At 35.5% G+C, this 72089-nt stretch overlaps 1 protein-coding gene and 1 pseudogene across 2 annotated transcripts; one reads left to right on the plus strand and one right to left on the minus strand.

The window, feature by feature from the left end:
- The first annotated feature begins 10004 nt into the window (after nt 1-10004).
- Nucleotides 10005-53205, plus strand: LOC109052685 (phospholipid phosphatase-related protein type 1). 2 transcript variants are annotated; one of them, XM_042732154.1, is made up of 8 exons: nt 10005-10108; nt 24994-25090; nt 41686-41874; nt 45785-45917; nt 47888-48138; nt 49326-49502; nt 50016-50147; nt 53071-53205. In XM_042732154.1, exons 2-8 carry the CDS (start codon nt 25031-25033, stop codon nt 53101-53103), a joined length of 975 nt encoding a protein of 324 aa, XP_042588088.1. In that variant the 5' UTR covers nt 10005-10108; nt 24994-25030; the 3' UTR covers nt 53104-53205. The 2 variants fall into 2 exon arrangements, with proteins under 2 accessions (XP_042588088.1, XP_042588089.1); XM_042732155.1 differs by lacking the exon at nt 10005-10108 and adding an exon at nt 18407-18563.
- A 5541-nt stretch (nt 53206-58746) lies between these two features.
- Nucleotides 58747-70850, minus strand: LOC122138587 (annotated as a pseudogene).
- Between the last annotated feature and the right edge of the window lie 1239 nt (nt 70851-72089).

Below are 72089 nucleotides of genomic sequence, written 5' to 3' on the forward strand. Positions count from 1 at the left end.
TAAACACATGGGGTTGAAAGAAAGAAATCAGACTGTAAACAGTCTTGTGAAGTGGGCATTGCAGCTCAAGCCGTGCACTGAGAAGCTACACACAGATTCTCCATGGATTTTGGTTTAAATCACTTCTTTGTGGTGTAGATATTTGAATCATTCCTTCTAAGCAGATTTTCATGTCATTTTATCTTAATGTAACATCAAAGAACATTTAAAATGTATTAGTTTTTTTATATGATCACCATATCATAAATAACAGAACATAGCGGGGGAAAAAAAATCATCATTTGAATTTGAGCAGGTGACCGGACGTCCATGTTTTCAGGGTCAGTCTTTGAAATCGCCCCCCCCCCACCAGTACCCTCATGCACTACTCCCTACATTAGTCCACTAATAAATGGATGGATGGATCAGTCAGCTGCAGCCACCATCTTCTGGCAAGACGTGGGAATTCATGACTCTCACAGTGCATTATGGGTATTCTCTAGCCCAGTGGTACTCAAGTTCAAAAGCCAAGCAGGCCACATTTAAACCACATAACATGCAAAGGGCCACAAATTACAATTTGCATTATCAGACTTTATTTAAGAAAATATTAGCAATTTTATTGATTTAGAAATGCAGTTTATTACTCATCTAAGGCTTGCTTGTCCTTGTCATATTAAAAATATTACTGATCATGAAATAAAATAAAAAAGTAAAAATCTGAAACAAAAAAGAGTTAATTAAAAGTTTGTTTTTACTCAAACAGTGTATTGAACAAACTCAAAATGCTAAAACTCAAATCATTCTTGAGCAAATATATTTAACAAATTTTAACAAATTGAGGTGAGTTTAGGTATGTTGGCGCCGTGCCAGTGGTCGTCTTGTAGGCAAGCATCAGTACCTTGAATTTGATGCCAGTAGCCGCTCGCATCAAATTCAAGGTACTGATGATTGCCTACAAGACGACCACTGGCACGGCGCCAACATACCTAAACTCACTAGTTCAGTCTTATGCGCCCTCCAGAAGTTTGCGCTCTGCAAGTGAACGACGTCTTGTGGTGCCATCCCGAAGAGGTTCAAAATCACTCTCATTGACTTTTTCCTGGACTGCGCCCAGCTGGTGGAATGACCTCCCGATCTCAAATTCGAACAGCTGAGTCTTTACTCATTTTCAAAAAACATCTAAAGACTCATCTTTTTTGCCTGCACTTAACCAACTAATACTAGTACTTACCTTTTCTTTTTCTTGTCTATCATATTCAAAAAAAAAAAAAAAAAAAAAAAAAAAAACCCTGGCTACGTGTTCTGTACTAGACTAACTGAGACTTGTCATAGCACTTGTATACCGTTGTTGTTCTCTCGTTGATCTGATTGTTTCTACTGTTCTCATTTGTAAGTCGCTTTGGATAAAAGAGTCTGCTAAATGATTAAATGTAAAATGTAAATGTAAATGTTAATATAAAGAAGTATTATTATTATTATTATTATTATTTTTTTTTCATATTTAAGCCCCCCAAAAGGGCAGACTAAACACATGTAATCGGTTTCATTCATACCGGACACCAGAGGGCGCCCTTGGGCAGAAACTCCACATACGCATTGCAGCAGTAATAGAAGTGATGACCTTCCAGGAAATCCCTAATATAAGCAAAGCTGCTGTGACTGAATAAAAAGAAGATAAACACTTGAACTGATCAAACAGGAAGACAGAAAACACAAAAAAACGGCAATATATGAGTTGCTGATACTGCGTGTATGTCACAGAGGACTTGACAGTGCCCGAGATGTGCAAAGTTGCTTTATTAACAAATAAAACATAAGGGCCTTTCGCACCGCAGGAACCTTTTCATAGTACCAGAACTAATTGTGGAACTACCCACTTTTGGGCGTTTTCGCACCACAGGAACTGGGTGCGATTTTAATACTGGACTGTCTTTTTCGAGAACCAAATTAGCACCTACTCCGTTGCAGGGTCCAACCAGCACAACTGGTACTACCCATGACGTACAGTAAGTAGTCATTGATTGGCCAAACACGTTCGAAAATGTCCTCACCCGCCATTATTTAAAACGCAGTGTAACATACTGTAAACATTGTGTCAACTTATTTCGCAAGTTTGATGAACAGCGATAATACGGATGCTAAAGTGCAGGTACTTGTAGCAAATGTAGCACTGCTAGTTGTTGTTGGAGATTCTTAGTCCTCTTTTTCGTTCTTTCAACCGCTTTCCGTATACGTCGACATTCCATGTCCATTATTGTGAAACCGGAGAGACACAACAAAAACACAGCTCCAATCACTATGTCCTCCATCCTCCTGTTGTTAATGTTGTTCTTCTTTGTTAACATTGTTCAAAACCGCTCACAAATGACATCGCTGTCATCCGGCTTACGTCACGTTCTAGTACACACTCTCGGTGCGAATGCAACCCTTTAAATGGTACTGGGAAACAGTTCACACAAAATCATCCCAGTACTTTAGTACTGTACATTTAGTTCTGGAAATAAAGCGGTGCGAAAGGCCCTATAGGCTACTGGAGATATGCTTATGAATCTTTTAAACAAAAAAACAACAACAACATTTATTAATGTTTAGAGCGTTGGACTTCGTGGGTTTGAGTCTCAGGTCTAGCAGGGATTGTAGGTGGGAGTAGTGAATGACCAGCACTCTCTTCCACCCTCAATACCACGACTGAGGTGAAACCCTTGAGCAAGACACCGAACCCCCAACTGCTCCCTGGGCGCTGCAGCAAAAATGGCTGTCCACTGGGCCAGACTTGGCCTTCAAATGAATCACTACTGCACAGACTCCGACTGCAAATGAGTTGCTACTGCGCAGACTCGGGCTCCAAATGAATCACTACTGCGCAGAATTGGCCTCCAAATGAATCACTTCTGCATAGTGTCCGCCTCCAAAAGAATCACCCATGTGCAGTCTCAGTCTCCAAATGATGTAATCAGAGATTCATGACAGGGGCCATTTATGGGACAATTAGATTTTTTTATCCATCTTTTTTTACAGTCTATGCTTATAATAATAATAATGATAAATATAATAATAATAATAATAATAATAATAATAATAATAATAATAATAATTATTATTATTATTATTATTATTATTATTATTATAATTCCATTGGACTCTCATTCTGACAGCACCCATTCACTGCAGTGAATCCATTGGTGAGCAAGTGATGCAATGCTACATTTCTTAAAATGTTCTGGTTAAGAAATAAGCTCATCTACATCTTAGATGTTCTGAGGATAAGTACATTTTCAGTGATTTTTATTTTTGGTTCAAATTCTATGCAACACTATACAACCCACACAGGTGATATAGTAGCCGTACCTCCTTTTCTGTTTACGAACATGATGGAAATGATCTAAGAGGAAGTGAAATAAGCCTAGAATAAAAATAAATAAATAAATAAATTCGGAGATTAATCATGATTAAATATTTTAATTAACTGACAGTGCTATTAGAGCTAGACATGCAATTTTACAAAACAGAGTAGAGGCTAATTTAAAAATGTTGACATCCCCTGTAATAAGAATTGCAAATGATATTCCCTGAGCAGTTAATGTAGTGTAGTATGATAAGGAGAACTGGAATTACAAATTACACAGTGATGTTAATTTCAGAAATCTTCGGATCTTTATGGTCCTAGATTTGTATTTCTCCTGGTTTCTCACAGTCCCGCTGAGGCAGAGACAGGAAGTCCAGCAGGGATCATTGAGTAAACCCATCACAGGAGAGGTCAGTAATTTCCATGGGTCTTATTTTCTCACGCAAACACAAATGTCAACAAGCTTCCCTGCCTAAAATAGAGAATCTGAAGACATTTTTCATTCTGTCACTGAAACTTTGCCTTCTGTGGCTATCCAGGATAAATTAGTTAATATCTGCCAGTATTTTTATTTGAAGTATATCATTTAAAGGTAAAGTGTGCAGTTTTGGTCAACTGGTGAAAGTGCAAACAGAATAGCTCTGCAAATGAGTAAGTAAATATTCATTAATTCATACATTAATTCATTCATGTTATTTAAGGTAATGCTTTTATGTATTTTATGTTATAAATGTAACAATATGATTTTGTTTTTTTTTTTGTTGTTGTTTTTTATTTTTTATAAGTTAATTATATCTAATGTCATTACATCCAATGTCATATTTCAATATATGTGAATGCATAATTGAGTATATATGAATAATGAGTAGATCTACATTACTAAGGAGATTTAGGTACTGCACTGGAAGGGTTTTTTGTCTGCAATTGTGAATGCTTTTGCTTGGTGGATTGCACGATTGCACACATAAATAAAATATTAAACTCTTTATATTAAACACAAATAAATGAAAAGCACTCTTTAGAGAATTTACTGACATATAGTGAGTGTAAAAGCAGTTGCACAGGGTAAATGTAGAGCTGAGTGTGAAGCATGGAATATCCTGGACACAATTCCCTTTGTCAGGGTGGGTTGGTCTCCCTGGAGTCTCATTTACAAAATATTGGCTCAGCCAAACTGTCTACACATTGATTTAGTGCCGTCCTAAGATACCTATGTTCCTGCCTCTTACATCACCATGGCAACCCCTCAGTGCAAGGGCCGCTGATGGTGTATTACTACATACAAATATCAGTTGGGGTCTATGCATACAGATCACACGAAATGCTGCCTTTGTCAAGTAGGTTTTTTAAGGTTAAACAACCATTAAAACCTCAAGAATCAACATCAGCTGCTGTAATTGTGTATGACGCTTTTGAATGGCATACAATTACGCCTTTAGATTTTCCGTTCTCCTGTTATTTTGAGCTCTTGAGTTCTCTGACGGAGTTTTTATGGGTTAAAGAGTATTTAAATCCTAATCTTTTAACAATTACAACAGGCTTTGTAAAAAAAACCCTGAAAATATTTATACATGTAGTAGACAAAAAATGCTTGTGTCTTTCTTCTTCTTCTTCTTTAATATATACGTTCCAACTTGTTTTCACCTGGTGTTTGAATCTCAAGGCCACTTATTTTCAGCAAACATAGCCTATATGTTCTGCATATTTTGGCCTGCATTGAAACACCTTCTGCTTTCAAGGTTTTTCCAATTTTTCTGTTCTGTATTTGAATGCAGTAACCTCAGAACATTCATCTGTCTTATTCACTAACCACCAGCAATCCATTTTACTTAGCCACCATGCATTTAAAAAGCACTGCATCATGACTATTTAAATTAAAACATTGTCGTTTTTCACCAACGCATCTCCCTTCACAGTTAATTAGATTTATTTTTTGTTCGGCTCATTAGTACAAGGTTACTAGGTTAATTTTGAATGCACCTTTAATGCTGCATTTCGACTGTCTCCAATATTCGTGCACCATTTTTGTATTTTTTTCCCCTAGTGGCAGTCGTCCAGAACTTTCAAAGTGGTCATGAAATATCCGTAACACTGAATTTGAATGAATAATTAAGGAATTTAGAATATTTACACACATGCAAATATTCTACATTCTATTCAAATGAATGGAGAATATTTTCCCATTTCTTCATTTTAGCAATGCACTTAAAATTGCATACTTGTTCCTCCCTCAGTATTTTTCAGTGTGTAATGTCAATATTTGAACTTATTCCTTTTATGTTTTCTAGGGCATGTCAGAAAATGTCACATTATAACATTTACCTTTCCACTTCACAACAGTCTTAAAATAAGTGTATCTCCTAAATAAAAAAATAATACTTTAAAATAAACTTTTTTGGTTCATTACCAGTGGTGCACTTTATTCACCCTCATGCCATTCAAGATGTAGATGAGTTTGTTTCTTCATCAGATTTGAAGAAATGTAGCATTACATCACTTTCTCAGCAATGGATCCTCTGCAGTGAATGGGTGCCGTCAGAATGAGAGTCCAGACAGCTGATAAAAACATCACAATAATCCACAGCACTCCAGTCCATCAGTTAACATCTCGAGAAGCCAAAAGCTGCATGTTTGTAAGAAACAAATCCATCACATTTAACTTTATACTAGTCCATAATCCATAATAACACTTCCTCCAATAAAAAATTCCATCTCCTTGTCCTTACTTCAAAATCCACCCACATTTTTCTTTAGAGCAGTTTTGGACTGTTTTCACTTGTAAATGGCACTTGGTCTGTGCATATTTCTCTACTGATTCAGAAAAGATGACTGTTTCGCTGGAGAAAGCAATATTGATATTTCTTACAACGCAAAAGCTGATGCATGAAGTCTAGAAAAGTGATACGATCTGATGATCACCACACTGATGTTCACCACACTCCAGTACAGTACGCAAACCCACAATCTGTGTTGCCAACTGTCTGCTCTGTGAGGATCTGTAATGGTGTAGGCAGACATTTCATGGGAGTCTTTAGGGCTGATGATTCTTCTTAATTGTCGTTTTACAGACAAATAACATAAGGCCATTTTCAGGTCCAGATGCACTCACATGCTGCAAACACAACAGCCTTATATAATAATCCTAAACTGCCATACTTCCATAATGTCATGTATACATATAAAAATGGGTAATGAACTTCAGGACAAACAACCTCTCCAGTCACCACTTCTACACATTACTCAATCTTAATATGGTTGATACAGAATGTATGATACATGCACTGATCAAATCAGTATTTATGAGATTTAATGGGAGATGTATGATTCATGAGCAAATCATTCTTGTGAGTCAGATCTTTTCAGTGAATCAGTGGGTCCATTTCACAGAACTAGCCTGGATGATATGTTCATTATTAGTTCACCCCAAAATTAAAATGTACTCGCCCAAGCTGTTTCTTCATGGGAGCAGATTTGGAGAAATGTAGCATTCCATCACTTTCTCACCAATGGATGCTCATTGCTCTGCAGTGAATGGGTGCCGTCAGAATGAGAGTCCAAATAGCTGATAAAAAACATCACAATAATCCACACCACTCCAGAACTTGTCTGGATGATGTTTTCGTGAATAACTGATCCAGTTCTCAAAACCTCAAGTTCGATCCATAATTATTTGACTCTTGCTACCTACAAACTCCCATGCATGCCGTCACTGTGAGTGGGTAATCTCTCATAAATGTATTTATTTATTGATAAAAAAAAAAAAAAAATGCATTAAATAAATACATGCATACATACAGAAATTAATGAAACAGAATTAATAAGTTAAAGAAATAATAGAATAAATACATAAGACTAAAATCATAAAAGCTGTTTGATTTTAGTTTCCACTTATTCTCATAACATGCATACATATATAAAAAAAAATACAGAATGTATAAATAAGTTTTGATAAAATGTCTATTAACATGTATGTGTGTGTGTGTGTGTATATACATACATATAGATATAGTATATATATATATATATATATATATATATATATATATATATATTATATATATATATATATATATATATATATATGTGTGTGTGTGTGTGTGTGTATATATATATGTATGTTTGTATGTATATTTAAAGTATCATTATTGCAAAATACTAAATCAACAAATCTATAAAAAAATTATTTTGACAGTACAGTTGAATAATTGAGTAACTAATGTCAAACAAAGCAGAATCCCAGAAAAAGAGATTCATCTGAAATGTCAAAATATACTATGACTTATACTATACAGGCATATGAATTCATATATAATTGCCCATATTTTAATTGAAGATATCTCATAATAGCGGCACTATCAATGCAGTTTTATGCAAATTTAACTGTTTTGACAGACTAAATTTCACAAATGTTGATATTCAGATAAAATAAATCAATAAAAAAATAAAGATGGGGACCATCTTACCCTATAGCTTGATTATATTTGATTACATAAATTAGTTGTTTCAGATATAGCCTACAAAATATATCAGATGAAGTAATGCAGCAAACATTATTTTCATACCAGTGTTAATAATGAAAGAGAGATGGGTTGATGGGAAGAGGATTTGGCCTGATAGTTAATGATTAAACACAAAGGAGGGTCTTCCCCTCTCAGAGGCATTGAGAGCTGCTGGCCTGAGGGGGATATATATATATATATATATATATATATATACAACACACACCACAAAGCAACATGCGCTCTCTGCATTCCTCCAGTCTCTTTGTCCAAACTGCATACATTAAACGCCTGACGGCACATCCTCAGCGCAAACAGATGCGTGTGTAGCGCCTGCCATGACAAATTATCATCTAATAGCAGCTGCCCAGTGGAACGGCATTCTGTTTGGTAGGCGTTAACAGGACGTGTTCTTGTTTTACTTATAGGTATACGTAAACATGCGTTCAGGTGAACGTATGTTGGCGTTTTAATACGAAAGCAGTTCAAACGCGCATGGAGAAGCCCGCGTTAATTTTAGCCAGTCTACCTCCTGAACATCTAATGAATAATTCAAGAGCAGACGCAAACGTAGTCACTGAACTGGGTGACCAGTCAAATCACAGTACGCTTCTGTTTGGAAACCATAGGGGTCCGGCTTGTTTGTCTTTCTGTTCACGCTTGAATTATGTCCATTGTCCAGTTCGCAGGCGAATTGTTCTTTTGAACCGATTCTTTTGGAAGCATTCGGTCGAAACCATTTACGAAGTTGACTTCGACTTATTTAGAAATTGAGTTTTCAAGCGAGATGGGAATAATGTTGTAAAAAATATAATGGATATGTAGCATAATTAATTTATGTTGTTGAATTTGTATTGTTTATGTATATTTATTTATTTATTTATATATATATATATATATATATAGATCAAATTGATTTTGTGATAACTTTAAAAAAAACATAAAAGATTCGATTGATTTTGTGTGTGGAGTTTTTTAACAAAATATGGATTCATTATGAATAATAACACTATTAATATTTATGTATTAATGGAATTTATCTAACACAATGTTGTTAATAGTGTTTGAACAATAAACACCACAACATCTGACTATACAACCATGCATGAAGTGCATTCCCTGCTGAATAAATAATTATGACTATACATTAATTATTGTAGTGATTTTAATGATAATAAAAATAATAAATAAAAAAAATAAATAACCATCGACTTTTAACCATTAAAAATGGTTTCCTGTATGTGTTTTGCGACATGTTCTATTAGGATTTTGTGTTTTAACAAGCCACCAATAGAAGGAGACCAATTGACCAACATTAAAGTTACAATTAAAACCAGTACAATTCCCATTATACATTATAGTTACATTTAAAATTATTTGATTTTTTATTTTTTATTTTTTTATTTATTTGTTTTTTTCTGTTTTAATTTATTTATTTTTTTTTTGTAGGGATTTAAGAATATTTGTTGGTTTATAGTGTTATTTGTTTATTTATTTTAGGAGTGGCTTTCAATCAAATTATTGCTTTTATTTCACAGTTAGATGGTTTAACTATGGTTAGTATTGCAAAACCTTGGTTAATTTGTGGTTACCATGGTTTAACTATAGTAACAATGTTTGTTTTTTGGTTTAATTTGTAGTAAAATCATGGTTAATTTTCGTAAAGGATAGTATATTGAAATTACTGTATTTCACCGATGAAAATTCGCTGAAAGGTAAATGTGACCGCAACTTAACACTTTACAGAAATGACTCAGGATCGATTTTTTTTTAACAAGTTCACTGAATCCGTCTGAACGAATCGATTCGATGAAATGACTCGAATTCCCAATAAACACCACAACATCGTACAACACGTATTCCCACCCCGAATTTCCCTGAGCTACTACCGCGAAGGCTCAGCTTCTGAGTATTAATTACCTCACGCTGATACTGGACCCGCTTCGCGTGCGTCATAAATATTCATGAACGACTCCTGCGCCATAGTAGGAATGGGTAAATTCGTGTTCCCAGCCCCGCCTCCCACTCATCCCAGCGTCTCTGTGTGTGTGTGTGTTTGAGTGTGTGTGTGTTGTGAGTGTGTGTTTGAGTGTGTGTTTGTTGTGTGTTTGTGTTTGTTTGTCTTCTTGTTTATTCTTTATCGTCTTTTTTCATATCTCTTCTCTAATTCTGTGTGTCAGAAACGCTACAGAAAACGCAGATAATGGAATACCGGTTTTCCCAATCTATTCCCAGTGAACACTGATGGATTAATTCGGGAATAATATACATCCATCGCACGGTAAGTTGTTAGAGGAGGTCGGAGGGGTGAAATGATGAAGCATGTGGTAGTTGCAACCTGCCATTGTCTCGTGCGTCCGGTGATATTTTGTGTCCATTTTACATTTGCTGGCAAGGAAACGGGGACATGTCTTAACACACTCGTTATTTGGATCTCAGAAAGAATTGCGTATAAAAACGTGCTAATAGTCAGTAATCGTAAATCATGTACAGCTTGGGACACCTAGTGAAAGCTACATGTTGGAAACAAGTGATCTTCTCATCCTACAGTCTTGATGGAGCATCTCCGTGATGATTGACAGCTGTCCTCATGGCATGATGCATCAGTGATGGAGAATTGGAATTTGAAAGGCATAAAATGCACTAATAGGGAAGTTGCGAAGATTTTGTGCGCCAGCGAAAGAAAGAAATTATACGATGCGTTTTTACGCGCAAATACGAAGCGGATGATTTGACATTTATCTGGTTTGACCGAATGTCATATGGAGTGCCAGTAATGCTGGACACACAGATGGGTCCACACAGCCTCTGGGCTTAGTTCATAGGAAAATGCATTCGATCAGATACATATCTTGGATAGAAAAGCAGAATTTAGTGATTAATTTAATTGACTGTATCCTGCCGTTTTTTGAAGATCATTTGGGATCTTTTTGCACCAAATCCGGACTGTAGTATATCGTGAAGACATGAACTGGACACACAATGTGGGAACCCCGCAAGTTAGTGGGCCACATATTGCATTGCATGTTTAAAGCATGGTCTCTGGTTGCTGTGGTTACCCAAATTAAGGGTCTGAAACTTAAAAATAAAATTATTTAAAATGATAACAGGTTTGTTTGTATTTTTTAGTCATGCTTGACCTGAAATCACAAAGTCTTATAGCCTAATGCTCAGAAAAAGCTGTCACTGGGGTTGCAACTTTGTACCTTTATTTACACCTAAAGGGTGCATTTTGATACCAAACAAGGTGGTGTTTATTGGATTGGTGAAATATGGGTGTTTTTGTGCATTTGAGCTTGCCATGTGGAGAGAATTTGAATTGGGTATCTGAATGAAGTCTGAGTTGGTTGTTTAACCGAAGTACTTGTGTTTTTTCATCGTTTAATTCTAGAGTGACTAGGAAAGATTTCACTAGAATTATTTATTTAGATTTAGCTAGCTAGATAGAGCAAAAAGTAAGTCAACCATTCTCTTTGATTTTTTTGCCAAGTAGGACATGTTCCTGGATCAGCATCAACATCTTTTGCCATTGCTGTCTGACTAACCCAGCTGTATCTCTAACTATTAGCTGCTCTAAATTCATGGAGAAATAACAGCTTGGTAATAATGCTGTTGATGCTCTGTTGCCAGCCCTAACCCTAAAATCTGATTGGTTGACAGGACTGTTGTTCCTGGACCAACAAGGATGTTGACGAACATACAGTAGCTTGTCGAGGACAAGGAAAAGCCTACGGAGGGATTCATTTAGTAACATCTGTTCATGAGAAGTGAACACATGGCTGATAGATGGATGGTAATCTCACGGTCTGACTGATTCCTGCTCCTGGGTTATTCATGGACGGTTTGAGAAAAAATTACACTTTTCTGTGATAACAGAGCTTATAAATATAATCTGTACTTCCTCTGAGAACCAGTTAAAGCTGTTGTGTGTAATTTCAAACGCTGTTTTTGTTTGAGTGGCCTGACATGTGCAGTTTTGGCATACATTGGTGTGAGTTTGAGTCGGGACTGTAGTGTTTGTTGAATAATGGAAGAATGGTTTCTTATCTTGATTTCTCAGAGATTCAGTTGATGTTGTGATTGAACATAGTCACACAGAGACTGTTAATACTTAAGAAGATGGCAATATTAGCGAGTTTTTGCGTGTTTTAGAGCATTGATTTAGGTTTGCCTTAGTCATGGGAGAAATTGAGGGGAAAAACTGTGATTTCCAGGCCTTGAAAAATAGGAAATTCATTAATGATACACAGATAAAATACCATTCAAAAGTCTGGGGTCAGTAAGATGTTTTACTTTTTCTTTTATTTTCTTTAATATATTTCAAATGTAATTTATTATTGATCAAAGCTGAATTTTCAGCATCAGTCTTCAGTGTCACATGATTTTTCAGAAATCATTCTAATATGCTGATTTTGCTTTTTTCTCTCTCTTTTTAAAATAATGAATAATATATATATATATATATATATATATTATATAAATCGTTTGCAACATTATAAATGTTTTTCTTCACATTTGGTCAATTTAATACATCCTTACTGAATAAAAGGAAAAAAGAAAAAGAAATTGGTAAGGTATATAAAATACATATGTACAGACTACACAAAATATATAGACTGTTGCAAGACAGTTGCATAAACACTGCAAAACAGCACAAAATATTGCGATTCTTGAGAAAAGGTACTGCAAACTCGTTCAGTCAATTTGGAACTGCATAAACCACTTTCCTGAAAATCTGAAGGTAGCAGTTACTATAAAGTGCAGCAGATGTGAGCCGCTGCCATGATTTACTGTATATTAACCTCAGTATCCTGTCCTGTAGGAAAATCTGAGACAAGTGCAATGTTTGAGCACAAATTAACAGGTGATTGTGTTTGCCAAGGGTTTATTTGTCGATTTTCATTTGGAAAGTGTCCTGGCAGTGTTTGAACAGCATGATATAGGCCTGTAGACAAATACTTGATTGTTTAGTTGTAAAAGCGCCATTTAATCGAGAATGCTATGAAGTGTGCCAGGTCAGATATCCATCAGGTGTGAAGTCGGCTGTAATGCTGACCAGAGAGACAGAAAGATGAATAATACTGAGATCCGCTGTGACCCCTTTCATTCTTCTGAAAGTTAAAGCTTTGGTTAATTCTCTAAGGCAGCTAATCGGAAACGCCTCAGTCAAGGTTTTAATTACCCAGCAGTTGAAATGCAAAGGAAAATCATGGTTTCCCTCTAGAACAGCTTTTTGCGGGGCACTGCTGATTTTCCCTGACTGTTAATTGCTGGTGAATTGGAAAGAGGATCTAGTGTGCAGCTCTTGAAGGCTTTGAAGCGAGAATTAGCCACGCGAGACGCTTTGGATTTATGCGTTCGTTCCAGAGAACACATTTAAACTGAACTCTGCTTGACTGCGTTTCATTTCTGTGCTGACATATTTAAAACGGGTTAGATTAATACTTAACCCATCACACAGATAAAAAACTTAATTCGGTGTCACAGTTAATATATGTGAAAGTGCTGTTCCATATACATGTTAAAACTGGTTTTTATGTTTTCTGCTGGAAATGTCAGTGGTTTTGCACGCTGAAAGCTTTCTAGGGAGTTGTGGGTGTTATTGGGGTGACCTGTGTGGTTATAATGTTGATTTGTGGTCACTAGAGTTAGCTAGTTGGTTGCTGCTCGAATGTTCTGTGTAGTTGCTTACTGTAGCGTTATTGTTCTTCTTTCTAGGACAGCTTCTTTTGGTTGAATTTCCGTGTTTAGTAGGGCTGCACAGTATTGGAAAAAACACTGACATTGCAATATTTTGATATACAGTATATAAAAAAAAACAGGAATTCTCACAAAATTACTTGAATATTACGGGGGGGGTCATTCCATGTCAAATCAACCAAATTTCAGGAACTAAAGTCAACAGATTGTACTAATAGACCTACCAATTTCTGTGTAAAAAATAACATCATGATGGCTGGCTGCGCCCGAAAGCTGAAAAATGCTGCTTTCGGAGGATGCATTCTAAGGCGGGAAGCATCAAGGCACGTCTGGATCCAGTGTTAGCTTCCTGTCTCCTGAGATGCCTTCATTTGATCAGTTTTTGAAGCATAAGTCATTGGCTGATAAGGCAGAAAGGCAACAAGTCAGCAGCCTTAGCTTTCGGACGCAGCCGCTGTCTTGTGATATCACCATGACAAAGTGTGAGGGTAAAGTTAGCATAGATGTAAACTGCTATGTTTACATCACATTTCTCCACTGTCGTTTTGATTTTTTAAATAGAAATAAAAACAATTGAAATCAGTTGGATAACTGGCCAATATAAAATAAAAGCACCCTGCTCTGCTCATCCAGCGTGAGCTGCAGAGTTGCACACAGTGCAGCAGGAATCAGGAATCACAGTTCACATGACAAGACCGTGTATATAAGACTAAGACTCCCAATATCAAAGCTTTCTTAGGCTGGGCTGTGTATGAACTGTCTCTTAGCTCTGTATCATCCTTGAAGAAAAATGAGGTCTCTGTTTGTTTGCACTTTTTAATTTGAGAGGGTACTTAGTTTATGGTTGCACTTATTGTTTGCAGTTAATGAGACTAAGAAAAACATGTTTATTTTTGTTATTTGTATTCTTTATTTCAATGATGAATTTGTGGAATGGAGTTCAGCTAGGAGGTCACACACAGCTTCAATCAGAGGTTCTTATAACTCATATAACAGAGCTCATAACTCATATACAGGTCTAAGGTCTTAAGAAACTGTCAAATCATGAGAGGAGCCAGTCAGTTTAGTTTGTGGCAAAACCTATTACAGTGCTTGTATATAATGTTGTATTTTACTGCATATGACTCAATATAGCTGAAATGATTTTCATTTCAATAAAAAATGATTAGTTAAAAAAAATTCAAAATATACATGCAGACTGTTTTTCATGTCTAGCAGACTATTAATTCCAACCTTGTGTCTCGTCTTGTGTCTCGTCACACCTCTAGTGTTCACACTTCAAGACACTACAATAATTTGGGTATATACAGTATACTTTTTACAAGAACCAACTTAAAACACTTTTAGTGACCAGAAAGTGAAACCATTCCATGTTAGTTTCCATAGGTTACATTTCCATTGTTTTTGAGTTGTTCAATTTGACTGTTACATATTAATATATATTTTATTGTGATAATTTCTAAATGATGTATTAAACAAATGAAGGTATGTATAGCAGTAAAATGTCGTACTGCAAAATATAAAATTGACCACTGAATAAAAATAATACAAATTAGATTTTTATAGAATAACTTTAAAATCACTTAAAATGACTCATTTAAATGTGTTCATGTCTTCATTTTTAATCAGTTAAAGCATCTAGTTTTTATTTTGGTGGTTTACACTGTGTTCATTTGCAGCTTGGTTCTTTTGCTTCTCAGAGTTCAGTTCTCAGGAAATGAAGGTGCTTTGAAAAACTAACGGAAAGACTTATCTGTAAACATAACCTTAGCATAGCATCAGCAGCGTATCCTGATGCTATAGGTAGCATTACTGTTTGCCGCAATCAGATCCAACCTTTTTTTCAAAGTATAATCTGTTTTTGACTGGCATGACTGCATGATTAAATTAACAAATGAATGTGGCTGTGGGGCTTGCGCTTAACTGGCTTGGGAGGAAAAATCACATGACAAACATCAAAAATGGCAACTGAGCCAGAGAAATGTTGTTTATCTGGAAAAAAATTAGTGAAACCGATTATCGGAAAATAAAAAAAATCTGGAGTGGTTTATGTGAATTGATTGTTAATTGTTTGGAGGCAGATCTGAATCTGAGCTTGCAGTTGATTTTAAGAAAGGAGCAGGGTTAACGCAGAATAAATGTTTGGAGAAGTCTGGTATACATCACCAGAGAGAAGTCTGTCATTCTATCGGGATGTTGTTATGACATTTTGATTAAACATTACTAGAAAATGAAACATGCATAGACAAATCATACAATGCGATGCATTTAGAATATAATCTGAATTTCCATTTCATAATGAGATTAAGCATAGAGTATCGAGCCCATTATCTTAACAACTAGTGTAATCATTAGTGTCTAAAGGATGCTTTGCATAAGGAACACTATTTGAGTTCCTATAAAGAGTTTCTGTCTATGAAGAGCGTTCCAGTCCAGCTGTAGACAGGAAGGCTGCTTTGTAGGTTTAGCAACAGAGTCTGTGTGCACCAGTTGGTCCTTCATCATTTATCTGAGCTGGGCCTCATGAACCCCCAGTCCATTAGTGGCTTCTGACTGGTATCACATTACACTGATGGCAGTCAGAGAGAGGTTGTGCTGGAGATATGTCACAGCCGTTCCCTCGGGGCAGCGCTTGGATCTCAGGCTCAGATACTCCAGCAGGAGAGATGCTGTCCTGGCTGGGATGGACACAGCCAGAGGGCTTTATCTCTCCTCAAACCTCAACAGTGAATAACCCGACCTGAGTATTTCCCACACATTCATGCATATGTCATGCAAACAGGATATTTTTGTCATGTAGTATTTGGGTATATGCCATATACAGTATTTATGCTTACTGTTTTGCTATTTGTGTGGCCTCTCTGTTTATTTTTCCTCAAAGGACAGAATACACCAAAATAGCTGTTTTATCTACTTTGAGTGCATAATCAATAGAGACCAAGAATATTTTAATAATAATTAAGTGGTGTTTGCTTAGGCAAGCATTACTATTAATATTGCTAATACTTGGGGGTTTTGGAAAATCTCAGACATTTAATAAATGCTTTGGTGCATACAATTCGGCATGGTTTGTCGAGGGTGAGAGGTTCAAATAATAATACTCAGCATTTAGTGTTATGGATGATAAAGCATAAAATCTCATAGTGAAGGAAAAACCCCAAGCGATAGAGACCAGAATATCATCCTTGTAGGTGGACTCTTTTGTCTTTTGGCCAGTAAGCAATGACCTAGAAATGCCCTAACAAACACCCACTATAGCCTAGCATGATGGCAACGCGTTTGGCACAGACAAGTGCAAATCATTTTTCCTTCAGAAACACTTTCCGGTATAGATCCAAACTTAGGCTTTGTGTAATAAGGTTGAAGACTTTCCCACAGTGTTATAACACATTTGATCTAAGTTTAGATTGCTTGTGTCTCTCTGTGTGTGTTTGATTTCTTATCACAGTGTGATGTTGATTAGTTTTCATCTTTTAAAGGGATGCTCCACCCCAAAATGAAAATTTTGTTATTAATCACTTACCCCCATGTCATTCCAAACCTGCAAAAGCTTCGTTCGTCTTTGGAACACAATTTAAGATATTTTGGATGAAAACCTGGAGGCTTGTGACTGTCCCATAGACTGCCAAGTAAAATACACTGTCAAGGTCCAGAAAAGTATGAAAAGCATCGTCAGAATAGTCCATCTGCCATCAGTTGTTCAACCGTAACATTATGAAACAACGACAATACTTTTTGTACGTGAATAAAACAAAAATAATGACTTTATTCAACAATTTGTCTCCTTTTTTGTCTCTCCCCATCACCATAGCGCCATTTTGGAGAATATGAGCTGAAAACAGGCAGCTTATGATCTTCTGTGTCAGCCGCGCCACAAGGATACGATTTCTATGTGTATTAACGCTTTGATAGAAAACAGTGCATGCTTGCAAACTTGCGTGCACATTCGAGTAGGATAAACTTTTTATCCGATAAGAAAAAAATGTGCATAAACTACGATGGAAATATATTTACCAAATAAAATCATCCATGCACAACGAAAAAGTCAAGTGACTTTGCACTATGAGACGGGATAACTTGACTAGCAGCAGACCGATCTCGTTCACAGCATCTATATGTTGTTTTGCTCATTCTGAAAAGCCTAAGCAAAGTCTGTCGTCAAAGTATTTCTGTAGAATTGTCTTACACGACTGCGTTCCCAAACAGCAGCATCCACCTCTGAAAACAATGACTACATTTATTGTGTTTCGTCTGCTCGCTCTGAGACACAAGTAATTTATAATAATTATTATATTCAATTCAGTTCAGTTCAATTCGTTAATTTGTAAAGTGATGCAAATCGTTGCAAAGCACCTTTACAGAAAATGAAAGTTTCTACATTATATTTAGTAATAGCTTATCAGTGGTGACTATCTCAAGTTGATGTCCATATGGCAGAAATGTACAGTAAAAATCAAGCAGTTAGTTTATGTCATGTAATCAAACAGACACTGAACACTATTAACAGCAATGATTGTATGTTGAAATCAAACTTATAGAAAAAATTTGGTAGTTTTGTATTCAGTGGCTTCTCCTAGTTTTCTTAGTGATATTTAGTGCTAGTTTACCAAGAAGTGACGCTTTTGTTCTCTTGGGCTCGTTGGATGGAAACGGTGCCTTATTCGCAAATCTTTGGATGGAAACATAGCTAGTGTCACCTTCCATTTTGTATTCAAGCATATTCCTTCACAAAAAACAAAAACAAAAAAGTAAATCACAAACATTGATAAGCATTCTCTTTTCTTTTTGTATTTTGTTTTATATGCTGCAATGTCATATTATTCCTCCATCTCCTTTAGTCTTCGAGACCAGCCCTGCATGCTTTCTCGAAGCAATAGACCTCCTGGTGAACGGTGTCCCCAGGATTCGCGATCAGAGGCTGGAGTAGACCCTATCCATAACCTGTCAGTAGGTCTTGCTGTAGAGTCCTTAAACCTCTTCTTCGGTGCTCCTCTGTCGTGATGGCCAAGGGCGAGTGCAGCTTGCAGCAGTCTTGGGTAGGTGATAATTCTCCATCTTGAAGATGTGGTCTGTCCAGTGCAGCTGCGTCTTGAACAGCATGGCCTTGATGCTAGTAAGCTCTGCCTGTTCAAAGACTTCAGTGTTAGTAATGAAATCATTCCAGTGAGTATTGGGGGCTTTGTAAGTTGATGATGTAGAGATGTTTTCCAGCTCAGATATACATCCAAGTCAACATATGTAAAGTGCTGCTTTGTTTACATTACATATATGCATATATCTTATATATGCTTGTTTTGGTTTCTCCTTTTAAATGACAAATATAGACTATTGATACCTGCTGATATAGACAGTAAATGTTAACATGCAGGCGCAGATCATGTGCTGGTTGTTTAAGCACAGCTTTTCAGTCCAGGCGCAGCCAATGTGTGGCGAAAACACGGTTGGCTTTTGTTTCCACTAGTTCTTGGAAGTCGACTTTGTGTATCCTGGGCTTAACTTGTTCTTTTTTGAGAGTAATGTCAGACTTGCATGTTACTTTTGACTGTGTGCATGTACTCTCTGAAGAGAAACTCTTAGCGTCTAGTTCTCCTAAAGGTACGTTTTTGATTTTAAGTGGCCATTACAGATCTTCTTTTGAGTCCAGTTAACTGTTTTGACTGAACTTGCAGAACATTTGCTGTCCTGAGTCATAGAAATCCTTGGGATGCTGTTCTGCTTTGAGATCCCTATACCTTAGATGTTTCATGTCCTCTTTGACAGGGTTGTTTCTTCTCTCAAAACCCAAGTATTGTAAAAAGTAGTCGTGTAGCACCATGCTCCAGTCAAAAATGGAGAGATGCTACTTGCTCAGATGACATGTTGTTCAGATTAAAGGCTTTGTAGGACTTTCTTCTTGCTGTCACTGGGTCTTGCTGTAGAAATGATCTGCTCTAAAATGTTCACAGGAAACCATGGACTTCCCTCAAATTCTGCAAGTAACTTGTAGTTTTATGTTCCAGCCAGATATGCCAATAGAGAGGAGAAAGTTCCATAGTACAGCCCTAAGGTTGAAGGTGTTTTTCGCTTTTACCAAGAAACACTTTCTAGAAAGGCAATAAGATGAGAGTTTTTATAGTTACACAAACAATATTCATTCTAATTAATTTAGTTTTAGTTAGATTGCAGCCTAAACTGATATTAAATTGGTGTCTCTGAGGTCAAAGCCGGTTTCAATTAATTTGTACAATCTCACTTGTACGAAAATAACTGTAGGTATAACATCAATGAGCAGAACGTACAAAAACATATGCATGACATTCATATGGATTTGCAAACAATAAACCTTTTTCACAGTCCGCGTGTCGTCACATCCAGCTTCAGCTGGTAGCATAAAAAATTTCCACCTGCATTATTGTCAGTGGGCAAATTAAACTAATTTTGTTGAACTTTACAATAAACATTAGTATTTCGAACAGTCTGTTTAGCCTTAAATGATACCTTACCATATGTGTAATCTTACAGTTTAACGTGAAACATTATGTACTGTAAGCGAGGTGATTGTTAGCATTGGACAGTAACATTATTATTGTTTAGTTTGTACAGTCTTTACCTCCTAGTTAATGTTTTATTTATAGATAGTATAATCTCATCCAATTTTATTGCTCTTTATTGTGATCTTGTTTTTATTCTATTCATGCATTTATTTAATAAAACGGTGCTCTGACTCGGAAGTACACAAACAGTAGGCTTGTACGTGCCCATTTAAAGATGCTGTATGTAAGAATTTGACTCTACTAAAGAATGTTTGCAGATATTTAGGAAACATGCTAAGTTAACATACTTGTTTATCTGAAAAACAATGCTACAGTCAGTTATTCTCCTTTGAAAAAGTGCATTCTGGGCCGGAATGTCGGTGTTTGTTTTGTGAAACCTGCCCACTTCAAGTTTACTCAATTGTATTTTGGCACCCCGGGTTGCCAGTTGGTGGAAAACAGCGTATTTCTTTACATTCATCGTCAAGCGCGTTCCTGTTTGTGTTGTCAATCTGGCAACCTGTGTGTGCATCAAGTCTGACGCAAGTGTTATATAATTAAAAAAAACACTCCAGTATTTTGAATTTGTACTGCAATACCTAGTTCAACCATTCGGTGTCTATCCTACATACAGCACCTTCAAAGGTAGGGTAGGCAATTTCAGAGAGGCTTCCTGAATAATCACTCTCCAAAGACACACCCCCTCCAAAACACATGAGCGCACAAAGGCAGATGGAGGCTAGCGACACGATGAAAGACAGCATTGGTGGAGGTTTAAATGCAAAGCTGTCAGATTACATCATATCTCATTCACCAGTGAGAAAACATTACAGTAAAAAAAGTGCATAATATTAGAATAATAACGCCTTCCTTTCTCGCTCGGTCTGCAGTAGCGTAATTGAATGCGCCGATGACGTGTCATGTCTGTGCGAACAGGGTGCACAGAGGTATACAAATACATATGTTGACAGTCAGGTTCGGACCGAATAATCTGATTGGTCGAAATGTTATGGTCCTATAGGCTTTCAAAGGAGGAATTAATTTTTAGACAAATTAATTGGAAATTAATTTTAAGTTTTAAACTGAATGTGTAACTAACAAAAGATTGTATTTCCCACATAGCAGATTAGCTTTTTATTACATCAAAGTTTAGGCTGTTGATGTAGATGTAAATTCAAGCCATGTGGGATATGTGTTTTTTTTTTGCAGAAGCGGCTGTTTGTATTACCAAAATTCATTATTTTTTTTCACGCCTGTTCTCAGTTTAGCATCTTCGGGTTATAGTTTGTTATGTGATGTTGTTGATGTTTTAAATTTGAATGTGAATGTAAAGGGTGTGAATGTGAGTTGGTGGTGGTAGGGAAGGTATATAAACTACTGTGTATCAGCATAACTGAACATTCTAGACCTTCTAAGATGTAAAGCAATGACCAAGTGTTGGACCTACAGCAGCGTCAGTTTGCGGGAGGTAATGTTGTTTTGATTGATTTTATGTGTTGTGAGTGCATTGTTGTAAGTTTGCTTGAGGTAATAGTGTCATGAATCATTGTCTAGGCTGACAGGGCCCAAATGAAAAGATGTTTAGTAATGATACTGTAGACACAGATGATAGAAACTGCAGATGGAGGAAGACAAGTTACACACTGCTACATTGCTGTGAGGGCCATGACAGGCTTGGAGTGGCAATCACCATATCACTAGGCTTGAATGGAGGAAGACAGTACTTCTACATGACGAGGGCTAGGGGTGTTTTGTATTATGGTCTCTATCGCGGTTACTAGAGATTTTGGACTATGGTCTCCATCGCGGTTACACACTAGTGTGACATTGCTGTGCTACATTGTCATGAAAACATCATTTGCATGCATTTTTAAACAAGTGATTTTATGCCATTGAAATGCAATCAGCAGCTCATTTCGCTATTTGGTATTAAGGTGACTTTTAAGAAAACAGCTTGAATGGTGTAAAACACACTTAATGTGACAGCAGTCAAAATGCCTGTTCTGCATGTAATAGCACAGTATTTTAGGTCCTTAAGTGAATAAGCAATTTCAAGCTCCACATTGAAGAAATGTGCTGTTAACATATGATTACAGTATACAATGTATGTACGCATCTTGGCATTCTCTTTAAGTGACAGCAGTCTATATTCCTGCTGTCTGTCATTCAATGGTTATTCAGTTCTGTATAACAAAATAGAATTTAAACAAGTGATTTTATGCCATTGAAATGCAATCAGCAGCTTATTTGTGTATTTGTTCATTTTTTTGTAATTATTCACAGTATTTTAGGTCTTAAGTGAAAGCATTATATGTGTCAAAATGCGTGTAGCAGTATATTAGATCTGGGAAGTGACAGCAGTCTAATATTCCTGCTGTCTGTCATTCATGTTAATCACTCAACAAAAGAGAAACTCTTGCCTTAATCTCTTGTAACTTTAATAAAAAGAAATATATATTTAATTTCCACACTGAAGAATATGCAGCGTTTTTATACATTTGATTACTTCATACAATGTATGTAGCATTTGTTATTACTTTAGTTTTTTTGTCCTATTGCTTGTAATAGTTTCTTATTCTTATTTACTCTCTGACTTTTTAATGGTCTTCAGCGAGTTTGTATTAGTACTAGTATTTTTTTTTTTTGTGATATTGACACGTGACAAGAATTTAGAAATTTCTATGGCATCAAAACTTTTGATGATATAAAGTCCTTATTTAAAGCAAAAATAACTGTATTGGGATATATATAATTTAAAGTTGTAAATAAAACAAAAATTATCGGAGGTATTTTTTATTAGTAGATAATGTTTATTTCTGTCTGTTTATTTATTTATCCTTTAATTCAGTGTGTTGCTTGTTTTTTTTTGAGTGAAAATTCCTGAGTGAAAATTGTTTCATTGTAAAGCATACACCATTTTAGTCAGTGTACCTTTTAGAATTGCAATGAAAACCAAACTAGTCAACTGTACCAATATACTTACTAAGACCCATATCAAAACCGAAGTCTCATCAGGTGCCACTTATTGGTGTTTTCACTGATATTTTGATATATTCATTCATTTTTTTAATGTGGCTTAACTGTCCAAATACTTTTTGGGCCATTTTTTATGCTGCATGAATAGACTTAAAACTACTCTTTTGTCGAGGTCTGTCACATGCGCCAATTAAGAAAAGATGTGGCAGACTGAACAGCTGCCTCTAACTTTTTTTTTTCTTTTTTTTCTTGTTGTTATCATAGATGAGTTTTGTGATGTTTTGAATTATGATGAATTTTCATGGCATAAATTCACTCTCTGAATGTGTGTGATGTGTATTTGCTTTAGAAAGCATACATAGATAGATGCTCAAATACACAGTCATCATAGAAAACAAATGCTGGTTCCAGTACATTCGCTGAAGAAAGAGTTCGGATTAATTGCGAGCAGTTCCGATTAATTCTGAATCATAGCCACAACAGCTTGCCCCACCAACTAGTTCCTGTAATTTCAAATGAGAGGGAAGTTTACTTTGGGTTGGAGAGGACTGTTAATTTCTGTGCCACAAGTGTCACCAAATGGAATTGGCAAAATAAAAAATGATTTGAAGTTTCCCCAAACAATTCCCTAGTGGTAAGTCAAAAAATCATTCCTCCCCGAAGCTACACCATGTTTTGTGGCATCATGCTGGTTTTGATTGTGCCACAAAGCCACAGTGTTTACACTTTTCTGAGGAATCGACCCAATATGTCTTAGAGAGTAGTTCTTGCTTCTAACTCTGGGGTAGGATAAAATATTTTAACATCATAAAAATTACACACTTCTGCTTAATTGCTGCCCTAGGAGACAGCAAATTTACATAATGAATCTCATGTGTAAAATGTTTCTTGTTGTTTGTGTGTACATTTTGTGTATATGTATGGATGATAAAGGAAAAAGAGAAAAGCAGAAGAAGTGTTTGGGTTTGACCTTATGTTGCTCTTCTGAGAATGCTGCACAGTTAAAGTCTTTTCTTTGTCGTTTTGTCTTTGTTCTGTTTTTTTTTTTCTTTCTTTTTTTCATTTTTTCCTTATTTCAATATTAGGTTCAGGGGTCATAAGTGTTTTTATTGTTTCTTCTGGCTGCTCTTTTCAGATTCTGAAATTTGTTGTGAGCTCCTATTTGTTGTGATATACTGCTTAGGTATTTCAGAAATCATTTAAAGACATTTAACTGAACTCAGTTGTAGCATTTTGTAGCCATGAAACCCAGATTAAGAATTTTCAACTCATGGGTATGTATGTATATATGTATGTACTTTATATATGTATGTATACATGTATTTATGTATTTAGCTAGTTAGTTAGTTAGTTGGTTCCTTTCCCACAACATAAAGGACACAACTTCTGTACATGGTGCCATTCAAGTTGGAATATTAATTTAGTCTCTTAATCTCATTACAGCTGCATTTATTTGAAATATTTGTAAAATTTAAATTTTTTTCTATGTAAATATATTGTAAAATGTAATTTATTCCTGTGATGTAAAGCTGTGTTTTCAGCATCTTTACTCCAGTCTTCAGTGTCACATGATCCTTTAGAAATCATGCTAATATGCTGATTTGCTGCTCAAGAAACATTTCAGGTTATTATCAATGCTGATAACAATTTGATGAATATATATAGTTCAAAAAGAACAGAATTTATTTTAAAAATCTTTTGTAACATTATAAATATCTTTACCGCTTCTTTCAAATGATTCAATGTGTCCTTGCAGAATAAAAGTATTTAAATAAATTGTATTTGAAAGGTAATGTTTGAATTTCGAAGCTGAAAAATGTGACACGAAATACATCACTTTACAAAAGTAACTACTTCTAGTTTTTCTACATTCATTCTCCTGTTTTTCTCCTGTCACTACATTTTATAGAATTGTTGTAAATTTGTAATTGTTGTTAAATGCGCTATTAATTTGACCCACTTCTACTTTCTCTCTTAGATTGCCAACTGTGGAACTTTTACTGAATCGATGCAAAATGGCTTCAGATAATACACACCGTAGTTACTCCATCATACCATGCTTCATATTTGTGGAGGTAAGTTTATTTTTCAGCCAAAACACAATTACCTAGCTGCATTAATTTCACTTCCGTTCACCAGTTATCATGCTGTGCCTTACTCTCTGATATGGCTTTAAGACGTCCTTTCTTTCTGAAACTGGCCGAGTATTTAATTAAAATTTCTGTCAAATCCTGTTTAATCACTGGGAACTGTGTGTAGGCACTTCAAAGCGCTCGTCTCCCTCAGCAAGTCGAGTTGTGCATATCTCTCAGACAGGACTGTTGGGTTTGTGAGATGAACCGCAGTGCCATTTGCCTGAATCTGAGAACAATGGATGCCAGACATCCAGGGCTGTGAGCTGCTGATACTGCGGAGGAGTATTCAGGACATACAGCTTTCTACTTCAGCAGAAATATGCGTTAGCATGGGATCATAAACCATGTCATGGAGTTGTAGCGTCATGGCCAAAGATCTATTTTCTAGCCCTGCAAGTGTTGCGTAATGAACTATTACCACTGTTACCTCTATTACCACTATTAACACAAGAACCGTGATGTCAAAACCGAGATACGTACTGTACCATAATGTTTGTGTACCATTACACCCCTGGTGCCATTTTTAAAAAATGCATAATAGGGGCACTTTAAGACAGGGGTGCCCAACCCTGTTCCTGGAGATCTACCTTCCTGCAGAGTTCAGTCCCAACCCTGATCAAACATACATTGAGATCACGTACAATGCAATGTACATTTTAACGTACATCTTAAAGGTAAACTATCTATTGTTGCTTTCAGTATGGCTTTTAAAGGTCATGGAAAATTATATTCAAACTCACATTAGGCACTTTTAACATCGAATAAAGAACATAATCAGTACCTGAGATTATCACTGTTATAGTTTGCATGTTGTTGCAGCGTCGCAGAAATACTGTAGAAACTGTTTCTAAAATAGAAATGTACTTTCTACAGCCATACTTGTGCCTGTTTTTGATTTTCAGTTGCCTACTGAGTGTGCACTTGAATGACATTTAACTTCCTCCTTTAGTGCCGGTGCTTCTTTTCTTTTGTGACTGTGTACAATAGAGGGATTACACCTTGGCAGCAAAGTGCCAGACCACTTGCCAAATGGTGTAAGAGAGAAGTAAAATGTGTATCTATGCTAGTAGCTTCTCAGTCCGTCTTCAGTTGGGACTTTTCATGCAAACAGAGATAAAACACACTTAAGAACATGCTTGTCACAGAGGTTCCCTTTACAGGGCGAATCCTCTATTCCTCAGTGCTTTCCTCTAAATGGATGTGTGTGAGTGTGTGTGTTTCTTTTGCTTTGCCTCTGGATCTGCTTGGAGCTTTCAAGACACATCAGAGATGGAAACTAGGCCACACGGAAATGATCATGCAGACTAATGCTCGCTTAGTGAAGATGATGAGAAATACAGTCGTGTGCACAGTTTCTTTAGAGAGATTATTCCTGTGAAAAGGCACCCGATCTGAGAAGCGTGTCCAATATGGTGACATATGCCAGCTACCTTTCTCTCCCAGCTCCTGACTGTGCAGGAACTGGATGCTGGCCATCTTCTGATCATGTTGTTCCTGTTTATGTGGTTAATCATTGGGCCTGTTTTTCACTGATCGACAAACAACAAGGCAAAAAAGCGATGAGTAATTGGCTTCTAATATAAGATCTTGTGCCTAGTTTTAAAGTACAAATATTTTGGTATTGTATTTTTGGTTTTAAATTCTTATTAGTGAATTGGTGGCAATCTACACATATCCCTTCACCAGTAATGACAGCCGTATACCTGGAATACACCACAACCATCTGTTGACCTATTTTCACTGTTAGCTCTGATGAAAGTAATATTCATGCATTGCAGACTATAATTATACCATATGCATGATTAGATCAGAGGCAATTTTCTCATCGTTCTGAAAAGCGAGGTGTACGCTGATTGGCCAGCTATCCAGTGCGTTGTGATTGGCTGAATGCCTCAAGTGTGTGATGTGACGCCCCTTACCACAGTGTTCCCAATCCCAGTCCTTACACCCCCCTGCTTTGCATATTTTGCATGTCTCTCTTAGTTAACACACCTGATTCATATAACCAGCTGGTTAGAAGTGAGCTCCGTGCATGAACTGTGTTCCGATTGATATGATCCCTGCACCGTGTTCATTGCTTCCTACTCCCTGACCAGGGGAAATCCATTGAAGTTTACGTCACTTGTGAACATTCGTTCATGAATTTGCGCTGCGCTGCTGCCGTCTTCACACACAGACGAGTGTGATATCCCATACCTCTGTAAAAAAATACAATTTAAATTCACATCTCACATACTTTAATGCCCTTTGAATGGAACATATACACTCGTTTCGAACTGGAATCATGGCGGAATATCCTGTGATGTCCACTTCGCAGGGCACTTACGGTCAAATAGAACAAACGTCGTATGTGATAAGAGATACATACGAAATATGCAGAGCATACCATGTCTGCATTTTTGATCAGAGAAACGACTAACAACAAGCACTAATCTAAACTGCTCAAATCTTGCGGGTGAATCGTAAGTTGCAAATTCTTTAAATCTGAACATACTTACACAGTCTGTGAATCAGAAGCGCCAGACTGTCCTTGCAAAGTTGGAACTCCACTTTATAAAAACAAACACCGGCATTGTAGGCTACTCTCACAGGAAACAGTCCTCATCCTCCGTAAAATGCACAGCACATATCTGAATATTTGGGTTGAATACAGCAGTGTTGTAAATACAACTTAACCGCTGATTTCTAGTTGTGTCCTCATTTGGAAGGTCAAAAAAAGTAGTTTCGCTTTCATAAGGAAACATACAGCATCTCCACGACATGGCGCCGGCGGCAACAGAGAGAATCAAAGTTACTCCTTTCTTTGCGTGAACATTTGGGCGGCATTATGCAAATCTTCTCGCATTGTGACATAGACGTGGGGGTGTGTTAGAATGAGCCATTTTAGGAGGGTGTGGTTGACTGTGATTAGTACTTTTATAAAGAATATCTCATTGGATTTTAGACTTTAGTCTTTGCAACTTTACAGATCATCTTTATACACCAAGAGCTTGTAACACTCCAAAGTGAAAGGAAAAATTGAAATCAACCCTTTAAGCAGTGTTTGTTGAAACTAAATACATAAGTTAAACATTTCGACTGATCTGGTATGAAGGTGATGAGTCTTATTTAAACAGTCTTGAGGCATGGTGAAGATAAACAGCTAAATGTACGAAAAAAAAAATTGTAAGTTCAGTTAAATTCAGTGAACCAGTTCGAACTGTTTCAGTGAATTCATTTGAAACTCATTTGTTCATTGGTCAAAGGTTGTTCATAGTGGCCATGGGGTGTTTTTCCTATATTAAAATGTTTTAACAAAATATGTGTAGACAAATATTGCTGATTATTAGGGATGTAACAACTCACTCAAGTCACAATTCAAGTAACCATTTTGATTTCACGATTCGATTCAAGTCAATTTTTTTGTAAAAATTTTTTATAAAATGAGATTTAAGACAAATTATAAATTAAATGTGTTCTTTTATTATTACTTGTACAAAATGCTGCACGTTTCTTTGTGAAATTGAAATATAACACTATAATAATATACTAATATAGCACTTGCATATTATTGCTCTTTTGTTGGTTTTGATTCTATTGTCCTCATTTGTAAGTCGCTTTGGATAAAAGCGTCTGCTAAATTACAAAATTTAAATAGAATGTAAATGTAAACTAAACTAAATTGAAATTTTAAAACAAGCTCCAAATCAAATAAATAAGTAACACAAATAAAAGAAATGTCTTCATATAAACAAAATAAGGCTTTGTCTGTCATCTTTCCATTTAAAATTAGAGGCAACCACTGCATTTTAATCATGATCCGAACAAAGACGCTGCATACATGCAACATGAGCAGTTTTTAAACTAAATTAGACTGTATAATTTAGAAATTTGAAGCAAAAACAATGATTTGACTACAGTTTTGTGAAGCTATGCATAAAAAATATCTGCATGAAACAGAAACAGCAGACAAGCTGAACAAGACGCAGATTCACTCTCTGCCAGCAGGTGGCGCTTAAAGCGTTTCCTTGGTTTCCGGTGTAAACAAAGCAGCACTGCACTTATGGCAAGATGAAAAGAAAAAATACCATCTTAACTTTTCTAAAGACAGTAAGTTCCACTCAAACATACATTCATATGAACTCCTACCCCTAATTGAATCGCTATTTGTTTAACATTTCTACCAATTTGAATCATCACATATTTTAATCGATTTTCAACCGGCTTGTTAATCGTTACATCCATTCAGATTATTACTATGCCTTTTTGTAGTACATATAAATTAAAATATTTTAATAATCTTTCTTATAGTATAATTTAAAAAATTATACATATATATATATACATATAAATTAAAACATATATATATATTAGCAAATTAGATTTAAACATTATTATCTATATTGCAGTTAATTAATGAATTTAATATTTTTTTTGGCCAGTGCTTTTTTGTACTCAAGATAATTAACTTGGCATTTTTAGAAACTGTGAAAACGTAAATAATAGGGGTGTAACAATACACTTATGTCATGATTCAGTTCAATACACAATACTGATCTCATGATACAATACTCTTATGATACTTTAAACAAAACAAAAATAAAAATAGAATTCAAATGGGAAACATGTAGAATAATAATTTAGAATCCATTTTAATTTGCTTGTGCAACCTGACATTTGGTATTATTGGGACCAACAAATTGTACATTCATACATTATATTCAGCATTATACATAGTACTTTAAATAGTTTACAACATGCAAATAATTATTAACGTGCAATGTTGTGATCAGACCACAAGTAGTCAGTAAGAAATAAGAAATGGGTTCCAAAGCATCTTGTCATTGGAACGCATCACTGAAACCAAATGGAGTTAGCCAGAAACATGTAAACGCTTATCCGCCCTGATACTCAACTAACAAGTGATCAGTGTGGGATTTGTAATGGGAAAGTTCACCAAGAGAAAACAATATCAGAGAAATTGACATTTAACAAGGCAAAATGCAGTTTCATTGTCAAAACTATTTTTGGCTTGCAAATGTTCTCTCCTCACCCACCATTGGCTGGTGAAGGAAAAATTTTATTTTGGACTCTGCCTTAGTGACAGAGCACATTGAACCACCTTCTTGAGATCTGCTCCCGGCAAGCCACCTATTCCCCAATAACATGAGACACAATTAATTATTCATCCTAAAAGTCCCGCCACAAAGTGCTGTGCTCTTGCTCTTCAGCCATCCATTGGGACTTTGAGCTGTGCTTTTGTGTCTCTCAGTCTATAACAGTAGAGGTCTAAGCTGATGTGTGTTATTTTGTTATATTTAGGACATATTTTCATTAATATTTTATTGAAAGCTGTTTCGTCAAGCGACATCCTTCTTCTGACATGTATTAGTTGTAATCTAGGACTGTTGTTGCATGTACAAACTGACTTTCAGATCAAGTGTTCACTTTTCAATGCAAGAAACTAAACATTGTTTGAAAGGCTAACATTGTAGGCCTCAAGGTAGAAAATACACTACAACATTTAAACCTTCACTGACAGGTGAAGTAAGTAACATTGATTCAAGAATGGCAGTTCTTGAATTTCATGTTTTGGAATAATGAAAAATGGGCAAGCGAAAAGATCTTGGGCCCTGTTTATTCTTGGTATTAAAGATGCATCTTTTGGTGATCCAATCACAAATGGGCAATGCTAGGGTCTGAAAAGTTTGTCCACATTCGACTGCTTCCAGAAGTAGTTGAAAAAGCATTCAATTGGATTGCTTTCATAGTGTAGATACACATGTGGTCAAATGCATTCGAACAACCTCCTCTCTGCTTACTGGCTTAATTCTTAAACATTATGGGATGTGTTGTTGAAGCACACTAGTGGGTTGAAACAGTAAAAGTTAAACATTTGCGGGTTGAAACAGTATGTTCAATGTGTTGCCTTGGCCTACAAAGTGCCCAGATCTCAGTTTGATTGAGCATCTATGGGTTTCGCTGGGCCAACACATCCAATCCATGGAGTCCCAGAGACCACAGGACACATTCAGAGATCTTGTGGAGTCTAGCGCAGGTGGTTTTAATGTTGTGGCTGATCAGTGAAGACTACCCAGGAAACTTTGGAAGTCAGCAGAAATCTGCAGTCTGGCTTAAATGTTCCCCCTAGTGAACACACTTGTACCTGCCAACGCCAACACGCAAGCCAACCTCAGCCAGAGACAGATTTAGTCCTTGGATGGCTCACCTGAAGACATTTAGTCTACTGTTTCAACATGAACCGAATGTATTGTGCTGTCAGTTGATACTCGATTGCGTATAAGATTTCAAATGCATTGCATCACAACCAGTCAGAAGATGCAAGAATGATAACTGAGTCTCTTTTCTTTAAACCTTGCAAAAAAATCGGTGATCACAGATGCTCCACAAGACAGTTTGACAGTATGTTCATGGAAGAGCGTAGTGAAACTGCTCAAATCCAGGTGTACAAACATGATTGACGCATGCACTAGAAACTCTTGGCAGGACTGAGAGCCAACAAATCTGAATACTGAACACAGCAAATGCTTTAAGTGATGTCTGTCTAGTTATTTGTAGGAGAGTTTAGGATAGGCCCACTGGTGAATTCTTTCGAGAAGATCTAATTAACCTATTAAAATAAATGAGCTGAATAAAATATGACCGAGTTAACAGCTCTCTCTTTTCACAAGCTCACAGTAAGCCCTGAAACATTCAATTAAAAATTAAAAGAAGTTTTGAGGGTAACGCATTATGTAACTTGAGTTACATAATCAGATTACATTTTCAAGTAACTAGTAGAGTAACACGTTATTTTAAAAATTGCAAGAAAATTGTTGTGTGGAGTTGTGGGCGCAGTGTGAACATGATGTTACTGTAGTTCTAGACTATACTGTATGTGATTGTGCGTTTACTCCTCTCACTCGACAAAAAACAGACGTAGTTTTCCTTAAAATAATAAAACTGTGAAATGAAAACTCAGAATATGACACAAACCTGCAATAATTAAAGGGCTAGTTCCTCTAAGCATGTGAACCTTTTCATCTTTTTTATATTTGAAGTCTGGTCACATTAGTTAGTCAGTAGGCCATGTCTGTATGAATACCAAATTGTTTGTGAACTCCTTCTGATGTTTATTTTATAAGAACAAATCTTTATGCAAATGCCTTTTCTTTTCTTTTCTTTTCATTTGCTTAAATTTGCAATCAGCAAGAGCTATTTCAATCAACTACACAATTAACCCAAATATAATTTTAATACGAACACAGCTTCTGCTTCCATTGCAGTAAGAAAACCATGTTCAGAAAACATGTATTGACGTGTTCTTTTAAATTCAGAAGTAGAAGATGATCAATTATTATGAAATCTGCATAAACTCAGAAGGCGCCTCATTTCATCATGCAGTGCAGAGCGCACTGTAAACTATTTTTACAGCACGCTTTCCGAAAATAGAGTGAACCATCTACTGGTGTAATTCGTTTGATTCAGCAGTGAACAGAATGATGAATCATGGTTGTGAGAAGTCGTTCATCATGTGCGCTCAGGGCTGTGTCCCCGTGTAAGTTGGCCGAGCTCTCGTGTTTATGATGTATATAGCCTGTTATGATTGATTCTGCTTGTCTGGAACAGCTGTAGCATTACCCTTCCGTTTAGTTTTAGATCTGATCTGCTCTGGATGGACATGTGGCTGATGGGATGTGCTTGCTTATGTATGAGGGATTATGGGGAAATGGGATTTTTACAGTACGTTTTTCTGAAGGAAATGTTAGTGGCACTGACAAATCTCTCTTCCACTTTGCTTGGGTGTTCGGAGTGGTGTTTAGTGTAATGTGAGCTGGTTGCTTAGGAGTTTGGGTGTTTTTTTTGCAGGTCCAATCAAAAGCCAAACCAATCCAGTGATATTCTGGTCTATTAAAGAAATAGTTCACCCCCAAATTAATTTACTCCCCCTTATGTCATACCAAACCTGTATTTCTATGGAACACATAATGAAAGGGAGTCTGGTCCAGTGTTGCTTGGATCCTCAACATTTGTGTTCCTCAGAAGAAATAAATACTGTACTTGCAAGTTTGGAACAATATGAGGGTAAGTAAAAGATGACTGAATTTTCATTTTTTAGCAAAATAAGCTCTGGTTCTTCATTCAGGGTAAGTCAAGGGGATTTGTTTTATGATGTACGCCCTTGAAACCACTGAGAAGAGTAATACATGTCTTCCAGGGTTGGGAGGGGTACTTTTAAAATGTATTCCGTTACAGTTACAAATTACTTAATTAATTAGTAATGATATTCAATAACGTAACAAGTACCACAATATAAAAGTAATGTAATCAGTTACTTTTTTATTTAACTAGTTTACTATGTAAAAAGTTAAAAAAAGCAATATTAAGTTACTTTTCTTTAAAAAAAATATTTAAGTACTTTTCTTTAACTATGATTAAAAATGGTCTTGTTTCACTATCTAGATATTACAGCAATATATTTATATAAAAGGCTATGCAGACATATAGTGGGTATACAGTTTAGTATTATAGTTTTATTTTCTTTCTGTTTTTAATTTCTTTAAGATGTACAAGTAAAAATAAATATAGTTTATACACAACATTAAAAAATTTACACCATAAAATTTACCATATACATGTTGAAATGCATGTGAAATGCTATGATCTTTCTTTATTTTATTGACTGATCTGGGGTTGTGGGGACTCTCATGTTAATTTCTCAATTTTCAGGCTCATTTTTGCTAGAAAACAGCAGTCATGCATTGCACACCATGGAATTTTAAATCACTAACAAACACTAAATGTCGGACTCTTACCTGCAGATGTTCAAGTTGGTTGAGTAGCCTTTGTTAAAGCAAGAGTCTTTATGCACAGCTTACGCGCTACAGCTATGTTATTTCTTTTATCCTCTTTAAAAACAAAATAACTATGAAATTTCCAGACCTGAAAATGACAAATACAATAGAATAAAAATATACAAATGAAACAAATTGTGCTTTAATATTTTTTTTTATTATGCAAGTCTCAAGCAGTTTACAGCCCACTGCAGAAATGAATAACCAAATGTAAAATAAAACAGCAGTCTTCACTGTAAGAAACTTTTTTTGTTTCATCAATCTTCAAAATAAGATTCATTTTTTTGTTTTTTGTTATTCTTTGAATTTTTTTTTTGTTTGTCTTTTGTTATTTGATTAATAAGCACACAGTCGCAGCAGGAAAATAGCCCGCTGTCACTTTAAAGGAAAACGCTACTGTTTTTCCATATTCCACTATGTTCTTCCCTCAACTTGGACGAGTTGTCTTCCGTCTCAGTGCGTGCACTTGATCTCTGTAGCACATGGTGCCACTATGCTAGCGTTTAGCTTAGCACCATTCATTCCTTAGGATCCAAACAGGGATGAATTTAGAAGCCACCAAACACTTCCATGTTTTCCCTATTTAAAGATGGTTACTGTACATGAGTAGTTATACGAGTAAGTATGGTGACACAAAATAAAACGTAGTGATTTTCTAAGCAGATAAAAATGATAACTATAATGTATGGCGGAAAAGCACTTTGCAGCACTTCAACGTTCTCTTTCACGCTTTTAAAAACATGAATAAATATACTTCGATAAATCAAGCATGTCCCATTTTGCAAATTGTCATGTTACATGAATTTAATGATTTGCACGTGAAATTCAGCTTTTATGGAGGAACGAAAGCACAGCGCTGCAAAAGGGGGTGGAATGGAGCGCAATAATTGTTTTATCTCGATTATTGTATTTTCACAATCGCTGAAGGCCAAAATCGAAATCAAAACGATTAATTGCACAGCCCTACTGTATACACACGTAAATACAATTAAATATTTTCAACATATATGCAGTATGTGTCTCTTTATATATATATATATATATATTCTAATATATATATATATATATATATATGTATATATATATATGTATATACAGTACAGGTCAAAAGTTTGGAAACATTACTATTTTTAATGTTTTTGAAAGAAGTTTCATTCTGCTCATCAAGCCTGCATTTATTTGATCAAAAATACAGAAAAAAAATGTAATATTGTGATATATTATTACAATTTAAAATAATTGTTTTTAAATTTATTATACTTTAAATTATCATTTATTTCTGTGATGCAAAGCTGAATTTTTAGGATCATTATCACATGATCCTTTAGAAATCATTCTAATATGATGATTCATTATCAAAGTTGGAAACAGTTCTGCTGCTTAATATTTTTTTTTAGAACATGTGATACTTTTTTAGGATACTTTGATGAATAAAAAAAAAAAAAAAAAAAGAAGAAGAAGATATGTTTTTAAAATATAAATATTTTGTAATAACAATATACACTACTGGTCAGTAATTTGGGGTCAGTAATTTCTTTTTCTTTCTTTTTTTTAAATAAAATCAATACTTTTAGACAGCAAGGATGTTAAATTGATAAAAAGTGATAGTAAAGAAAATATATTATTAGAATATATATTACTAGAATTTTTTTTTATTTTGAATAAATGCAGTTCTTTTTAACCTTTTATTCATCAAATATATTAGACAGCAGAACTGTTTCCAACACTCATAATAAATCAGAATATTAGAATGATTTCTAAATGATCATGTGATAGACTGGATGTTACATGTGACACTGAAGGCTGGAGTAATGATGCTGAAAATTCAGCTTTGCATCACAGGAATAAATTATTATTTTTTTTAAAGTATATTCAAATAGAAAACTATTATTTTAAGTTGTAATAATATTTCACAATATTATTGTTTTTTCTGTATTTTTGATCAAATAAATGCAGGCTTGATGAGCAGAAGAGACTTCTTTCAAAAAACATTAAAAATAGTAATGTTTACAAACTTTTGACATGTACTGTATATATATAATAAATGCAGGCTTGATGAGCAGAAGATATTTATTTATATATACATATATAATTTTATAAATATAAAAAGCACACAGTGTTTTATTATTTTAAAAAGAACACACAGATATATTATGTAAACATCGCGATTAATCATTTGACAGCACTGTACGTGACTAAGTTTTAATACTTAGGGATTTGAACAAAATTATATGATGATTAAATGAGAACTGCTCATTTTAAGATCTTTATCAGTGAATTATTTATTTTGAGAATTTCTGTCATTTCTAGGTGAACTATTCCTTTAAAGCAGCTTAGCATCGACTGTCATTTAGCTTTAAGTGCTCGAGTGATGACACAAACTAGGGCTGCACAATTTGAGGAAAAAATGTTATTGTGATTTTTTCTGATTTAATACTGTGACAGTGATTTAAAAACTATTTTCCAGGTTTGCTGTGCTTTTTGGCAGGGCTAAACAATTTGGCCAAAATGTTGTTATTATTATATATCAATATGGCTATATAATAATAATAATAATAATTATAATAATAATTTTAGTTTACATTACAACTGTAAAATTACAACACCAATATTTGATGCTTTCTTCATTTTTAAAATATTTTACTTTTTTAAACTTTAGTTTTAATGGAAATGAATCCACAGGAAGCCCTTAAAAATGGCAGGTGCATGTTGTGTTCCCAAATGAGCTTTAAAACATTCTTTCTCCCTTTTCCCTCCAATATGGAAAAAAAATTTATGATGTTTATTTCTGCAGCATGTAGTACGTATTCTTCACACAGTATACAGAATGTTTTTTTTTTTGCATGTATGGGATACTGAATGCAGAGCAGTTGTACAACAGAACACACTGCACTGAACTGTACTGCATCCCATAATGCAACGTGGTGAATGAACTGGAAGTAACTGTAGTGGCATCAGATAAAAAAATCTTAAATAACAATTTTATTCCCAAGATAATAACTAGAAGTCTCTGGCAATGAGATGAGGTTTTGTGTCTGTATTGTAGCATAGCACTATTTTGATAGTGCCTACTGTCTGACTTACTAGAATAGTATGTAGTACAGTGAATTCTGATCAGTGTGTAGTCAGCTTGTTTCATTCTGAATCTGTCTCTTCACACACACACACACACACACACACACACACACACACACACACACACCACACACACACACACACACACACACACACACACACACACACACACACACACACACACACACACTGTTGGTCTTTGCTGTGTTGTTGGTGTCTGTAGTCAAACGCTGCCCCCTGTAGGACAGCAGAGGCGTGTTTGGTGTTTTGGCCTCATGCTGTATCATGCTGTTTATTGCTTTGTGTGTTGGGAAATGAGAGAGATCTCAAGGAGCTGTAATTAGCCTCTTCAGCATAAAATCACTTTCACAGCAGAACAGATTTGGTCTCAATCATCACAAGTTCATACAATAAAGATGAGATGTTCTGAACAGTGTGTTAGCATGGCATACTAAAGTTATATTAATGACGCTGTCATAGTAGACAGACATATGACTGAAAGGACATTTCTTAGTTGAAATATTACTAAATTTTAAGTGAAGGTGTATTTGTTGGTTGAAATATGACTGATAGTTGAAATATTACTAAATTTTAAGATTGGTGTTGTCTAAAGTAAAGAGTATTCACTGTTTAAACTAAGAAAGATTTGTCTCATTACCCTTGTGAAAAAGTGCACTTAATTGTGTTAAATGTACTCATGTAGTGTACTGTACATCTTCAATGTACAGTGCATTAAAAAATGTACTTGTTGATAATATAATATACAAGGTCACTTAAGTGTACTTAAATATAGTACATTTTCATGACTGTTTCTTACACTTAAGCTAATTTAAGGTACATTTTAAATCATAGTTTTAGTAATATTTTGTCATGCTTTAAAGAAGTATACTTATTTCAATATTGACTAGCATATACTAAACGCATGCATTTGTATGCATGTTAAATGTAGTTTGTATTTCAGATGATCTGCTTGTGCCCCACTGATGGTTGTTTAGTGGTGGACCTTCGTGCTTACCATAAATAAAAAATAATAATTTCGGTGTCTGTGACCATCATATATTACATGATTTTCTATGAAATCTGGCAATTCAAATCTGCAGTCTGGCTCTGACTTTCCTCAACTTAACTATAAGTCAGGGCAAAAGTCATGTAGTGTATTCCAGCCTTACACAATGATGGAAAAGCAAGAGTCGAGTCTGAATCATTGAAATGAGTCATTTTTAAAATGAATCCCAAGCATTTCACATTGACGTCAACATGAAACATTAGCATTTTGCCCACCCACTTGTTGCGCATCCAGACCTGGAAAAACTTGACCATTAGTCGATTTTCTCATTGGCCTTTGGAGTGGTAAAATAGCTGTTTCCCTGGTAACTGCTGTAAACAAAGCAGCAATGTGCTCACAAACACTGCTTTTATTATGAAATGGAAATGAAATCGACCAATCGAACCAATCACCGCAGATTAGCCTCACGCAAAGGAGGGGTTTGGAAAAATTAATCGTTGAGCGAATCGTTTGGGAGTCATTGAGCAAATAAGGTAAAAATAAATGCTTATTATAAGACAATTAAAGTGTTTTTTGACCTTGCATGCATGTCAACCTCTTGTTGGGGACTCCCAAAACCAAAATATGAACCTTTCATAACCCATAATAGGGGCACTTTAAAATGTGTTACACTGACATGCTGAAAAGCTGGAAAGGCAAGATAGATAACATTGAATCTCAGCTGTGTATCTAACAAAACTGATAGCATGTTTAGCACCGGTCCCAAATACTTTCAAACTTTTAACTACTTTTTACTTGAAAATCACTAGATGACATCATGGTGCTTGATTGCGGTAATCATTCAGTACCGTGGTGTAAATGAAAGTACTGTACCATTTGCTGTCTAATACCATCACCTCAATACTTTTTTATTTGTTTCAGTGAAGTGTTAATATTATTCTTGCCCTGAATGAACCTTACCTGTATATACCACCTACTGTATAGTTTGAAGCCGCTTTTCTGAATTCAGCAACTGGGAAGAACAGTGCTGTGTCAGTGGATCGCGACTGTAATCGGGTTAGACGTGCTTCCCCTTCGGCTCCATATGATGCCCTTTATATTAAGGTTTAAGTCAAGCATGAGGAATCATGGTACGTGGGCTCATGAAATACTAATGAGGCGCTGACTCAGTACATTGCTGCGGGCTTCAGATTGTGTTGTTTCAGTGTGCGAGATGTGCATAAAGACCATTTTCAACCCCCTTTGAAATTCTCTTCTGTCCTGATACGACTAATGATGTGGAGTGTGATTTGATTTAGAGGTCGGTGCTGGCAGCTAGTGGTTAAAGTTCAACTCTGTGGACGTCTGTGACATGCTGCTGTAACCAGAGACAACTATTTCATCTTCTTATTTATAGAGATGCACTTACAGTGGAGGACTTTGGGACGGCATTTGAGTGAGAGTAATGTTGAAATGCACCACTTTTACACTGTTTTGAAGTGAATCTTTTCTTTGAACTGTAGATCTTCGTTTTGAAACAGGGACTTGTTTATGTTCCTCATAGTATCATCCATATTTATATCAGTTAGATTGTAAATCAAGACTTTGTCAGGGGAAAAGCAATTACACAACAGTTTAGGATTTCAGCTGTGATAACTGATGTGCTCATTAACAGAATCAGTCGCTGTTGCATTTACTTAATGCATTTTCCATTATGAATCATAATACAACTTGGTTTATTTGGTTTGTTGGGTTGCAATGTTTTCTAAAAAAAAACCAAACCAGTCTGAAATTCTCGTCTGAACTTTTCAACGTTACAAAATAACCTAGTGCTGTCAAATGACTAATCGCATTCAAAATAAAAGTTTTTGTTTACATAGTATATGTGTGTGTATTGTGTATATTTATTACCTATATATAAATACACACACATACAGCATATAAAATATTTACATGTATATATTTATATTCATATAATATTTTTCTTAAATATATACATACATGTGTGTATTTATATATACGTAATAAATATACACACAACACACTCATATATTATGTAAACAGAAACGTTTCTTTTGGATGCGATTAATTGTTTGACAGCACTAAAATAAATACTACCTCACATTGTGTCAATCACGTTTACACACTGCCTCCGAAACTTTCGTCCGTCAAAAAATCCAGATCAGGGTTAATTTTCTGCGTTTTCGCATTCGTAGCAAGCATTCTGATAGTAAAGAATGACAAATCCAAAATAAAATAATAAATGGAAAAACGTATACAAACATTTCGGACTATTTGTGCAAGGACCTTAATTTTGTGAAATATTATTAGAATTTATTTCGGACTATTTGTGCAAGGACCTTAATTTTGTGAAATATTATTAGAATTTTTGAAATGTTATTTATTGATGTGATGCGCAGCTGAATTTTCCGCATCATTACTCCAGTCTTCAGTCAATCAGTATGTTGATTTGCTGCTCAAGAAACATTTTGTTTTATTATTATTATTAATATTACATATTTCTTATGTGGATTTTTCTTTTCAGGTTTGATGAATTGAAAATTCAAAAGAACAGCATTTACTTGAAATATAATTTTTTGTAGTTTGTAACAACATAAATGTATTTTTTTTTTTTTTTTCTGTCACTTTTGATCAGTTTGTGTGTTTGCTAAATAATTGTATTAATTTCTCAATAAAAGAATCAATTCTGTCTTGATCTGACCCCAGACTTTTGCAAGCTAGTGTAAGTTACATAACGCATCACTTGAAGCATACTGTGCCTTGAGCTGTGCTCTCAGAGACACTGTTATGCATGTTTCATGAAAGGCCCTTTATGTAACTCTGCTGGAAATGAACGCTTGAGGAGTGTTTTAGAGAACAAAACTTTAACTTATGAGTGGGCCTAATGCAAACAGAAAACAGATGCTTACATGAGGTTTGGTTCGTGGAGATAAGATAATAAGGTTATGGAGGGTTTTTTTTTTTGAGTGTGTGTTGAGTGTGTGTGTGGATGAAATTAAGTTCTCAACAGCAGTTTTGGGTTCGTTACTCAAAGTAATTTATTACTTGGTACCAGTTACTCCTTACAATAGCAATATTACGTTACTTATTACTTTCTGGCAACATTAAATAGTTACACTACTAGTTACTTTTCCTTCATGCCCCACAGTTGTTGTAATTGTTCATTTTTTGTTTGTTATACTACTATTTAGTTTTTTTTCATGCCCCACAGCCCACCTAGCCAAAAAATACAAATTAAAAAGATTTTTAATTCTTGTAAAATCCACTTTATTTGTGGTTCAGAGACTTATGTGGGTTGGTTATGTAATGCCAATATTTCCATCTGCTGAATATAAGCTTTTCCATATTCCAAGCTTCGTGAAAATTATGAAAATAAATCTAGGAATTATTGGATTGTTGGACTTCAAATCAGTACGGGTTAAGTCATCAAAATTAACTATGTTAACGAGCTGTTTTATGGATGGTAACTGTAATATTATTACTGAAATCTTATTAGTAATTAGTTACACTACTAGTTACTAAGTAATACTATTACTACAACTAGTCACTAGTAACTAGTTACTGGCCAACACTGTACAACAGACACTTTAGTTAAGGTTGTTTCTCTGTTATCTGTTCAGTTGGTGATCATGGCCGGGACGGTGCTGCTGGCGTACTACTTTGAATGCACAGACACGTTTGGGATCCACATCCAGGGCTTCTTCTGTAACGACGCTGACCTGATGAAGCCGTACCCCGGGGCGGAGGAGAGCAGCTTCGTCCCTCCTCTCATCCTCTACTGCGTGGTGGCCGCTGCGCCCACAGCCATCGTGAGTACCACTGGCTCAACATCACCAACAACCCTCTAGTTCATTAGAGAGCTCCGCTTGTTTTAGGATTTTAGGTTTAGATTTTTAGTTTCTGGTGATGTAATCAACTTTTTACATTTTAAAGGTTCAGTATCCTACTGCTGTCTAGTACTATATGTAAACATTAACAACAATCTAGTTTTTCAAAGCTCTTTTCAAAGTTTTGATCCTTAGGGATTTGAGCAAAATCAAATTCTATGATGGTTAAATGAGAACTGCTCATTTTTAAGATCTATGGTGGAAGAAAATTTTTAACACTGAATTATTTATTTTGAGAATTTCTGTCATTTTTAGATGAACTATTCCATTAAAGCAGCTTCGCATCGACTGTCATTTAGCTTTAAGTGCTCGAGTGATGACACAAACTAGGGCTGCACAATTTGAGGAAAAAATGTTATTGCGATTTTTCTGATTTAATACTGTGACAGTGATTTAAAAACTATTTTCCAGGTTTCCTGTGCTTTTTTGGCAGGGCTAAACAATTTGACAAAAAATGTTATGATTATATATTAACATGGCTGAAAAATAATTAATAATAATAATAATAATAATAATAAAATAATTATTATTATTATTATTATTATTATTATTATTATTATTATTATTATTATTTACTTTTGTTGAAACCATTGTTCTCCTAATTTGAGTTCATTCCAAACTCATAGTATAATATTTTTCATAATATAATATTTTTCATAATATAATATTTTTCATAATATAATATAATATAATATAATATAATATAATATAATATAATATAATGTAATATAATATAATTAAAAGAAAAAAAAAATCCTACACAGTCGATGTTGAATGTTGCACAATTAGTGAAACTGGGATCTAAGAATCTCTGGCAGATGGATTTGTAAAATAGAGATAAGTTTAAGTAAATAATGGATTATTTCAATAAAGATTTCTGCAGGGTGTTTTTTTTTGTGATTGTTGGATACGAACACCAGAGGGCACTACAATACCAACCTACAATAAATACTACATACAAGTCTTATTTATTTTAGGTCAAAGAATTCAGTAACTAAATTATTTGAATTTGTTTGCAGATTTTTATTATTATTACAATTAACAATATTATTACTTTACATTTCAATTTAGAGCAGGTGTAAAACTTGAAGGGGAAATTAAATTTAGTTTCCAGAGTGGAGTGTCAGTGTGACACATATCCTTTTAATAACCACACGGATCATAAAACATCAACCACTAAAGACAAATTACAGTGAATATATTTTATTTCTGCTGAAAATGATGGTCTCAGTTTTACTGCCTTAGTTTGGGCCTTTATCAGAAGTGCAATGAAGCAGTTAGGAGGTCATTTTTTCAGATTAGACACACCTTGAGGATGTATATAATATTTTAATTTGACTTTTTATCATGAATAATTACAGGATAATTCACCCCAGTTCTGTTATCACACCTGTATTTATTTATTTATACTGTATGTAAGTATCGTGGAGAAAATGCCACAAAATACAACCATAATTGGCTTCATTTTCTGAAGGGGGCGGGGGGTGAAATAATGACTGCATAATTTTATATTAAAAAAATCATTAGATTTGTATATCAAATATGACCCATGATCACCTTTATGACATCCACCAAAATATATAATATGCATGTCAGAACATCTTGTAGGTTTCTTGAACCTTTTTAATACAGTATGGGACATTGATCTTTATACCTCAGTCTGTATCTCAAGCAGCAGGTTTTCAGCGTTTCCTCTGTGCTGTGTTATTCAGAGACGAACACTGCAGTTCAATTCCATCAGTCCAAGCACAGAAACCAGCTCATGTGTTTTCAGCCTTAAACAAGCCAAAGTGAGTTTGACTCCAGAGATACGAAGAACTGCAGCAGCCACCGCCTCTGCTCGCGAACACAAACTTTCTCTCCTCTGTGTGGTAGAACATGAAGCTAAATAGAAAGCCTCCTTTGCGTTTGCTAACTTCAGAAATGGTCAGTGGCTGAGAAATATCTGACTTCAAAGTGGCCTGTGAAATGCTGTATCTTTTAGGTGCAAATCCCCAAACGGCTCCACTTTTGTCATTTTCATTTCTTTTCAGCTCAAACACACATCCTTTTTATGCAAATTATTCCATCAGCGGGTCTTTCTTAGTAAATTCTGTCTTTTAACTTCTTGTGTAGTTATGTTTCATGACTGTTTTCTGTTTCACTAGAGACACATACATGTGCAACCTGACTGATGCTGTAAAAAAATATTATGCATCCAATTTTATCCTATACATTCCCTCTTGTTGTTTCTTTTTTAAACTTTCACATACCCATTTTTTCTAGACATATTTTGTGTGTGTGTGTGAGGAACAGTCCCACATATAAGTTTTAAATTCTCAATTATCATACAATTTGTTTAGTTTGAAAATCAATGCATAAAGTATTATAAACAAAATTAATCATAACCAGAAGTCCATTGGCTCTGAAGGAAAAGGAAAAACAAAGATAAAGAAAGAGCTTTGTAAATTGTACATATGGATTTGGAGCAACATGAATAAATGATGACCGTTTTCATTTTGGGCTGAAATATTGCTTAATTTCTGAAAGTATTTATAACATTTGATATTTACGGCTTTGAATACGGATTTGAATATTTATGCCAGGAGTCAAAGTATGAATTGTGTTTGTTTTTGTGTATCATTAGTGCGAAACACTGTGTTTAGCTACAGTTGGATTACTCCAGATAATACAAGGGCATAGTGAGCTGATCATTAGAGGTTCACTCAATTTCACGCCACAAGACTTTTGAAAACCTGATTTTGCTCCTAAAACGGCAGTATTATAGAAACTACAGAAAGAGTTTGATGTACTGTGTCATTCTAGCATTCACAGCACAAAGTCCCAGATAATTTATGTCAGACTTCAAAACCCTCAGAATTTGTCATGGTTATGGCATCAGGACCAAGAGCTCATTAACATATTAATTGACACCTTTACATATTAACGCCTATTCCTGATGAACCAGAGCGTGAGCTACTCCTGTTATCACATGTGACATCATAACAGAAGTAATTTGCATACAGATGTCTTAAAGGTGCAAACCAAATAAATAAAATTAAATTAAGGGTCCGTTTACACAACAACGTTTTCAGCCAAAAACTGTAAACTTTTATGTGTTTTGACTGTTCGTTTATATGACAACTGCGTTTTAGGGACTGAAAACGCATATTTTTGAAAACGGGTTTCAAAGTGCAAGTTTTTGAAAACTGGACCGTTATGGTTTCCGTGTAAACACCCAAAACGGGAATCTTTGAAAAAAGTGACGTCATGTGCATGCGTAGTACGTGTTAGGTGTGTAGACATGCACAGTATGTGTCGATTTTAAAGGCAAGCGCGAACAAACATACACAACAATGGCGGAGTATATGGTACTGTTGTTACTTCTCAAGAGTTTGCTAATGATGCTTCAGCAAAGTGTGGATTTACTCCACCAATATTACAACCAACAGCAGAGACATCATATAATCGTCACTTCCCTACTGGCCTGGCATACGTAATACAGCGTTTTTGGCCGTTTTCCCGGATATGTGTAAATGCTAATTGTTTTGAAAACGTTGTCATGTATACGTGACATTTTTTAAAAATGCAAGGGAAAAACTTTTCCGTTTCTGACTACACCGTTGACGTGTAAACGTAGCATAAATTGTATTTAGATTGAAAACTGAAGCAAGTTACACCAGGTCTGATGACATTGATACCATAACATAAGGGCTTAAATGAAGAATATAGTTCCTGCAATTCAAGTGATGAGCAAAAGATCAGAAATATTCTAATAGACATGAGTCTCACTTGTGTTTACATGAGATGCATTAAATGCTTGACTCTAATGATTTTTATGTGTCGTCTGCAGATATTCGTTGGTGAGATCTCCATGTATATCATGAAGCCCACTAGAGAAGCTCTCATAGCCCAGGAGAAAACCATTGTGACGGGCGAGTGCTGCTACCTAAACCCTCTCATCCGCAGAATCATTAGGTTTATTGGTGAGTCTTCGCTTATAACTTCGCTTTTTATTATTATCACTTGAGCTCAGTATCTTTTGGTTCCAATATGGATTTTTCAGTAGCTAAAACTGATATCGTGGGAGCATGGTGAGATAATGCATAATTGTATACATTTTTTTATAACTAAAACATTGATAGTCATTTTTGGGTGGATACTGTGTGCATATATTAGGACTGGGAAGCCTAATGTCTTAATTTCTGGAAGTAATATTGGATATATATAAGCATAATTAATTCATGCATAATGCATAATCATGCATAATCAATTAATTTCGCTTCCTGAAGCTACAATTATTTCCTCACTTCCTGTGGAGAGCGTTATATGATTGTGCTTTTGCTACTGGCTCAGCAAAGCAAAGGAATTGTATTAATTATTTAGCATGGCAATTAATATGTACAATAATCTATTGAAGGAAAAGGAAAATGAACAGACATCTCTTGTTTAAACAGAAGAACACATAGAGTGATGACAGAAACATCTGGAGTTTTTTGTCATAAATAAATGCAAAACAAAATGAGACATTTGTTAGTATGTGTTTATGGAATGAATGGTGTAAAGTTATTGAAATAAAAAATTATACAAGATCATGTTCTGTGATTGATAAACAAAACATTGGCCTGCAGTTTGCTAATTAAATCTTAAAAATGATTCATATATATTGTTGAATGGCTGTAATTTAAAATTATCCATTTAACAAAGGTATTGTAAACACTCACATTGATAAAAAAAGATCAGTGCACATAAACTATATTTTGAGGACAAATTTGTACCAAGAATTTTTTTGTAAAATATGTATCAAAATAAAGAGTTATTATTATTATTTCTGTTAGAGTGTTGGTTAAGGATTGGTTATAGAATTTATAACCAGTGGTATATATGTAAAACAATAGAAGAAGATAAGTATGTGTGCTTATTCATTGACAAGCATGTGGGTAGGCTTTGACACCTTGTCCGTTGCAGATGATTTGTTAATGACTTATTAATCAACTTAACCCATTAATACTAATACTACAGAAAAAAAAGTACTAAGCTGCAAATATCACTAATAATGCTTTAGTGAGCTCTCAAAAGTAAAGGTGCACCACAGATCCAATAAATTTTTGACTTTGTTAGGATGGTATGAATTACCTGGAGATTTTAAAAGTGCAAGTTTTCAAGCAAAACTGCTGAGCTGTGGCTGTTTTATTGATTAGTAACAGACCGAACGCACAGCACTACCTCCACAACACATCAATTTGAGATGTTTTCTACAGACATAATGACAGAAACAATCAACACAACTTTCCAATAAAACTTTCTCTTATGCATTCATATTTCCAGGGTGTTGGTTTCAGTACACATGTCCATGCTGCCCACCCAAAGCCTGACGTGAAATAAAATGAGAAAGATGGGGAGCGTAGCTTTGCTGGATGTGATGCATAATGTAGTGGAGACTCTGGTAATGGTGTCCTCTGAGGCTTGGGATTGCGGTGATATGGACCATCGGATTGAATTCTTGAGCAATTGTGGCCAGAGAGTATAGTATCTTTTGTCTTTTTCTGTCCTGTATCTCAACTTTTGGCTCATCAATGCCCTTCGTACTTTCAGAGACACCATGAAGTGTAATGTACTTCACATACGCACAGTTTCACAGTGAAACAAGACAGTTACCATTGTATTCCACAAAATCAGTTGGAAAACGTCCAACTGAGAGAGCTGGCATAACTAGAGGACATGCATAAGATATTAAGCTTAGTAGAGTAGTTTTGTTTGTATGCAAATGTAGCTTTTGCTCTAGTGTGCATTTGTAATTACTTCTGGTTGAAGATAAAAATAACATCGTTCCATTTAGACCGCATTGGTATTCATAGGCGTCCTCCAAGCCCTTGTCTGATTTGCTTATATTTTCAAGACTTGATTGGGAGCAACAAGATGAATAGTTTTGTGCTGTTGTTGTTTTTCGCCGCAGGTGTCTTCGCGTTTGGCCTGTTCGCCACCGACATCTTTGTCAACGCCGGCCAGGTAGCGACTGGCAATTTGGCGCCGTATTTCCTGAGCGTCTGCAAGCCAAATTACACCGGGATGGATTGTCACTTCAACTACCAGTTCATCGCCAATGGAAACATCTGCACTGGGAACCAGGTGGTGGTGGAGAGAGCCAGGAGGTCCTTCCCATCCAAAGACGCTTCGCTCAGTGTCTACTCTGCTGTCTATGTTACTGTAAGGCACTGCAGTGTGGGTTTGAAATTGTTTCGTTTTAATTGTCTGTTATGTGTTGAATTCCAACTTGATTTCAACTGGCTCATACTTCATGGTTTGTTTACCTGGAAAAGAAACTAGCTTTACACAAAAAATGTCCCAGCCAGGTCCAAAGCAATTAGTCTTGAAATATGATTGGTCTATGTTCAGTTTGGACAGACCCTGAAAAATGAGGATGCTTGAAAAATGGCCTGTTGTTTTAATTTAGTGTCATGTATTGATTTTTATATTATAGATGAACTGCGTTTTAAACGGATATCTGTACAGTTTGTTTTCATGCAAAGTTGTTACCAATACTAATTTAATTTCAAAATTGTGAATCCCAATTTAAATACCAAAAACAAACACTAATATGCTGTCAAATACACATTTAAGAAATTAAATATTATTATCAATTTAAATAAATAAGTGTTTGATGTTTTTTTTGAAATTAAGTAATTATGTGTTTTGTTATTTACATGTAATATTTTATATATTTTTATATTGCAAAAAGTGTACACATCTTTACATCACCTACTGTACATTGTCATACAAAGGCAAAAAGTGTAACCACACATCTTGCCAAAATTAAAATATAATTTTCTCACTCTGATTTTGAGTAGACATTTAATGTCAAGCTAGTGATGTAAATTAGATGTAATCCAGAAGAAAACGAAAAGAAAGTTAATTAATACTTTTATTTAGCAAGGCACATTAAATTAATTAAAAGTGACAATAAAGACAATTATTATGATGTTATAAAAGATTTACAAAAAAAAAAATATATATTTTAAAGAAATGCTGTTATTACTGAAAAACAAACTTTTGAGAAAAACAAAATTGATGCGAGATATCTGGTTTCTTACACTGATTCTGGATAGACCTTCAGTGTGTTTTGATGTCAGGTTAGATATGTTGAATCGCAGGCTTTGTGATGAAGTCTTTTCTTTGGTTGAGGTGAGTTTAGAGCAGCTCTCTTTCTCTTTCTTTCATGGGAGTAAGAGGTTATTTACTCTGATTCCATTCTCCATAATTGGCCATAATTTCCCTGAGGTGGAGCAAGCGGCGTGTATTTATTAAGCTTGATTTCCTCACAGTCACCTGCTGCACAGTAAAGCCACTGAATAAATCAGTTCCTCAGCTTGTGTGTGTGCGCTTGCCTGTTTCAGATGTACATCACGAGCACCATCAAGACAAAAAGCAGTCGTCTGGCCAAGCCTGTACTTTGTCTGGGAATCCTGTGTGCTGCATTCCTGACTGGATTGAACCGTGTGTCAGAATACCGCAATCACTGCTCAGACGTCATCGCTGGATTCATATTAGGAAGCTCCATAGCTCTTTTTCTGGTGGGTTTCATTGTTTTACAGACACACACACACACACACACACACACACACACATATATATATATATGTTTGCTTGTTTGATGCTGAAATTCAGTCATATATAAATATAAATATAATTTTTAAGTGTATTAAAGTACTATTATTTTCAATTGTAATATTATTGTGCTGTTTTTACTGTATTTTTGATCAAATTAATGCAGCACAAGAGACTTGTTTCGAAAACTTTGAAATATCTTACTGACCACATAAAAATAATGGTCCACATTAAAATATCGGAATACATTTTTTAAACAAGGGTCAGTAAAATTTTATAATTCAATAATAATTGTATTAATAATAATTGTATTAATAATAAAGCAGTTATACTTATTTTCTTTTTTCACGATCAATAAAAATATGCTAAAATTGAAATCATGTTAAGTATTGTGCCACAGTTTCTAATTGAATAAATATTTTTGACTTGGTAGGTACTGTATTTATCGCAATCTTCAAAAGTTGCTTTTTTCATGGTAGGGAATCTGTGTAGTGAACAACTTCAAAGGGACTCACTCCACTCCTACCAAACAGAAGCAGGAGGATTACCGCGGCCTTCCCTTGATGACATTCCCCCGTGTGGAAAGCCCTCTCGAGACGCTCAGCGCACAGGTACTGTCATCTTCTGCATCTCATCAATATTTGCTGAGAAAAGCCAGATTTTCTACTATCACTGGGTTGCTTTGTCTGAGAAAGACTTGGGAGTTGTTCACACACGATGAGTTCTTATGTTTTGTTTGCACAGTTTTTGTCCTTTTTTTTTAAACTGTTGGTCTGTATACATATGCAGACTGACATTTGTGGCCATTGCGTTAAGTCGCAATTTTTTTGTGTCTTTTGCCATAAGCACTGTGTGAAATTAAACACAGTTCAGCTTAAAAAAATTCTCCAGAAAGCACTATACAATAAAATTCTGTTTTACTGAGATACTTTTAGAATGTGTCTTTATATTTTGAATTAGTTTTATTTTTATTTTCAGTTTTCATTTTAATCTTAGGTATAGTTTTAGTTTTTTTTTATTTAATTAATTTTGTTTATTTTGTTTGTTAATTTTAATTTATGTATGTGGGCATCTCAATAAATTAGAATGTCGTGGAAAAGTTCATTTATTTCAGTAATTCAACTCAAATTGTGAAACTCGTGTATTAAATAAATTCAGTGCACACAGACTGAAGTAGTTTAAGTCTTTGGTTCTTTTAATTGTGATGATTTTGGCTCACATTTAACAAAAACCCACCAATTCACCAATTCAATCATCTCACCAAATTAGAATACTTCATAAGACCAAAAAAAAAAAAAATTTTAGTGAATTGTTGGTCTTCTGGAAAGTATGCTCATTTACTGTACATGTACTCAATACTTGGTAGCGGCTGCCTTTTGCTTTAATTACTGCCTCAATTCGGCATGGCATGGAGGTGATCAGTTTGTGGCACTGCTGAGGTGGTATGGAAGCCCAGGTTTCTTTGACAGTAGCCCTTCAGCTCATCTGCATTTTTTGGTCTCTTGTTTCTCATTTTCCTCTTGACAATACCTCATAGATTTCTCTGGGGTTCAGGTCTGATGAGTTTGCTGGCCAGTCAAGCACACACCAACAACACCCATGGTCATTTAACCAACTTTTTGGTGCTTTTGGCAGTGTGGGCAGGTGCCAAATCCTGCTGGAAAATTAAATCAGCATCTTTAAAAAGCTGGTCAGCAGAAGGAAAGCATGTTAAGTGCTCCAAAATTTCTTGGTAAACCGGTGCAGTGACTTTGGTTTTCAAAAAACACAATGGACCAAACACCAGCAGATGACATTGCACCCCCAATCATCACAGACTGTGGAAACTTAACACTGGACTTCAAGCAACTTGAGCTATGAGCTTCTCCACCCTTCCTCCCAACTCTAGGACCTTGGTTTCCAAATGAATACAAAAAAACTTGCTCTCATCTGAAAAGAGGACTTTGGACCACTGGGCAACAGTCCAGTTCTTCTTCTCCTTAGCCCAGGTAAGATGCCTCTGAGCCTGTGGTTCAGGAGTGGCTTAACAAAGAGGAATACGACAACTGTAGCCAAATTCCTTGACACATCTGTGTGTGGTGGCTCTTGATGCCTTGACCCCAGCCTCAGTCCATTCCTTGTGAAGTTCACTCAAATTCTTGAATCGATTTTGCTTGACAATCCTCATAAGGCTGCTGAAGTTCTCTCGGTTGGATGTGCATCTTTTTCTTCCACACTTTTTCCTTCCACTCAACTTTCTGTTAACATGCTTGGATACAGCACTCTGAGAACAGCCAGCTTCTTTGGCAATGAATGTTTGTGGCTTACCCTCCTTGTGAAGGGTGTCAGTGATTCTCTTCTGGACAACTGTCAGATCAGCAGTCTTCCCCATGATTTTGTGTAGCCTAGTGAACCAAACTGAGAGACCATTTTGAAGGCTCAGGAAACCTTTGGCAGGTGTTTTGAGTTGATTAGCTGATTGGCATGTCACCATATTCTAATTTGTTGAGAGTGAATTGGTGGTTTTTTTGTTAAATGTGAGCAAAAATCATCACAATTAAAAGAACCAAACACTTAAACTACTTAGTCGTGGGTGCACTGAATTTATTTAATAAACGAGTCACAATTTGAGTTGAATTACTGAAATAATTGAACTTTTCCACAACATTCTAATTTACTGAGATGCACCTGTATGTGTGTTTATATTTATTTAATGGTTTTAGTTTTAGCCTTAGTTTTAGTAACTGTAATAAATCTGGTGCCAGGACTATGATGTATAAATTGAGAGGGATCCGATAGATTTAGGACAGTACTCAATAATTTAATTTACAATAAAACAATTAAAAATGAGTTTTTTTGTTGTTGTTGTTTTTTGTAAATTTGTAATAATGAGGATTGTATTTATCTACAGAAGTACCACCGACATTAGTTTCAGTGCATATTTGGCTGAAATTAACCTTGCGTTTTTTGTAAACCCACTTGAACTTTTAAGCTGTCCCTGCAGTTCTTCCTTTATTTGGCCGCTGAGTAAAAAAACCCAAAGGCTTTGATTTTGCAGTTTGCCATTTATTCTCTCCAAAACGCCCCAAAAGATGCATTTTATCACCTTATACAGCAGGGAAATACAATGCTGCTTCTACAAATTCATCCAGACACTGTTTACAGCAGAGAAAATCTTGTGAGACGTCTCTATTGACAGCCAGCCAGTGAAATACCTAGAGCGCCTGAGCAGCAGATGTGGGTCAGAGGAACTCTCCTTTGCTTCCGACACCTTTTAACTCCCTAGTGGCTGAGAAAACCATAATATGCAAGTCAGTGTGTTTAGGGTAACAAGGAAAATCAGGTGTTCTGTCACGATCTGGCCAAGTACGATAATCGAAACGGTTGATTCAACAGGAATTGGCATTTTGTAATTACACGTTCTGCTCCACAGCTCTCTGGTGTTTCCGTTAAATGTGTCTGATGGGTAATAAGCATTTACGTGACAAGTCAAATGCTTATTACTGTCTGGATTGGCGCAACACGACTCTGAATGCAATTTTGCTTGTCTTTCAGAACCATTCGGCGTCCATGACTGAAGTCACATGACTAAGGGGGCAGCACCGGGTCACGTTTGCTTCACCTCAACACTTCTAGGCACAAAAAGTTTTTTTTGTACTGTGGCATACTGTAAAAAAAGAAAAAGTAAAAGAAAAAAAAAAAGAGTATTATGTTGTAACTAGTTGTACCTAGAAGCAGCTGTTTTGTACATTTTGTATAAGAGAGTGCTGTAGCTTTCCCTCATAATGTCGACACTGCTCAATTCATGTTCAGATTTCTGCATTCTTTGTCATGTTTTACATCACAAAAAGTAAATATATACAGTCTATATATAATGTAATTCAAATATTGATGTTGTTATGTGGTATTTGTACAAAGAATGATTTTATTTAGATTTTTTTTCTGTACATTTTTGGACAAAGATCATTTTGTATTCTTTTTGTTATCTGTATAAAGCATTTTGATCAACTTTGCCTGCTGATTTTCCAGGAATGTTTTTGGTATACCTATTTTTTGGTGTAAGATTTAAAGAAAACGTGTTGAATTGTTACACGTTGTTGTATCGGATTCTCCTCGGGCATCTTTGAATGGCCATGTACTCAGCATGAAATACACAACACTGTTTGAATAACCTTTTATTCTTGACTTGTGTTTTGTTTTTCTTTAAAGTTTGCATTTCATTTGAAATGCTAAATATATTTTCCTGAGTAGTCTGTCAAATAAATAGTCTGTAGCTGAGTCCAATAACTTGAGTGGGTTTCGTTTTTTAAGAATGGTCATGTATTTGATTGCCATTTGTGCCATACAAACATCTCATGGCAATCCAATTTACAGTACTCTTATTAGTACCACTTTGGTTAAAAACATACTTTTCAGCCATTGTGGTGTTTGACATCTACCAGCAGGAGCTAACCAGACAAACCTTGATGCTTTTGAATGGATGAGTGTTTATCGACATGCACATTTTGTAAAGGGAACAGATTTGATGAACTCAAAAATTTCAGCAGCTAAAGTTACTTAAAAGTCAAACTAGCATATACAAGCAACAAAAAATTACTACCAGTGGCTCCTGACAATATACTGAGGTCTTATGAAGTGAAACGATCTGTAATTGCAAGAAAATTAGCATTATTTACAACATTATCACCTGTAAACCAGAGCCTCAGGCAAACAGTCCTAAGTCAAGTCTGGTTAACAAACGAATCAATCTTCTGAACCGGTTCTTTTTTGTGAATCAGTTCAACCAATTCACTGAATCGGACTGAAGCATCTGAAACAGGTCATGGCTCGAGCAGCACAAATCTAAAAGTTTTTCAGTCAAAACTTACTTTTAGTCACTCCAACTTGAAACAAGTCAAAATACACCATATATGATCCCATGATGCTGGTTTTTGCCAACTCATTCAATGCTCCAGTTCCTCCAACAGTCACTGAACTGAGGAACTCAGAACAAGGACGATGAGCCACTGATATGAACGTTTTTATGGTTTCTTATTGTTTATGTAAAAAGTTGAGCTGATGAAGACTAGTTTATTCACTTTAGACTCGTAATTCATCCAAGTTTTACATCATTATTGGGTGCTTTAATAATATATTTGTGTACATGTTAAATCATTGCATGATTACGTAAACAAACTAGTGAACTGAACCAATGAATTCTGAAAGAATCAGTTTGTGGAAAATAATCGCATTTCCCTATTTGCTTGAGGCTCTGGATTACAAGTAATAATTTTGTAAATAATGTTCAGTTTCTTGCACACACCAATTGTTTTGCTTCATAAGATCTTAATATATTTTCAGGAGCCACGGATATTAATCTTGTGTTCCTTGATATGCTTTTTTTTTTCTCACAGGCTGGCAGCTGCTCACTTGCAATTTATGAATCACCAAGAACCACAGCTTCAGCTAAAAAAATCTTGTGTTCCTTGATATGCTTTTTTTTTTCTCACAGGCTGGCAGCTGTCTTTACTGTTCTTAAAAACAAAAAACAAAAAGCCAACTCCATCTTTGATGGCCTGAGGGTGATATTTACATTTTTGGTCAACTGTTGGTCGAATGTCCTTCCCCTCATCAGTTGGCTCAAAAGCACACTTTATATCAGCTGGGCAAGGCACGAGCAGTTCAGTTGCAGGCTGTTCTGGATTGGAAACTTGTTTTCCCACATGAAATTATTTCCACCAAGCTCAGACCAGATTTGATACGGCGATTCAACTTGCATAGACTGTTATATATCATAGAGCCAACGGTGCCTTAGGAAGATGCAGCTGAGGAAGGAAACAAATGCAAGAAGTTCAAGTACAAGTTTCTCAGTCAAAATATAGTTTAAAGTTTCCCAGTCAAAATAGTTTACAGAGGGCTTGTATCTGTGTCCACCAGTAGGCTACTTAAATGGTATTCTGAGGAAATAATCTATGGCAGGCTATCAGATGCCTGTCTGAAACTGTAGAGAGAAGTTGCAACTGGCTATGGTTGAAAATAATGGACTATACTTATGCCTCAAATGAGAGAGAGAGAAAAAAAAGGTTATAAACAGGAGGGGGGTGTCCTGCAAGGTTCGCTGTTGAGCCCTCTGGAGATGTTGTGGGCTTATCAACAAAACATCAAGGAAAACAGGTGCCCACCTGATGACCTCATATTGGTAGCCTCTGTCCCACTTTATATTAAGTGGCCTTACCTACTATGTACTTACATTTAAATAATTATTTGGTACAATGCACTTATTGTGTACATACATGTTTTTTACATTGTACTTATATTTGAAAAATATCTGCATGTAATTACATCTGTAATTAACTTCTGTAATTACATTTATAATTACACTGTTGAACCATCCCTTATACCTTAAACCACCCTTAAACCTACCCATACCACCAAACCTGTCCCTAACATTACCCTGTATCAAACCTCAGTAGCAGCAAAAGTGTTTTGCAATACAATATAAACACAATAAGTACATTGCATTTATGTTTTGATATAAAGTGGGACCGCCTCCCTTCCCTTTAAGCTCATTAATTAGGGATTGTAAAAGATTATACCTATTCCTATTTGTTTAAATGAGATGATACTCTTACTCTGTTTGGAGTGAAATATTAATTTCACGCTTTAATACTGCACTGTATCAATTTTGTTCTACCTATTTGATTTTAAAAATAATACACTGGAAAAAATCGGTGTAGAATTTACTTAGAAACACTCAATAATTATTAGTAAATTTCACAAATAGTTTTTATTAATTTGTAAGTATAAAATTTTTTTATATTTGTTTTGTTAAAGTAGAAGACCAAAATAGTTGTGTTATTGTAATTTTTTTTTCAATGATATTTTTTTTATTTATGTTTTTTATAATACTTTGTAGGTGCTATTATCTCTAAAAAAATATAGAGACACCTCCATAATAAACTGATAAAGAAAGAAAGATGGACGTCTGATAAAATATATCTTATGATTGGGTAAATAATGCTTTATATGCTGCTGTTGTTTTGACTTGTTGAAAACAATAGTTTTTAAAATGACGTTACAAAAAGTTTGGCTGAATCTCTGAGAGAGCGGGTGCGACCGGTCCACTACCAATGGCAACTCAAAATATTAAATAAAATTACATGTTCTTCTTCAGTTTCACAAAATAAACAAAGATGATTTACTTAAAATTAGTATAAACTATTACTTGTTTAACACATAAATTGTTCAGAAACCATTTCCATCTTAAACACAATGCTTGCAATATAACTTTTATTGCAATCAATTTATCTGTTCAATACTTTAAGAAGCTTCATAGCACCTCAATAAAAATTGGTTTTGTATTGTGTGGTTCTCTGGGCAAGACCTTTGTGGTTAAAATAAACAAGTGAGCTGGAAAAATCCATTCAACACTACACTCCTGAAAAATTCACTGTCATGAGATACAAGGTTTTTAAAAAGTTTCTTAGAAAACTATGGAACCTAGTAACTAGAATCTGCTTAGACTTCCTGCTACCATGTTATCTAAAAGAAAGAAGAAGAAAAAAGGATGAAATATTATTCACAGCAGTTATTGAAACAGAAGTTTCAGAAGATTTAGACATGGCCAAACTTTCAGCATTGCAGTCTTATTTCTAGCAACTACTGATTTCACGTCTAACACCACTGTCATTTTCCTTCAAGCAATAATAGGATTATTATAAAAATGTTCCAGCATTATAGATGGTATTAAGCTTTTTGAGTTTTTAACATTCAAGAGTACATTTAACTTGAACTTTTAAGAGTACATTTAAAGGTGGGTCTTTAAGTCTTACTTGAGCACATTTCTAATGACAAAAATTAACTTTTAATTTGTTACACTAAAACTTTATTTTAATGCAGTAAATGCTATGAAATGCATAGTTTATTCCAAGGGTGCTATCTCGTTTTACTTGGGCATGAGCAATGTCTCATTTGTAAATTAATCTTCCTTTGAATTCAGTTCTATGTTATTTGAAAGGTACATTCCAATGGACACTGAGATAATGCACATATTTATTAATACATATGATCAAACATATTAAGTAAAATTAATAAATTCACCAAATTTCAAAACAACTGGTTTGCATTGTACTGCTGATATTGCTACATTTAAAATGTAATTTTGTAAAACTTTTTTTCTGTCACTTAGTTATGACCATATTTAAATTTTATACTGCATCTATTTTGTATAAATTTTTTTCTGTTAATTGGTTATGTCTATGTTTATGTTTTATTGTGCATCTACATCTCGCAGCTTTCATCTTTTAGTTTAATTCTTTATCGTTATATGGGCAAATAAAATCCTTCACAGCAAACGTTGAATGCACATAGCTTTAAATGTGGAGTAAACAAATCATTGCCCCTTTAAAACCAAATCCTCATGCCAGCTGTGCAGTGGGTTCGACAGTCAAAGTGTTGGGATGTTTGCTGCTTCAGGGTTTGAATGACTTGCAGTCATTAACAGATAGTTCATGTAGCATGGCACTGAAGAAAGTGTGCATAATAAGCGGTAGGCTATTTTAAAAAGGAAAATTTAAATTTTTAATATTTATTTTTTTTTTTTTATTTTATTATGTTGTATTGAAGTATCCTTAAGGCCTGCTTTCTGACAGTTCATTATATTGCATATGGACACTAATTTAAGAAGACTTTGAAATAAGTTAATCCTCACAGACATATATCTAAAAGCCATTTTTTAATTCATAGAAACATAACAATTCAAGGTTAACACTTTCTCCAAGCTACAACTCAGAGATGACAACACCGCTTTTCTTCCCTAAAAAACGCTCTCAGGTCTCAGTAAAAAAATATGCAGGAGATGCTTTATCATACATCACAGTTTGACACCTTAAATAAATGTCATTTTGACACATAAATGTCTTCCATTTAAGTAGTTATTCACTGACATTTCCATGTATGCATACCTAAAAACAAAGTATCCTCAGAATTTAACTTCTGGGAATATAGAAATACCACACTGCTTATATCCAATATTTATATCTGACATCTTTTCTTCTCTTCTGTTCTTTTTCTTCAACTTCAGTTCAATGAGGAATAAAAAAAAAAAAAAAAAAAAACACTTGTGTGAATGTATAAAGAAAGTCTTGCTTCCCTCAGGGCCGCGAATTGAAATAATCAGCTGGTAGGTCCAAGCCTTTGAACAATGTAACCCATATAAACTCCAGCTAAATCTCCCTAAATCTCCCACGAGTTCTAGGACTCGGCTGAAGTCTTTGTCTTCTGATACTGTTCCAGCTCTTTTTCTTCTTCATGGCAAGCTGTAGTTGCTTTTTGATAAGCTGGATTTGTGTTTCAAGGTATGTCAGTTCCTGTACTATGGGGTTCTAAGGGAAAGGCCCAGCAAATGGGTTCTTCCGGTTAGATGTGGCCTGTAACGCAGGCTGTCTCTTGTCCTGTGGGGACAGCAGCTCTTTACAGTGAGAAATATTGTAGGTCATTTTGTTGTCCCTCTTGACTGGACAGTTTTCGTCTGTTGCAGTTGGAGGGTTCCCCAAAGAGAGTTCAAGGGGGCATTTGTTTGTTGTTTCCAACATTGCAGCTTAATCGGAACAGAACGATATACCACATTATCAGTATAGAATTGTAAGTATGTCATGGAAAGTTATAGTTATTCTAGTTTTCTCAATTTTGATGGTCTTTCCATGCATATGCAAACAAAAACTGGATCTGTTTTTATTTGCTTCATACCTAGTGTTCTGAAGCGCCTGTAACCCAAAATCTTCACATCCTAACCTAGATTTCCATGGCATGTTCATGAGGAATGCAGCTGTCATGAATTACACGTGTTCTCAGTCAGTCAAATCTTTCACAAAACTAATCTGACAAAGATCAACAAATAATGACTTTAAAAGATGTGCTACTTTTATGGTGATTTATGTCATTTTTGAAGCTTGAAAGTTCTTGTTCATTATAATTGCATGAAAAATAGCAGCAAGTGCTTTTTTTAATTAAAATAAAGCTGAAATAAAATATCAATATCAAACCATTAGATTAAATACTTGAACTTAAAAAAAAAAATGTAGAAATGTAGCCTTAGCTGAAGTTCTTAAATTATTAAAACCAAAACTGAAATAAAAATAAAGCTAAATAGGAATAAAAAAACAAAAACAAAAAACAAACAAACAAACAAAAAAACGAAATTCTTAATAATAAATAATAATATATAAATAACACTGATTGTTTAGAGTGGAATGAGGGTAAGTAATGATGACATAATTCTCATTTTAAATTAAAATATTGCTTTAAAGATGTCTTTAATTACAAATAATATATCAGAAGTGAACAGTACTTTAAAGAAATGTCTCAGTTATGTATGTAACCCTCATTCCCTGAAGAAGGGAATGGAGAAGTCACATTGTGACCGACAAATTGGGATATCGCTTAGAGAGATCAATCCACTTCGAGTGTAAATAATGAGCCACCGCATATTATTAATTCGGCTGAGGAGCCGAGCCTGCAGTACAGTATTGGGGATATTCAGCCTTCGCTTCAGGGAACAAGGATTACACATGAACTGCAAGACGCACTTTCAGTCAGTCACTACGAAGCCATTCGTGATAACTTGGGATCCTACCAAAGCCGCACATGGATCCTGCCCTTCCACTCTACTGTGCTGGCCTCCATGCCGCTTTTACGTAGACCAGGCTCCTAGTCTCCGCTGTTGAGCATCAAGCACTCAGTGAAATTTGAAAATATCAATGTACCTTGGTCCACTTGAACAGGAGCATGTGCAGAAGCCCCATCCTTCCGGGGTGAGGTTTCGGAAGCACTTTACACATGTGAACAACCGCTTAGGAGCATATGAAAGATTAGAGGTGATTGTAACCCGAGGGAATGGCCGCGGGCTGTCGGGACGTGGCTCTGAGGCCGTGGGCTTTACATATATGGATCCACTTGGAATCTCTGCATATGGAACCCAGCCCTCTACTGTGGTTCTCACGGATTCTCACCAGATTCATCAAGCTTTCAGGTCTGGTCTGCATGCCATCTCTACGTACCAAGCTTTCGAGTATGCATTGCACCTGCTGCCTAAGTATACTTTCGGTGCCAGGATCGGTGGCAGCTGAATTACCGTCATCACATGCCAGTATGCATTGGCTTGTTTAGGTTGCACTTGAAGTGGACTGGTCTCACTAAGCGAGATCCAATACATCGGTCACTCTACATGAGTCATATAGTGACCCGAATGAAAGAAAAATAGTTATAAGTGTAGTATAGCCTGTAAGGACTTTACAACCAAAATACTGGTAGCTTGTAAGATAAACTTTATTTGGTTTGATTCATATGATGTCCAGAAAGATCAATCCATTTTTAGATTTCATTTTTTATAATGCTTTGAAACAGCAAAGTTTCCTGAGAATGACACTACTTTAGCACTTCGATGTTGCTTGAATGCTAGACATTATTTAAAAGTTCATTTGTTATGAAAGCAGTTTACCTTTTCTCCCGGTTTTGCAACCGCCTGTAATTTGTCTTCTTTGAAAGTCGGGGTTAATGCTTTCGATGTAATCGCTGAAAAAAACAATTAAATTAAGTGCTATTAAAGAAAAGTGTTGTTGAGAATTACAAAGTGAGTAATGAGCAAAGCTTTCTTTACTGCTTCAACGAGTCACTAAGATGACATGCATTACGTGTAAATATAACCAGCGTGGAATTGTGCAAAATGAACTTACTTGACTAGTGTGAAGCCAGTATTTATGTTGTGATGACTGCTGCATTCTGGTACTATCAGCCAGCGATGGGCCGATGTGTTCACCCAGTGGTGAGCAGAGACAGGGCCACTCCAACGAACAGCATGACAAACAACCCCTGAGAAGTGCTTTATCCCCCATCTGTAACGCCTGAGGATGACAACAGAAAGTCAAGGTTAGAAAGAGGAATAGTTCAGCCATGAATGAAATTTGGTCAGTATTTAGTTCCATAAAACTCCATATTGTTTAGCTTATTCTGTAAGACACAAAATGAGATATCTATATAAGGAGACATTTTTAATGGCAAAGAAAGATTAACACCATTAAACCATCACAGAAGTAGTTTGAATGACATTGCACTCTATTCCAAGTCTTTCTACGAGGAACAAATCATAGTTATTATCCTCTGAAAGCGTTCCTCTTCACCAGAGCTCTCAAATCCCTAACTCAACTGAACACGCAAACAATACATTTGTGAATGAAGAAAAAGAAAATAATGCATGATTAGAATGATTCAGGGGTTAGTAAATGATGGTGAAAGTTTAGATCTGAAAAAAAGGAAGCAAAATTAATGGAGTAACTTATCATTAGAGTACAATTTTGTGTTTAGTTGTCAAATTTAGGATTAAAAGTAGCAGCATTTAATGTGGCGTGAAACAAGTTTGTGTGTGTGTCTGTGTGTGTATAAAATATACAAAACAATATAATCCTCTCTATATACATATACAATTCAAAAGTTGTCAGTACACTTTTTTTTTCTTTTGAAAACACAAACAAAACAAACAAAATCAACAAGGACACATTAAATTGAAAAAAATTAGCAATAAAGACATTTATAGTCTTAAAATATTTACAAAAAGATTGCAAATAAACAATAATCTTTGAACTTTCTATTTATCGAACAATCCTTAAAAGATGCGTCTAGGTTTCCAAAAAAAGTATGTAGCAAGAACAACTTTAAAAAAAAAAAATCTTACAGACCCCATCCTTGCTTAATAAAAGATATTTTTTTTATATATTTTTATGTTTATATTTTGATATTATTATTATTTATTATTTTTTTTTTATCCCAAGCAGCAAAAACTGTTTTCAGCATTGCAGAACACGATCTTTGCATGTAAAAAATGCAGACAAAGCACTCATTAATGGTTTTAAACAAAGTGCAGCTTGTAACTGTAAACAAAAACATACAGCACTTTGCCTCTGGGTCTTCTTGATTGGTACTGAGCTCCGGGGTCTTCTGATTGGTCCAGGTTCTGGAGCTAATGCATAATGAATAGTGAACTGGAATCGGAAAACTAATTCTGTGTGGCCCCTTAACACAAATAAATTGTAAATTGACTTTAACTTGACACCGCATCTTAAAATGGAGACGCCTGTGCTTGTAGACATGGCAAATTATGTAAAATCGCACGATAGAAAAAACTATGGAAAAGTAGTGAACTGGAATGGAAAAACTAATTCTGTGTGAAGCGACTTATGCCTAAATAAATTTTAAAAGTTGATATTTTTCAGTCATGTAAAATAGACAGCCCTTCATATGCCCTCCTGATTCGATAGGAAATGTGTCATCAAACTATTTAGATAGATCCACTTTTCTTGGGTGGACATCATCAAAAATGATAGAAGCACCTGATTTCTGAGTTTGTATCAGACTCACCTCTGTGACTAATGAGAAGCTTCTTTTACCGCAGGGTACCACCTTATACCACTTGTCATGCAGCATGTCCATAAATCCATCAGATTTGTACTGACTGACCAGCTCAGAGATGTTGAGGTGAGAGGAGGAGTTCTGTTTGAGGCCAATGCCAGCCTGTAAAGCGGATGGGAAATATATATTTTTATCAGCATGTGCACGGTAGTTCATTCACTCCATAACTTAGAAACAATAACAAGTGAGAAGCATTCATTTACTGGCCTTCAATCATAAAAGGCTTTCCCACTGTCAGCATCTTGCAGTCTGCATCAATAGACACTTCATAGTCTAAAAGTGCTTTGTCCATTATGAAAGCATCCAGCTTTTGGGGATCATCCCTGGAATGGCATCAGACAGTTTGCTATTATATAATGACACTTATATTTGCTGCATTCAGACATTTTGTCTATGGAAATACAATGTTGTCACAATATGAACTTGGTTTTGATGATTTGATACCTACACACTCGCATAAGGGAACACAGAAGGCCAATTTACTAGCAGTTACATTCTTGTTTATCCTATGCGATTTGAAATGTATGTTATCTTGAAAAAACACGTGCTGGATTGATTTAAAAAGAGAGACCTGGCTAACCTTCTTAGGAAAATATTGCACATTTCATCTGCTTCTCCTGAAATCTATTCATTTTGCCCTACTTGTAGGAATTATACACTGTGGCAATATTTTGGAGTATGCGGTCTGATTTGAGGACTGCACCAAATCATGTCGAAGGTTGTGGAAACTCAAAGAGGAGTTTCAGACTTGCAACAGAGGGATATGAAAGGAGGAAAACCTCTTCTAAATTTAGTTAAGCGTGGCCTGTCGAACACTCAAGTGACATCTGGAGAATCTTGGCACAGGCTTTATGTGCTTGGGTTATTTCTGCAATTATTAAAATAAATTAAATGATTAAAAAAAAAGTATTAATAAGTATCCTATTTTTGGGGTTGGGGTCCCTAACTACTTTAAATAAAAAAAAAAAAAAAAAAAAAAAAAAAAAAAACCAAACAAAATTTTATTTACTTTACTTTTAAAGTTACTTTTACTTTTTACTCATGATCAAGTTGTCATTGTTTTCCATGTCCTACATTTTCAGTGCTGTCCATCCATCAATAAGCAACAGCAAAACAACTTTAGCTCGCAAATCTTTTGGCTTAAGTGCCCTCCCCTTGTCAAAAAAACTTCCCTACATTACAGCACAAGCCTACTTTTCATTTTATTTTAAGGGTTCAAGAGGTACGGCATAACAGAAATTACCTGCTTGCTTCCCCAATTAACGCAGTTGTTGTTCTCCAGCACATCTCTGTTGTTTTGATTCCCATATGTCAATACATTTGTAAACAGTACAATGAAAAATAATATTTTTCAATAAATGCTAAATATATTCATATTAAATATATAAATATATTTAAACATTTAAATGCAAAAATATATTACAAAATGGGCAATACAATTAATTGAGTAAATGCTAAATATATACTTTTTAAATATATTTTGGACAAATTGAAAATAATTGAAAATAAATGATTAAATATATTTCTGAAAATATATTTAAACATCTGACATTTCGCATTTAAAAATATATATGGTTTTTAATATATGTATTGCTTGATATTTAGAATGTATACGTCCCAATGAAGGAATATATTTTTTTTTGCGTGTATTATCAGACATTCCAGCCATGCATTTAATAATAAGGAATATTTTTTTTTGCATGCAAACTGTGTGCTTTGCTACGGAGCCCCACACATGGCATGCAGGAAAAAATAGTAGACATTGCTACTATTGTGTGCATGTTTTAGTACATCGAGGGAACGAATTAGTAAATCATGCACAAAATTAATTAATTTTTTCTTGCATGTCATGTGCTCCGTACTTTGCAGCCACCAAGATCATTAAATTAGTAGGAATGTGTGTTTTCAACACAGTCTAAACATTAGTCAAGTCTATTCATTCCCAGTCTTATACAGTGAAACTACATGGATTTGCCTGACACTGCAAGAAGGCCAAAGCCATCTAAGAAGGACATGGTAGCATTTCCAGCAAATTATTGCAGCTTCAATGATCGATGCCAACTTTTGCAATAACGATTACTACTTACTTAAGAAGATCTATCCCATCAGGGGTTGCAGGGACATTATATCGTCTCATGTATTCATATCTCCTGGGAAGCTTTTTTCACATAGTCCTCAGCGCTGGCTCTCCCGAACGGTTCCAAAGCGAAACCTTGTGATGGATGGTGGAGCTTGAGAAAAGCAAGAGGACTGGTTTCATTAACCAGGAAGTATATTTGTAACCCTAAGCCTGCCAGTCATTGAAATAATTTGAAAATGATAAACACAATTTGCCTTTTACCTTGGGATCATGTATACCTGAGAGTTGCTCATAGGTTTTCTCACCAACCATGACAGCGGCGAGGTTAGCTGTGTATGTGGAAAGGCAGAACAAACAGAAAATGGCCCAGAGGTTCATGAGGAATCTGCCGGGTCCAACACTTTGGCGGTTTAATGGCGGAGGTCCAGTCCTGCCGAATAAGATTGCGTAGGCAAACGCGTTTAGCTGAGAGGAGAAAGAAAGACACGGTCCCTGTTCCTTCCCCTCGAGAGTCATGCCGAAAGGGCTTTTCCACTCGTGCAAGGTCAGGAACACGGCCGTCACGTAAAGACACAAATATCCCCAGCCACATACTCCAGTGCAGGGGCCACATGAAGGCCCCGGAGGAAGCGGCAGTATCCATAGTCCTGACGAGGATTCCCAGACTGGTGAGAAGAAGGGGCTGGTGAAGTCGATGACCTGACTGCGGCTGAGTTGATGCTAAAGGCGGTGACGGCCAGATGTGCCGCTCCGCCATGAGGTCCCCGACCAGCCCGCCCAGCGACCTAATTTTTGTAAGCTCCATATTTCCCATCTCCCACGATATAGAGGTCAAAGTCAAACCTCATGTCCTCCGCCAGCTTCTCCAAAAGATCAATGCAACATCCATAACAACAACATTTTTTAAACTCCATGGGGACGCTGTCGTTGGCACCGTTGCAAACCCTGAAAAAGGCTTTTTTCCAATAAGGCTGTGTCATTTGTTAGGGGGGTCAAGGCACAGCTGGCCAGCCGGCACAAGCCTTCTTCATCAACGCCTCCTCGGGTGAAGACAAATGGATGTTCTACCAGGGTGACGACACGCAAGTGTAGACGCGAGGAATGCCGCCAGTCCGCCTCCTGCCTGAGACTGTCTCTTATTAGCCAAACTCCGTAATCCATAACCACTTTGCCCTGCTTCCAGCTGCCGCAGGCGCTGGCCCACATGGGCTTGCCTATTGGGTCCTGCTGGAGATTCCAGATGAAGTGATGGCTTTCAGAGATGATGGTTGATTCCTCCTGAACATTGATGTAGCCGCTTAGGCCGTCAAAAGACGTGCTGGCCATGAATCTAAAAATATAAGAAAATCATATATTATTGCAATCCATAGAAATTCATCCAATCTTATTCTGACAAATGCAATGTCAAAGAAAACTGAACCTGATTTACTTTTACAACAAAATGTGTCTGATCTAAAGGTTCGTTCACACCGAGGATAACTATAAAGTTTAAATAATTGTTCAAATTCTTTGAGATTAGGGAATTCCTCATCACTGCTTTTAACGATAATCGACACAGAGAAACAATATCATTCACATTCAGAATGTTTTTTTCTCCAGCTGATGAACAACCAATCAGAATCCATCCAAGCATTTAAAGTGGCAGACGACAAAACTGCAGCACACATAATACACTCTAAAAATGCTGGGTTAAAAACAATATATATGTTGGTTTGATAAGGACAAAGCCAGCAAATATGTGGTTTTGACCCAGCAGTTTGGTTAAATGTTTTATTTTTAGTTGTGTTTAACTAACTATTGCTTAAAAATTACTGTATATTTCTTGCTTAAAATGAACCCAAAATAGGTTGGAAATTAACATTTATTCATATGTTCAATAAATAGACATTTCTTAATAAGTTGGATAAATAATAAATTAATATATATTTTTAAATGGCTTATTAATAAATGTTCACCTTCCGATTATTGCTGATGCCTCTAGAAATTATGTTTCTAATTTTTAATTTACAAACTTATTGCTGATGCCACTTTTCAGCCCAGCCATATAGTAACTTTTTTAAACAATAATTAAAGTCTCTGTGCTTGTCCATATTTTACCCAGCACTGAGTTATATTTTTTAGAGTGTAAACAGAATGTTATTGTGCTAATGCTAATATAGTTATCATTATAGTTATTAATCTTGGTGTGAACGGATCTTTTACTTTGAACTATACATCAGTGCACATTTTTCTCTAAAACAACAGACTTGGATTTTTTTAAATGTATTTGAACAGCATTCCCACAATGTAGACTTTGTGTAAATAGCTAACAAAAAATAAAATGGTGACATTTGTTGTTGTTGTTGTTTTTGTACTACATAAATACTTTTCTAATTGCAAAAGATAAACTAGGCTATATTGTATGATATAATATACTGCCACTTTGTTCTCCAGTTGATGATGTTACTTTTTCTACTAGCATTTATATGTAGATTAACCGTCTCAGATTATTAACTTGGAAATCTAAAAGCTCATATTAGCTTCCCTAACACTGATCATTTTAACTGGATATATTCTATTGCACTTGAAAATATGTAGCATTACAGAAGTTAAATATGTGAATGTCTTATCATTTTATCTTTAATGCTTCAATCTCACAGTGAACCCACTTCCCGGTGGGTAAGAAGTGCTATTTAGCTACTTGACTGACCTTTCAGTTTAGGGTATATTACTACCGTCTTATTACCATTCTATCTTCAATTTAGTTTTCTTTAAGTTTTTTTTTTTCTGCAGTGGTGTAGCTAACGGTAACTCTTTTAAATCAGTAATGATAGAAGTGCTGAGTATGTGAAATTTAAGCCCTGAGGTAGTTTGCTTGGAAGTTGGCGGAGTTGTTTCCTGACAGTGCAGTGTTGGAGAAAACGCTCTTGATATGCTGTCTCTTTGAGTGTGTTTGCCACCAGGCTAATGTCGTGTCTTACTGCTTTTCATAGCACTAACCGCAGCCTTTTCATGCTCACTATGACAATGTTTTTGTTTGCTTCTTTTTTGCTCAATTCCCTGTTGACATATTCAAGAAAAAAACCCTCTCGATGTGGGATAAAGAGATAACCTTATAGAATATGCAGACGCAGCAGTACTCCAGTCCCAGATTATCAAAAGTCACTATATAATTCTTCACTATATAATTCTCTCTCTCTTTTTATTTTTATTATTATATTTATTATTTTTAAATGTAATTCATGTTCAGTAATGTTTCTGGGTATTTTACATCATGTAAACACTCATCTTTCTTAAAGGCCGGTGGATATTGCAAGAGTAGCTCAGTTCCTGGCTTGTTGTCCATTTTAAAATGAAATGGAATTGGAATGACTGATTTGGAAGACTTTTAGCTACTCAGCAAGTATTTGTGTCACACAAGTAGCACTCCTTCATGCACAGGAATTTTCAGTTCCAGTATGTTTGGTATTTGTTTAAATTTTAACATATTGCTAAACTGATGACAAGACACTCTAACAAGCATAAAAACATTACACATCGAAATATTGGATAAAATCTTTTTTTTTTTTTTTTAAATGCATTATGAGATTGTCTTCTGTGCAGACTTAAACCAAAAGAAGACATACTCTTAAAAATAAAGGTTTCAAAAAGGAGGTTTTACCATGATGTCATAGAATAACTATATATATATATATATGTGAAGAACAATTTAATAATTAGCCTTTTTCCACTATAAAGAATTTTCTTATTGCCATGGAAAGGTTGTGCAGAGTTAAATGTTCTTCTCATGGAATCAAGCAGATGCCAATAAAGTTAAATTGTTCTTAACTCAGAATTTTTCGAATTTTTGTGGTATACAGTAGGAGGCTGCTTATTACACATTTTCAGAAAGAGATTTTAAATCTCTGTATCAAAATACAAAGTGAAGAAGAAGCAGAAACAACGTGACGGCATATATAAGCAGATGCATATTTAAATTAACATGATCATCAAGCGTTAAACAGCATAGAAATCAAAACTGTCCAATTTTACTAAATGAAATGTCAGCCCAGGAAGTTTCTAAGACCGTGAAGCTTTGGGGAAGTTGATGGAAGTTTATCTACTTCATCTATGTTTTGATCAATGCCTGAACTGGATCCAGATGTATCAAATTATTTTTTGACAAAAAAAGAATGCATGAAGTTTGAATAAAACATTTAGTTTTGTTAATAAAGCAGAGGTGCTGTCTCTTCTTTGACATATTGTATATTTTCCTATATACAAATAAAATATTCTGGGGTCATGAAAATTTTGTGAAAAATGCTCAAAAATGCTGAAGTGGCTAAGAACATTTTAAAAACACTGGCGGGGAAAAAAAGTTAAAGGAGGTCACACACCAGTAGGAAAAAGCATAGCATCTCCCATTGTGTCTACACAGGCCACGGGTTTGAAGTTCGCTTGTCTGAATAAGCAACCGCCACAACTATTAATGTAAATATCACAAATATTACGTAAATATCAAGCAGTGCATCAAATCAAATACCTGGACAGAAAGGTTCCTGATGTGAGATTTTTGCCCCAAGTCTTGCCAGGCACGCCATAAAGGTTTCAAAAAGGTCATAGAATAACTATATATATATATATATGCTGAAGAACAATTTAATAAGTAGCCTTTTTCCACTATAAAGAATCTTTATTGCCATGGAAAGGTTGTGCAGAAGTTAAATGTTCTTCATGGAATCACAGATGCCAATAAAGAATTGTTCTTAACTCAGAATTTTTCGACTTTTTGTGGTATACAGTAGGAGGCGCTATTACACATTTTCAGAAAGAGTACTAAATCTCTGTATCAAAATACAGTGAAGAAGAAGCAGAAACAACGATTGCATATATAAGCAGATGGCTTAAAATTAACATGATCATCAAGCTGCTAAACAGCATAGAAATCAAACTGTCCAATTTACTAAATGAAATGTCAGCCCAGGAAGTGGTTTAAGACTGTGAAGCTTTTTGTAGTTGACAGCTTATCTACTTCTCATCTTATGTTTTGATCAATGCTCTGAATCCGATCCAGATGTATCAAATTATTTTTTTGACAAAAAAGAATGCATGAAGTTTGAGATAAAACATTTAGTTTTGTTAATAAGCAGAGGTGCTGTTCTTTCTTTTTGACATATATTGTATATTCACATACAACAAAATATTCTGGGGCCATGAAAATTTTGTGAAAATGCTCAAAAAATGCTGGAAGTGGCTGGCGCAACATTTTAAAAGCTTTACTAGGCGGGGAAAAAAAGGATTAAAGAGGTCACACACCAGTTTAGAAAAGACTGCATCTCCCATTGTCGTCTAATTGGTGTCAATGGGTTTGAAGTTCGTTTAATACTGAATAAGCAAATCGCACAACTATTACTTAAATATCACAAATATTACTTAAATATCAAGCAGTGCATCAAATCAAATACCTGGACAGAAAGGTTCCTGATGTGAGATTTTAGTCTCAAGTCTTGCCAGGCAATTTGTGATGCCAGGAATCGGCGCCAGTTCTGGAGAGACACAATGGTAGCTGATCCCACCCGGCTGGTACACCAGCTCCAAAGCATCCTGGGCGTAATGATCCAGCGAGGGGCTCACCCTTCACCATGTGCAAAGAAGACCATGGGCAGCCCTGCATCGCAGCCACCTCCGGCTTCCTGAGAGTCTCCTATAATCCAGTGGTAATCAGGTAAAATCAGTCCAAACTTTGCAATGCGTAGTAAAGTTCCTCCTTATATCCTGATGTATATCACATCCAAAGGGTCACTATAGTGAATGTTGAGTCCTTAATGTGGACTCTAGTTGGTTTCTGCAGGGACATTTGAAAGTCACTTTGGAGGCTGCCATTTGGTGTGGATATTTTGAGAGCTATATTTAGTGAAATTTGGGGTTATTATGGAGCAAAGAAAAGCAAAGTCACAAATGTCCGTCTGTTGACACGTGTGAGGTTGACTGCATACCAGTTATTCACTTGGACGGCAGGGAGAAGATGAGATCTGCTTGGCAGAGAGGTTTGAGGGTTTTGCATGACCATCTGGGAAAATGGAGAGAGTTCTTTTGGGAAGAAACAAATGAGGTTATCATTACAAGGGTGGGTACAGTATTATGGATCTTTGGCATAAACATCCAACCTCCAACTAGTCAACTGGTAATTTCAAATAGTTCACCTGGAATCAAAGAATCAAATCATGATTCATGGCTGTATTAAAATGGCATAGCCGTTCTGAGTTTGAGGACATGAACTGCCCAGAGTAGAACATCCTGGTGTATTAATAGTATTGCAGTATTTCATGTTCGTGAATGCTTTGTCATGCAGGTTGGCCTTTTTAGGCCATCACAGTGTATTTACTATTTCTATCTAGCTGATTTTACATCATATGTCTGCCAAACAGGGGAAGGCATGTGTTAAGCCCAACAGATATTTATCACAAATGCATGATTTGATGGACAGTCTCCTTCTGTTTGCAGATTGCGTTTCTAAAGCAGATTCTCCTCCGAGGAAAACAAATATTAAGATTTCCAACACGATGTCCAAGTGCGCAATTCTTTGCTTCTGAAAACAATTTCTTTTAAGCACTCTCTGGTTCCATTTTCCAACTGGAAATGAAATACGTCTTTGATCTATAAACTAGTTCAACAGATTTGAAGAAGTTGACAAATCCTCAAGTAGTCAGTTTTTACATTTATCCGTTCAATTAGCATCCTCATACGCTTGGAACTTGCATTTATTAATTGCATTTGACTGCATCATGTTGCTCTGTCCAAAGAAAAAACTTGTAAAATTAACTACAATGATCTGGTTAATTATGTTTTATAAATGTTAGGAAATATTGGCCAATGGACCAAAACACTGATTTATTGTTTGATTTTCCTGTTACTTGATGATGGACATTAGCATGACCAGGAGCCGTGTTGCCAAGTCTGTGATTTTCCAGCGCAATTTTTGTTGCCGTGTGATGATATGTGATTTAGACTGAGTTGGAATCCCTGAAAGCAGGAATGTGATTGGGCTAGTGGTTAGTAGTTTTGAGCACCAGTTGGGCTGGTTTTGTTACACAGA

The sequence above is a fragment of the Cyprinus carpio genome, chromosome B10, assembly GCF_018340385.1.
Source record: "Cyprinus carpio isolate SPL01 chromosome B10, ASM1834038v1, whole genome shotgun sequence".
Lineage (NCBI taxonomy): Eukaryota > Metazoa > Chordata > Actinopteri > Cypriniformes > Cyprinidae > Cyprinus > Cyprinus carpio.

Coding starts and splice junctions, on each gene's coding strand:
- LOC109052685 (XM_042732154.1), top strand. CDS start 25,031: ATGGCTTCAGATAATACACACCGTAGTTACTCCATCATACCATGCTTC. Junction 45,918..47,887: donor CAGAATCATTAGGTTTATTG/GTGAGTCTTCGC, acceptor TTTTCGCCGCAG/GTGTCTTCGCGTTTGGCCTG. Junction 49,503..50,015: donor GCTCCATAGCTCTTTTTCTG/GTGGGTTTCATT, acceptor TTTTCATGGTAG/GGAATCTGTGTAGTGAACAA.